This window comes from Gadus morhua, chromosome 15, assembly GCF_902167405.1.
Source record: "Gadus morhua chromosome 15, gadMor3.0, whole genome shotgun sequence".
Lineage (NCBI taxonomy): Eukaryota > Metazoa > Chordata > Actinopteri > Gadiformes > Gadidae > Gadus > Gadus morhua.
Genome location: NC_044062.1, coordinates 2,430,561 through 2,502,649, shown reverse-complemented (window position 1 = coordinate 2,502,649; position 72,089 = coordinate 2,430,561). Strand labels below are relative to the sequence as shown.

At 45.4% G+C, this 72,089-nt stretch overlaps 2 protein-coding genes across 4 annotated transcripts; one reads left to right on the top strand and one right to left on the bottom strand.

Moving 5' to 3' along the window:
- Positions 1-20,772: 20,772 nt before the first annotated feature.
- Positions 20,773-42,529, top strand: rmdn2 (regulator of microtubule dynamics 2). 2 transcript variants are annotated; one of them, XR_003979685.1, is made up of 11 exons: positions 20,773-20,850; positions 21,968-22,445; positions 29,955-30,156; positions 30,548-30,650; positions 31,957-32,017; positions 38,115-38,190; positions 38,780-38,857; positions 39,838-39,936; positions 40,149-40,202; positions 40,548-40,647; positions 40,803-40,870. XR_003979685.1 is itself a non-coding variant. In XM_030379459.1 (11 exons), exons 1-11 carry the CDS (start codon positions 20,781-20,783, stop codon positions 40,854-40,856), a joined length of 1,356 nt encoding a protein of 451 aa, XP_030235319.1. In that variant the 5' UTR covers positions 20,773-20,780; the 3' UTR covers positions 40,857-42,529. The 2 variants fall into 2 exon arrangements, 1 of the variants encoding a protein (XP_030235319.1); XM_030379459.1 differs by having other exon boundaries at positions 40,567-40,647; positions 40,803-42,529.
- A 1,314-nt stretch (positions 42,530-43,843) lies between these two features.
- Positions 43,844-50,924, bottom strand: cyp1b1 (cytochrome P450, family 1, subfamily B, polypeptide 1). Of its 2 annotated transcripts, XM_030379455.1 has the most exons (4): positions 50,545-50,915; positions 48,037-48,120; positions 46,799-47,834; positions 43,844-46,361 (listed from the first exon to the last, which is right to left on the bottom strand). In XM_030379455.1, the coding sequence occupies exons 3-4, from the start codon at positions 47,824-47,826 to the stop codon at positions 45,797-45,799; spliced, it is 1,593 nt and encodes a 530-aa protein (XP_030235315.1). In that variant the 5' UTR covers positions 47,827-47,834; positions 48,037-48,120; positions 50,545-50,915; the 3' UTR covers positions 43,844-45,796. The 2 variants fall into 2 exon arrangements, with proteins under 2 accessions (XP_030235315.1, XP_030235316.1); XM_030379456.1 differs by lacking the exon at positions 48,037-48,120 and having other exon boundaries at positions 50,545-50,924.
- Between the last annotated feature and the right edge of the window lie 21,165 nt (positions 50,925-72,089).

Sequence of the window (72,089 nt, the reverse complement as noted above, 5' to 3'; positions counted from 1 at the left end):
TAACTTTTTTGTAGCTGTTGACCCTAATGCTGAGATTTATATTCCAGGCTCAGACAGTAAACATTTCACAATGTCTCCACCCCAACACACAGTACAGACTAACTAAGAGAGGTCAGTGTAATGGGAAGAATGGACAGAGGAGTCTTGTTCTGTGTAGTAGCTGCAACGTGACCAGCAGGGCATTGTGGGTAGTCGCTGTGTAGGCCTGTTCTGGCCTTTCTTGCACATTCTCACACATTCTTCAGCAAAAAAAGAGACACACTATAATGTTAGGCTGCACCCTGGAAAAGCCAGAATCAGTGATATTGTTGTTTTACAATACTTTTTGTCGAAATATGTCGTATGTATTGTCTTATTTATAGTTTCAGAGTGCTGTGTGAGAACAGGATTCGGTCCCCACCTCTCCTGACTCTACGCACTGATCACAAGGAACTGGCATCCATCAGGTCAATCCTCCAGGGCGAGTGTACACTGTACGCACTCTGTGTGCACTTCCACCAACAACACCCAAACTAGTACTCTAGTTTCTAGTTTCTACTGCTATCCTCCATCGCCCACCTCCACCAGCCCTACCCACCCCACCACCACGTCTAACCCCACCACCACCACCCACTCACCACCACCCACTCACCACCGCTCCCCCCACAAGAAGCCGTGAGGACATTGTGAGGAATTTACTGTAACAGAATCCATCGACAATTCCCACCGTCATACACACATCCAAGATGCGGTTTTCTCTGTTACACAACTGCCAAATGCATGGTGGGTTGGGGGGGGGGGGGGGGATCTAGGCAAAGTCATGTGCGGGTCGGTAATAAAGCAGGAGTATGCTTTTGGATCGGAGGGGAAAGCTTGTGGTCGGGGGTCTGGTTCTGTAAAAGCTGTGGATCATCATCCATGATCCACCACCACCACAGAGAGAGAGAGAGAGAGAGAGAGAGAGAGAGAGAGAGAGAGAGAGAGAGAGAGAGAGAGAGAGAGAGAGAGAGAGAGAGAGAGAGAGAGAGAGAGAGAGAGAGAGAGAGAGAGAGAGAGAGAGAGAGGGAGAGAGAGAGAGAGAGAGAGAGAGAGAGAGAGAGAGAGGGAGAGAGGGAGAGAGAGAGAGAGAGAGAGAGAGAGGGAGAGAGAGAGAGAGAGAGAGAGAGAGAGAGAGAGAGGGAGAGAGGGAGAGAGAGAGAGTGAGAGAGAGAGAGGGGGGGAGAGAGAGAGAGAGAGGGAGAGAGGGAGAGAGGGAGAGAGAGAGAGAGAGAGACCCTGGACGAGCGGTGCTAGAGTTGAGCATGGCCATGACTAAATGGATGGTTGAGGTTAGCAGGAGCCGGGCCGGGGGCCTCTGACACCTGGTGGGAAGGCAGAGAATAGGATGTTCTCTGAGACTGATAAATGTCTCACCTTGGAAACACCTCTGGATGTTTCCGGGAGTGTTTCTACAGGGGCCCAACGTGTGGGCTCAGAACTCAAGATGGGCCCCCCCCCGTCATGGTCTGGTCCTCGTTAGAAAGGCGTTAAGGGCTCCAGGAAAATGTTCCAGAAACAAGTGTAGGAATTTGTAAAATGTACAGTGAGGCGGCTGCATGAGGGCATGTTATGTGTCACGCTAATGTGAGTGAAGTTGATGTCCTTAGCACACTCAAAAGTGATACTAAAGTATGACTGGGAAGAGCCAGACTAAACATATTGCGTTCCAGATTTGAAGATGTCGAGATTTACTGGAAATAATTGTTTGGTTGCATTTCTATGCCATTGTTGATCACACGGTCATCGCATGACGGGGGAGGAGGAAAAGGTCCCTTGTGATAGCCATCGCCAACGTTGTCTCTGATCGAATCGGATCCGATGATGACTTCCTGTTTTCCTCCCGCAGTGTCTCCTGGGAGCTCACGTGTGTGACTGTGTGTTTATGGCAGCCCTATCTCTGCCCTCACCAAATAACATTCCAACAATCAAGGAGGGATCGGAAATGCCATGAGAAAGGCGGTTTCTTCTGCGTTTTTTGTAACATGTTTTTGTTTTTTTCCTTGTAGCCGCGCAGAGAACCAGAGAAGAATATTCAGGCTGTATTGTCCTGTTCAGAGCATCTATTGTGGCTTCAATTAGAGTGATTGGGTGATGAATGATTGAATGTTCTTGGGCGCTTTGCATTGTTCGAATCACCCTGTTTTGGCTAGCGGGAATTAGATAGAAGCAACCGTGGTTTTACTATTATGGGATGGAAAAATACCTCCAACTATCTGGAGATATTCTCTTCAGTGGCTTTTGACCGCCAAACTCATGAACTGAGTTCATGGTGTTCATACTTATCACAGAAGTCACTGGAGTTGTATTTTTTGAAACAGAAAACCCATTTTAAATGGTGTTCCAGTTACTGATTTATTGTTGTGACATTTGTAAGACATTTATACCATAGCATCGCATTACTGTGCAGAGCGCAGATGCCTTGGGGAGTTTTATAGAGCGCATGTTCCAGAACAGCATCTGCTGCAGTCTTTAAACAACGCGGTTTTAATTATGGAAGTTATTTTTTCTACTTGTGTTTAACATATTCGGGGGCAGGATAGTGGCTGTGGTATTTGACTCCCAGACAAAAAGAGATTAGGTTAAATCCCCGACGTCTGCAGTCTACCTGCCCAACCCCATCCGGATTGGTCATCGATATAATCTAATCTAGAATGAAATGCTAGAAATAACTTTGGACAGAAGCTAAATTACCAAACAGTTATACATATATGTGATCTGCAGTACAAAACATTATATTTATATCAGAATAATAGCACACATCTCTGTTGTTGGCTTGCCCTCTCCCTGGGAAATAAATAACGTTCTAATCATACGTCCTAGCTCCCAATATATGGCTTACCTTATACGCTAGAAAAATAAATAAAGTAAAAAGAATAGCTTTATACACAATAATGGAAACGTACTGAAGGTCTCGGGAAAACCCACATCGATGTCCTTAATCTCAAACTGAACATAAATCCAGGTTATCTAACCACGAAACGAGGGTTTGATTGATGACACAACACAACACCCTTCATGAAGAACGGATCCATTGAGCAGCCGAACGGTGTGGCCTGCTCCTCAGACTGAAACACGAGACCGGGGCCCGGCGCGTTGTGGCTACCGGTCCTAACGTGTTATGAGAAAGGAGGAGGAGTGAGCGACACCCGGGACCCGGGACCTCAGACACTGCGCTCCACTCACTATATGGACTCCGACCTTTGACCTCCACCCCCTCTTGCATTCCTCTCAGCCTCCGCTGCTTCTGCTTACCGGCCTCCTACCTCCCGACCTGGTATAATAAGACACGGATCGCTCACGAAATATAGAACCACGTTTCTCTCTCTCTCTGAATTCCTACTACCTCTACATAGATATGAGTTCATTAGCGAGATGGAGCGGAATGGGGGGGGGGGGGGGGGGGGGGGGCTATATTAGGAGCCTGTTGCTCAGGAGGCCGAGTGTGCGGTACGCTAAGCTAAAGCAGGTCGCCGCGCTGCTGAGGGCTAGGCCCATGCCAGGGATACCTTCAGCATTTATTCAGAGCCACTGAGCGTGTGCAGGAGATCTGAAGGTGTGTGTGTGGGGGGGGGGGGGGGGGGCAGTAAGATGTCAGCAAAGCATCCAATAGGCAAAAGCAAAGGACGGTGGATAGTTAGGACGGGCGACGGGCATTGACACAACACACGCGCCACCAGACTATGGAACGAAAGCCTTTGCGACTGCATGACATGACAAATGAGTTCTTTCAAATATCGGTCTGATCCATCCCAGATTCATCCTTTTGACCCGCTTGTGACCCTTAGGTGCCGATGGAGGGACTGTAACCCCACAGGTTCTAGTGCTTCGCTTCATGACCAGCCGCTGTGTCACCCTGTCCAGAATAAGGAACTATCTGTATGTAGAAACGCATTGTCTCACCATAGTGTACGGTGAGTGACCTCCCTACACGGGGTGTAGCCTGGTTTCAAACGAGCAGACTTTACCCACCTACACACAGACACACATACATGTACACACACACGAGCGCCTATACACACACACACACACACACTCACTCACTCACTCACTCACTCACTCACACACACACACACACACACACACACACACACACACACACACACACACACACATATTCTCTCTCTCTCTCTCTCTCTCTCTCTCTCTCTCTCTCTCTCTCTCTCTCTCTCTCTCTCTCTCTCTCTCTCTCTCTCTCTCTCTCTCTCTCACTCACTCACTCACTCACTCACTCACTCACTCACTCACTCACTCACTCACTCACTCACTCACTCACTCACTCACTCACTCACTCACTCACACACACACACACACACACACACACACACACACACACACACACAAACACACAGGATACCTCAGAGATCAAACAGTTGATCTCCAGCTTCTCTCTGGCGGTTTGCATTTGACATGGGGTGGGGGGGTGGGGTGATAGGTGGAGCCCCCGCCCTGTCCCCTCCACCCGGTTCCTAGACAAGTAAATCATCCTCCATCTGGGACGACTTAGACCCCCCCCACCCCCCCCCCCCCCCCCCGCCCAACCTGAATACGGTGGCTGGATGGCTGTCAGTGAGAGAGAGAGAGAGAGAGAGAGAGAGAGAGAGAGAGAGAGAGAGAGAGAGAGAGAGACAGAGGGAGAAGGAGAGAGAGAGAGAGAGAGAGAGAGAGAGAGAGAGAGAGAGAGAGAGGGAGAAGGAGAGAGAGAGAGAGACAGAGAGAGAGAGAGAGAGACTGCAGTGTGGAGGCATTGAAGGATGTGATGCACAGCTGAGGAAGTAGATAATTTGAGAGGAATCCAGTGTGGTTGGTATTTGTGTGTGTGTGTGCGTGCGTGTGCGTGTGCCTGTTTGCTCGTGCAAGCGTCTTTATGTATTCATGTAACATGTGATGGCAGAGTGAGTGTGTGAGAGAGTGTGTTTGTAATATTGTACAACGTGAAACAGAAGCATACCCCCACATCAGACTGCGCCGCGTTGGCCTGCGTCATGTTCCCGTGTGCCAGGAATGTATCGGCAGACATGTCGACACGCAGACATCACCCCGGTGAGGATTTACACCATACAACGTTAAAAAACAGGAGCCCTTGTTTAAACACACCTCAGTACATCTGTGTACATCACACAACTAGACAGTTGTGTGATGGACAGAGAGAGAGAGATTCGTCTTGACTTTGCGAGTTTACTATGCAACATGTTTCGTCTCAGATTGAAACAAAGGTTTATTTCCTGGTTGAAGATTTTCATATTGATGATTTTAATCATCTGCATTTCTTTTAAGTTCAATTAACAGTTATGCAGGTAGGTCTTGGGGCTCTTTTGAGACTTAAGTCATCCTTCATGACAGATACATTTGTTCACCAAGTGTCAGTACGTCACAAAGTCTACATGGCTACATATACTTGTCACTCAGTACACAGATACTGAGTACAAGTTCTGTTTGCTGTTTCTTGCAGGTCATGAATTTGGTGAGGAGTGTAGCTGGCTGGCTGCGGACGAGGAAGGCAATATATATAAATATAACCATCAATAGAGAATTGATATTTTTTGTTTTTATCTATAGCTGTGTGAAAAAGTCTAATGTCTAATATGAGAATGCATATCTTTTCAGGTGTGTAATTCATGTCTTAGACTTTGTCTCGCAGCTACAGATGAAAAACATTCAATTCTCTATTTATGGTTTCACAATGACTGAGTCACAGTTGAAACAAATGAGTTTCAGCTCTAATGCTGCTACTGTCTGTAATATGTTTCTATTTAGATTATTTGTCAGGATATTTTGTTATTATTGTCCGAGTCTGGTTTTAACTAATGCTGGGCTTACACCAAAAGATTTTCACCTTCACAGACTAAAAACTGCAAGAGAGAATATAGCGTTGGATCAAGTGTGATATTTAACAAGGGTTTTGTAGATATGTAGATATGGGGGTTTGAGATGCAGCGACCACCGGATGTCTGTTAACTTCCTGTTCAGGTTTCATACCTTTCTTGTCAGCAGCACAAGAGACACAAACTTGAAAAACAAAAACAAAAAAAAGCAACAACTGCTATTTGCAGTGCTGTTATTCGGATGTATGTACTTGATTAAATTGTTTTAATAAAGTACAGGGTTCATCCCGTTCGTCTCGTCCCACCCCTAGTGCTGATAATGTAGTGGGCTGGTCTGGACAGAAAATGCCAGGGCTGAATTTTTGTCCCAGTCCACCCCTGGATACAGTATGTGCTTCCATTACACGGCCAAGACTTAACACCTTCCGTTTCTAGGAGTCGTTGTCAGACCGATGCCGAAACATAAGGAAATGTTTTGCATTTCTTGGAGATGATCTCTGCTTAGCCTAGAGGTAGTTAAACATTCATTAGTCATGGCATTCGATTTAACGAGCTGCACATAATTGAGTCATCAGCACTGCAGAGATGATGCCCGTGGAATGTCTCGAATGCTAAACTGACGTCCCAGTAGGCCGTTCAACCCATTTACACAGCGATGATCTGCATCTCATGTCCAGGGAATGTAATTGACCAATCACCCCCAATGGACACAATTAGTTTGTTTCACTTTGCAGATGTATGAAAGCATCTTCACACATGGCTAAAAGTCTAAAGGAAAATATTAAAAGTGAGGTTAATGCTCCTGCTGTTAACACAGACCTAAGCCAAGCAGCCGAGAATAGGTGGGCCCAGAAAAATATAAAGGTCCCTTAAGTATCATTGTGTTCCTGCACTAGAAACATTGAGCATGGGAAAGTTTGGTTAATAATGTTAATGTTCATGATAAAAAGGTGAGTTGCAGAGGTTTTCCATTTTCATTTGTTCATTTCCTCTGTTAAACCTCTCACCAGCTTGTCTAGGGGTGTGTGGGCATGTGGGTTCATCTGGGTGTGGGGGTGAAGGACGGAGTGGAAGAGAGACACTGACCTGGAAAGAGAGACACTGACCTGGAAAGAGAGACGCTGACCTGGAAAGAGAGACACTGACCTGGAAAGAGAGACGCTGACCTGGAAAGAGAGACACTGACCTGGAAAGAGAGCTAAAAAAGAGAGATGGTGTGAGAGAGAGAGAGAGAGAGAGAGAGAGAGAGAGAGAGAGAGAGAGAGAGAGAGAGAGAGAGAGAGAGAGAGAGAGAGAGAGGGGGGGGGGGGGGGGGGTGGGGAGAGAGAGGAGGAAGACAGAGGAAGAGAGAGAGAGAGAGAGAGAGAGAGAGAGAGAGAGAGAGAGAGAGAGAGAGAGAGAGAGGGGGGGGTGGGGAGAGAGAGGAGGAAGACAGAGGAAGAGAGAGAGAGAGAGAGAGAGAGAGAGAGAGAGAGAGCGAGAGAGAGGGGAGAGAGAGAGAGAGAGAGAGAGAGAGAGAGGGGAGAGAGAGAGCAAAGTGTAAGACAGAGGGAAAGGGAGTGAGGGAGAGAGAGAAGTGTTACGTATTTTAGGAACACAAGCTGTATTTCCCTCACTTAACCAATAGGGGGTAGGACCAAATATATAAGCCGTAAATACTACACATAGCCACAAGGGAAAGCAGTACATTACTGAAGGCTGCAATAGATACTTTAGCCACAGAGGGCAGCATCACAGACCAGGCGAGGAAAACCGAGGATTACGTCACACCGGTTCCTCTCCAAGTCTTCCGGTCCTCGCTGAGTCCATAAAGAAGACCACCTGGCCACAAACTTTAGAACTCTCCCGGCAGCGATTACCATACGTGGGTTTGTGGTTAGGATCAGCTAGGAGAACACTCTCGCACGTGCTAAGGCACTCTCCAATCTCTCTTTACTTCAGAGCATCAGTTTACCATACCGAAAATACTTTATACAAATAAAGTCTCGTTAAAGCTATTCCTTTGGATTCGACCCCTCTTTCCAAGAAAAACATTGCAATTTGGTGAAGCCCTGACGTGATTGGAAAGTTCCGGACCGAGACTTGCGACCGCGGGGCCGTCGGGAGCAGTACAAGCTACTTACAGGCGCCACAAGAAAGGTAAACAGAACCTGTTGTCAATGACTAAACTCTGTATAGTTAGATTAGTAACATTAGGTGAATAGCTTGTACTGCCTTCGACTGGTTGCGGGGACGTGTAATCTCGGACTGGTTTAAATTCATACAGCCGGTTAGACGAACGGCCTAGGATACGCTAACAGATTGAAATTGAATAACGAGCTCACGAAGTAAAGGGCTCGGAGTGTGTTTTATATGGGTTTGTAGATAGACTGTATCCAATCCTGATTAGATCTAAATGTTTGTACCAACGTGGGAGACGTATTACCTGTGGTTAAGTGTTATTTATTTGGTGATAAGCTTCGAGTTCAGCCGGGCCACCATAAGGTATATTTATTACCGGCCATAAACTTCCGAACTCTTACGGCGGGGCGAGGAAAGGTCAGGTTTTTAACGTTAATCTAGCTTAGTTGCATATTGAACCGGACGGAGGCTTGGCCGGCGTTAGCCAAGGAGTTCAAATCTAATTGATTCCTCACAGCCCGGTTCATGTAACATCTAATGTGCAATTTTGGTTAGTATAAAACGCAGCCGTAGAGGTAGCACTTACGCAGTACAACCCATCTGCTATCAAGTCCCTCGCTAACCCGCCGTGGGGACAAACTTGCTGGAATCTCATACTTCTTATAGAGATCCAAAACTAGTTTGTTTCTGCAGCATTTTGGATGTACCACGTGGTGTACGATTTAAAGGGACAACGCGTCTTGGAAACGTGCGTTTCCTTTGTTCTTACCTCCACAGTCTTTGTAGTCGGAGCCCTTTTTGAAACAAACGCCATTGCTCAAGAGCAACAGGGGGCCTCGACTTAAGTGTTACATTCTCTCTCTCTCTCTCTCTCTCTCTCTCTCTCTCTCTCTCCAAGCACACACTTATTGAAGACAACAAGTGTCATTTTTGACCTGGGTGTTTTGATAAGGCAATGGTAGCCTGCACAAAGGGACCCCCGGTGTGCTCTGTCTGTCTCTAGAAATATGTTCTCTCTCCATAAAAATATTCCCTTAAAAATCCATCTGTTTCAAATGATAACAATGTTTTGGCAGTTACTTATTCAGCCAATTGTATATAATTGTCACATTTCACTAGTCAATAGCTGGAAGTATTATATTGTATATTTCATTCCAATATTTGAGGTATTCCGCACGCTCATTAAGTGCCCTCATCCTCTACGAATCAATAAATCCATAGCATTAAGTTGAAAACCATCGGTAAAGCAATAGTTTCTGACGCATAATATTTTGGCTATAGTTTTGTAACTAATAGAATTCAACATCTATGGGAGAACAATATTTATGTATACATGTGATAAATCTGTAAATCCACTTTGTTTGTACAGACATATTGCTTTTGGGCAACCAGGAAGGTTGTTCCACAGTTTCAATATGGAATATTGAAAAGTAATTAACGTTGTACAATCTTGTAACTCCCAATTCCTCGCTCTTTCTCTCTGTCTGCCTGCCTGTCTAAAGATAGGCCCTCCCTCACCCCTTAAATTCCTTCCCCATCCTTTAGTCCCTATCTCCAACCCCCCCCCCCTCATAAAGACCCCCCCTCATAAAGACCCCCCCCCCCTTCCCCAGAGAATAGAACGAACCCCCACCCTTCCCACATCACCTCTCTCTATGTCGCTATTTTTAACAACAATGACTTCTATTTGTAGTTCCCCTTATCATCCAAGGATCTCATAGGGCTATCTGTGTACATATAAATTTACACAAAGCGCAGAAACAGAGTGTATTAAGAACACAAATTGCGGTTAAGTGGTAGCCTTATGCTATAAGGTAGCACCGTTTTCAGCCGGACAGATAGAACTCTGAGAAGTTTCTGTAGTCAGCTGATACGCATGTAGTTTGCACCGCAGCCATATTTGTAGTTCTTGGTAGTGAATCCAACCCCCCCAAATCCCCCCCTTCGTAGATCTCCTCGTCTCTTCCTCCCGCCTAAACCCCCTCTCGTGAATTCCCTCCCCACCCTTTTTTCCCTGTCTCCCACCCCCCCCCCCTTCCCCACAGAATAGCTTTGTCTTAAATGCCCCACTGGCGTCGTTTTGAGTACTTGTCGTTAACGATTGTTCATGGTTATGGGTGCGAGGTAAGGTCCTCCACTGTCGGTCTCTGTGAAGATCGAGCCACAAAAGAACATTAACGAGAGTTCCAATCATTATTATCTTTAACTTCTCCCATTCTTCTGAACTTTCCTGAGGCCGGCACGGTCTGTGTTCCTAAGCAATAGCTCCATTGCGGACGGTCAGAGTAAATACCACCTATCTGATGATCCGCTAATAACATCCAAGACTGCATGATTACTTTTATATTCAAGTCTGTTGATATTTTGTTATTAAAAACGATGAATTATTAATCTACGAGTCCCTCCTAACCCTTCACACTCGTAAAAGTCCCCACCACCCCCCCTCCAGGCCCAGTCTAACACCCTGTCCCCTCACTGGCCTTCCATCTCTCTCTCACTCCAACCCCGTCTTTCTCCGCGTCTCCTCCTCCACTGTCTTAATGAACCCCATCCCCACCACCAATCTTCCTCCCTCTAAACCCTCATCATAAAGACCACCCCCCAGCCTCTCCCACGACACATCTCTCTCTCTGTCGCTATTTTTAACAACGATAACTTGTGTACATATAAATGTACACACAGCGCAGAGCCATAGTGTATTGAGAACACAAATTGCGGTTAAGTGGTAGCCTTATGTTATAAGGTACCACAATTTTCAGCCGGACAGATAGAACTCAAAGAAGTTTCTGTAGTCGGCTGATACGTATGTAGTATGCACCGCAGCCATATTTGTAGTTCTTGGTAGTGCCCCTACTCGTTAACACGAGATTATTCCCAATTACATCTCAACATCTCCAAATGTACCACAAAAATATAACTATTATAAGTCCCAACCACCAGACCACCAGCTTTCCAAGTAACCGATCTACTGTTTTCCCCTCATCCAGCTCAAGTATCCCCTTAATTGTCTGCCCCACCAGACGAGACCAAATTTACCTTGCAACAATAGAATCGCACAGCCCTGCAACATAAAGAGGAACACACCTAGGCTGTACCTTCAAACGCTCTCTACCACACACTACCTTATTTAAATTGCTTAAAGGAGGAGACTAAACCCCTTCCTATTGTCAGTTAAATTGAAGTCTTATCTCATTGTTCTTCCACCCCCTTGCCCCCTCCCACCCCTAACACCTGGTAATATGTTGGAACCAGATGTGAATTTGGTATATGTGTTTGTATATTTGAGGGTCTGGGTGCTGAAATACAAGAAGCCAGTCCCTAGTTGATATCGGCAAAGCACGCAAATATTTGTGTAGGTTGTAATCAATGTTTTTTAATTCACCAACATTAATAGGTTAAACGATCTATAAATGTCTTGTATTTGTACTAAATTTGTTTTCTTTTCTCGTCAGGCTTTTGCAACCCGAGCAGTAATGGATGCCCGTCATCCATCATTTTAATAGTTAAACATTACTACAAATATTCTCTTTTCTAATCAGGGAGTGGCAACACAACGATCAGTTGCCCACGATCATCATTTTACTTCTGTGCATAAAATATTTATTCTTTTTTTTTTTTTCTTTAGGAGGTGGCAACACAAGCATTATAGTTGCCAAACACTCATCTTTTTACTTCTCTGCATTGATCTTAATTCTTTCTCTCTCCAGGAAATGGCAGTATAAGAACGAATGCCAAACACGGACAGCAATTATTATTATTATTATTATTTTTTTTTTTTTTCAGGTTGCTGAGCGCTTCTGTCTATTCAACATGCGTTTTGTGTAGCAAGACAGGTAGAGAACCAGTCTGGTTCAAATAGACACGGGGTTCAACTGCTAGAATAATATGTCTAATTAATAACTGGTACACATGGTTTTAAACGGTGCCCAAGGAGGGAGTTAGCTCAACTGCGGTAGACACAATTACAATACGTTTTTTGCGAATATTAAAGGTACATGGGTTAAATTCTACAATAATCAGCTACTACAGACGAATAGACTGAATAACACTGCGTGAGGTGTTCAAGGGTCAACTATTGCTTCCATTGGAGCGATTGCAATAGATATAATAGCATACCACCAATATGCATGCAATATCTTGTATTCAACAATTAGGAATGCCGGATTCCAGAACCGAAAGAAGTCCTACAAAAGGACACCAACCCAGGGGTCTTGCATCAAACCAGATCCCTATACGACAGTTACACGGTGATCTTAAGATAGGAATAATTATCTAAACTCCGCATCATGAACGGTTAGCCTTTAAAGTTGTCCATAGCATGCATACCGCTCGTCCACAGAAGTCCGGGGATTAACCAGGCCTGGGAATTCTTATTAGAAGAGTTTTGGGACAACCTGCCTCATAGGAGAGCAGAAGAGTCCCCCCCAATAGAGGATCCTGAGGACAAGCGGTAGAAATGCATAGTTCAACAAACCTGACGAGGTCCAAAAATGCCAAAATAAGAACGATTAAAATATATATTGCAAACTATAAAAAACGTTACGGTAACAACAGAAGTATGATGCCTAATATTGAAATGCAGATTTTTAATATTAAGATATTTTTTTGCTAATGTTCAAATTTAAGTTTTGTATGTTTGTATTTTCCCATGTGGTCTTGTCACCCTGTTATTCTGCAGGGTCGTTCAAAATCCTTTGAGGTTAGTGGAAATCAGTTCTCACTCTGTTCCTTTGTTGTCCTGTGTTGGTTTGGGCCCGATATCCTTTATCCCCAGAGAAGCGCAGAGAAACGCAAGTGATAAGGAACGGCCAACCCCATATTTATGACATCTTAAGGAATGATGACTTAGATGACCATATGGTTAAAAAAGGCTTTTGGTTTGTTGTGAGGCAGCTGTCCTCAGCAACACTTCTGAATGTGTAAGAACTCCTTGCCACTCAGCAGACCTCTCTGCGGACCCTTTAGAAAATGAAGGGCTCCACAGGAAAAAATCCCATCTGAGGTCTCAAATTGTTGAATAATATGCTTATTTTTAGGTCTGTTGATGCATGTTATGATGCATCTTCGTTCGTGCTTTTCTTACGAATGTGTATATAGAGATAAAATGAAAATAAAAATAAGTAAAATATAGAATGAAAACAAATGGTGGATTCATATACCATGTGTAAATTTCCTCTTGTGTGTGCCAGAGCCACCAAAATAATGGAGGTTACTCGACTGTTACATACACGAGGGGATATTGAAAGCATACCACATATAAAACTAAGATAATTAGAAAATGGTTCATTATAATTAACTTTCAATAACTTTGCTTTATCCAATAACTTCTGAATTTTTATTTTAGGTTCAGGTTTTGTTTTGTTTTAAAATATCACCCTATATTTAATGCCCAGATGTGCATATAGTGTAGGACAATCGGGTAGTATAATAAAGGTAGCTGTTGGAACCAGATACGGTTACAAAGAAGTGATATTGAACATACAAATTTCAACTTTCTAATTTCCCTTTTTTCATCTTTTTAGGTTTATAAGATAGGAAAGGGCTTAGCAATACATCTGCTCGCCAGGGACAACATAGGCTCAATTTAGATTCAGCAGTAGAGGGTTAACCTTTCAAATGCCACTGCTACTGCTGTAACGCTTTGATACAACGTCAGAGTCTCATAGTCTGATATTTATTTTTACTCTGATAAGTTACGGCGCATCTGACTTATGAAACATTTATGGTTTACTGCATTTAACAACAGCGTGGTCTCAAGACGGCTGCATAGACCCACAACTATCGACCTTTGGTTTTGTATGTACTGGTCTTCATATATCTTCATAATGGATTGGTTTAGGTACAGATGATTAAGGAAAGGAACTTCAACTTTATTGCACTACACCGTTGTTAGGATTGGTTAATTCTAATGCGCATGGCTGAAGCAATGCGCAAGGAGGGATGTAGTGTGAATATTAAATCAAGGTTGAAGGTTGAAATCAGCTCAGAATAAGGAATGGGACACTCAAAACAAAAATTTAAAATCCGCACAAGCACTAAATAGATCAATTATAATGCAAACATGTTTGAAACGCATACAATTTTCAGGTCCTATGTTTCCAGAAGCAAGGTGAGTACAGTGTATCACTCTGACACAGCTAACTTTGCACCTAATGCTTACGGTTAGATTCATGCTTACACTTACATTTCTAGGGTCCCATAATGGACTTCCATTAGAACAATTAAAAATAGAATTATAGAAAATGTTTTTGAACAACTAACTGCTGTACTTGAGTTTGTATTTCTACAATAGAAACAAAAGTTCCAGAACCAGATGCAGACACACCCGGAGCCGATAAACTGCCTCCGCCGAGCAAGGAGCAGTCACGCGAGATCAAATAACGGCAGGAGTTGAATTGGTTCTGTTTTGCTTGTCCACCATATAAAAATTATGTATATATATATTGTTTAGATAAATTACATGTATCACAATCAGCAACACTTCGTTCAGTTTAACAGATAAAGTTAAAAGGAATATGTATATATATGGAAATGTTATTGACAGAGCAAGGAGGGATAAATGCGATAGGCACAACGTGTTGTAGGCCAACTTTATCCCCAATAACACAGCTCTGGATGGGTTGCTGGCATAATTACAATCCCTCAGGTTAGAATTGGCAGAGAACTCCGGCATTAATGACCCTTTCACAGGTTGGATGGAGAATATGTTTGGGAGGTGGAAAAGCATGATCCAGTAAGTGCCCGTCGCGGGAATAAATGCAGAGACCGTGTTAATTGTCACCGGCTGCCGTTGTATTCCCTGCGCACGAGGGCTACTGCATCTGCTGATCCCCACAGCAGTGGGCGCTACAGAAGCGCCAAGTGCCATTCAGGCTTACATGGGGATCAGATATGATCCGATGAAAGTGAATGATACATCACCTGAGGGGCCCGACCATATCCAGCTGTAATATGTAGAATAGTCAACACCTATACTATTCTAGTAGAAGCGCCTGTATATAAGATAATCAATATCCCGGATTTACTTGAATAACACATTTCCAACAACCATACCAGGCTGTTTGTTATTGTATAGTGTTGCGAATGCAACCCGTTATTTCTGAATCGCTGCATTGATAATGGTACTGTTGATCTTCCTTGAGACGATTGTTTTACAGGCCACCTGTTGCTGACACGACGACGGAGAACCTGTGGGGAGGCTCCCATAGTGTAGGAGTAACCTCTCTGAGATGAGCCCTTGACAAGGAGGGACGAGTCTTGGGTTCATGAATTACAGACCCGACGGCGACAGAAAAAACAATGACTACAGTAATAACATCGCCCAAAACCACCCACAGGAACCGGCACACCAATACACGAAGATCACCTGAACCCCCCAAATCCATGTTAGCTTATCAATCCTTTTGAAATTTTAAAAATTGTATTATGACCACCAATTTTTACGTTACTTTTGCACCTGTTGAATATTTTATGACCTTGTAGCACATGACCAAAAGTATTACCTCAGGATTTCTATTGATAGTTTTGTTTGTGTGCTGTTTGGCCATGTGATTGTATGATAACAAGATTCATGTTCATTGTTGTATTGTTAAATAATGACCTGTATTTTCAACAAGACCCACAACGTGAATGCCGTCTCTATTATGGGGACGCGTAGTGGTTTTTCCCCTCTCTTCAAGAGGTCTTTCCGCGACGGTTGATGGTGTTGATGATAGATTCTACTTTGACTATGTTTTCGGTGTGGTAAATGGTGTTTATGATCTAAAATATTATTGTATGGTCATCTAAGATGACCAAGGAGGGACTGTTACGTATTTTAGGAACACAAGCTGTATTTCCCTCACTTAACCAATAGGGGGTAGGACCAAATATATAAGCCGTAAATACTACACATAGCCACAAGGGAAAGCAGTACATTACTGAAGGCTGCAATAGATACTTTAGCCACAGAGGGCAGCATCACAGACCAGGCGAGGAAAACCGAGGATTACGTCACACCGGTTCCTCTCCAAGTCTTCCGGTCCTCGCTGAGTCCATAAAGAAGACCACCTGGCCACAAACTTTAGAACTCTCCCGGCAGCGATTACCATACGTGGGTTTGTGGTTAGGATCAGCTAGGAGAACACTCTCGCACGTGCTAAGGCACATCTCCAATCTCTCTTTACTTCAGAGCATCAGTTTACCATACCGAAAATACTTTATACAAATAAAGTCTCGTTAAAGCTATTCCTTTGGATTCGACCCCTCTTTCCAAGAAAAACATTGCAGAAGGGAGGGGGCCAGGAATAGCAGAGGGTGTGTAGGCCGGCTTGTGACCACCGGTATGCGCCGGGAGGCAGCGGTCCGCTGGGCTGGCGTATGGTTATGAGCGCTACACAGAGGACTGTTCAGCAGCCCACATGCAAGACCTCCGGCCTTCCCCACCCATGGCTATTTCTGGAGCCCTCTGTCACTGCGCTGCCTTTCAATCGCAACCACACAAACACAGCAGCAAGCAGGACACAGAAACACACACGCTTCTCACTCAAACCAGGCGGCCATTTTTCTCTCCTTTTTGTGTTGTTTGTGTTGTTGTTTTTTTACGATTTTGTTTTTATGATTTTTTTAATGATGTACTTTGCTCCATTTAGGTTGATTTAAGACCATTGGCTACTGTATCACTGACATATGTTAGACACTGTTGCTTACAGCATCACTCTGCACTGCTCTAGTTTCATGAACTGTTGCAATGTGAGCGATGCTCTGTGTAACTGCTGGGTGTTTGTGGTGGCTGGTTTCAGCAGCCTCACCTGGCCCGCGTCACACTCATTGGACTCTGGGGCCGCGTGAGGCTGCACACCTGTTGTACATTGAGCAAGACCCACAGGTCTGCATAACAGCCTCTCAGGCTGAGGGAAAATAACTCCTGCATCTCTATGTCATCTGAACAGAACACAAGAAGGTTTGAGAACATAAAATCCAACCGTTTGTCACTCCTTCAGCGAGGGCTATTCAATCCTTCCTAACCTTCGTCCAGAGCACATCTGCACCGTTGACATCAGGATGAACTGACCCTAGCCTCCGCCTACAGGTGTCGTAAAGAGCTAAAAGAGGCAGCCTTTAGGCAAACCTCGCGCGTAAATGTCCATCTGGATCGTTCCTGCATTTCCCATCACTAATATGAGGGGGCAAAGGGCATTCCTGGAGCAGCTGGAGCAGCTTTTAAAAGCATCTTAAACTCCCCATCACTGAGCGTGCCAAAAGCAGTGCGCCAAAAGTAGTGTGCTTGGGTCTGGGAGTAAATGTTAGCGAGGGGACGGAATGGAAACTCGAGCGTGTTTTCATAGTATTGGGGCGTTCGATAACTACAGACAGCAGTCGGGCCGATGCGTTAAATTGATGATGGGTTTTTTTCGATGTGGAATGTTGGCTAAATCTTGTGGAGCTGAAACCGCTAAGGTCTCAGTCATGAAATCTGTATACTGATTTCAGAAGGTGTTGTTTAAAACAAACTTGCACAAAGCTTAATTCTGGGGAAGGGTTTCAACCTGACTTTTTCCTAGTTTTTTTTCGTCTTGTGGACACTTTTTAGAACTGGACAGCCAGTGAAAGGAGAAAAAAATATTATTATTAATAATAATAGTAATACCAAACGACCAACCATATTTTGATGTAACTCTACAGCTCGTTATCTCCTGGAAGTAATACATACCAATAGTTAGAACAAATGCAAATGGCCTTGGTCTACCTGTAGATGTCCTTAAGCTAGATGCCTTACAGTACCTGCTCCCTGAAAACTAAATCACAGCAAGTTGCTTTCTGCTGTTATCCAAAGTAACTAAATAGTAAATAGTCATGATTCTTTTTTAATCAAATCCGTCAAGGAGGCTGTACAATTTAAGAAAGTTTAAAATGATTTGTGATATTAGTCGTCTGAACTGAATGCTTATTAAGTATACAGTGTTAATGATAAAGCAGGTGGTTGCGAAAAGAGGGACTTATTGCGAGAAGCTATGTTCAAGATGCATCTCAATACTAAGCGGATCTGGGCTTTATTGGGTTTTGGGAATATTTATTTAAAAAAAAGACAAATTCTGCTTTGAATTAGGTTTTACCTGTACGACATCTATTATTTCATAGATTCCTTTGTTGGGAAACGTAGAGCAGACAAATTATAACATAAGATGCGTGACTCAGGTAAATTACTTCTCATCCATAGACACGCGAAGAGTAATTCAAACAATGTTTTTACAGCCCTGATCAATTTTACACTGTACACTGCACGCTCGTCATTGTTCACGATCCTTCTTACCACATGCCTGTTTTGCCTGGCTTTTATGGATGGATTAAGTTAAACACATATCTTTCGTCAAATTGCAAAAATAAAAATAAAAATTGAAAGGCATCGAATTTTTCACATCTTTTTCGAAGCTTACCTAACAGTCAGCCTAACCAACTAACTCAATGTTCGTTCCGTTGGCGCCCCCTGCTGGACACGTTCAGCCCTCAATTAAACAGAAAAAGATGAGAACGAAAGAAGCCTAGAAAGGAAAAAAATATAGAAAAAAAAGTTAATTCGAATAAAAAGATAGGAAAATGACCATAAATATAGATAGATAAAAAAGAAAGAAATAGACCTCATTCCTAGATGTCGAAACAAAAACAACAACGATATGACTAAATGAATGATGGATATAAATTTGAATAATGTAATACTGTACAGAAGAACACCATAGTTGTTCGTTTTTCTGGAAGTGATCCCTGAATTCAGTGATGAGGCAAGCAGGAAACTATTGATCTTGAGCTACTATTTAATCATGCTTTGGCACTGGGCCCTGAACTTTGAGCGGTCACAGAGAGAAGTAGCCATTTGAAGAGCCAAGCAAGGAAAGGGGAAGGAAAAACAATGGAAAAAACATGGAAAACCAATCAATCAAAAGAAAAAAACTAACTACATCAGGAAAATATTCTTAAATATGTACTACACTGATTAATAACAAACATTTCAAAATAATAAAAAATTGTAAAGATCATGTTATTTAGAATGCATATCAATCATGCTCGGTTTGACGATGATTAATCAACTTTGACAGTTGACAATAGCCTGGTTTGCTTCTAGTTTATATTTTGGAAGACCACTAGACCACCGTTGGAGTCTCCTGGTGAAGTCCTCCCCGGGATGGCGGCAGCGCGGCGCAGTCAGCACGTTGCAGCCACGGAGCAAGTGCAGGCCCATCGGTCGGATTCCCCGAGCCCGTGGCGTGCTGCGGCAGCAGACGGCGGATGGCACACCTTCAGTTGCACAAACCTGTCCGGCGGCCATCTTTACGCTTGGGTGCCTCTTTAAAGTATCTCTAAACATGGCGTGCAACTGAAACACATGTCATTTTATTTGTTTTTGTTCTGCTGTGGTGGGGCCTCCTGATGTTAATGAATTCAGCACCGACAGGCGAACCAGGCCACCGCACTCGCTGCGGCCTGTCAGCCAGAATCTGATAGTAATGCTACGTTACACGCGGCTTTTCTTCTCCGCAGCTTTTCCTGTGAGTGACTCATTGCGGTACACAAAGAAAGCGCCAACCCACAAGGTGGTGATGCGCCCTCTAAACCTGCCTCCCCCATTCCCTCCCCCATTCCCCCACCCTGTCCCTCACCCGCCCGATCCAGGCTGAGGCCTTGGTGATGTGTGGAGGGCTGAGGGTCTGGCGGCAGATTGATGGTAGACCCCCCCCCCCTTATCTTCCTGCCTTGACCCCGGTGGGAGGGAGGCCGTTGCTGGTGGAGTCTTATCAGTCCATCAACGTACCCCTCCATCCCTCCCCCCCTCCCTCCCTCCCTCCCTCCCAGGGCTGATGGCCAAGGCTTTTGCTTTTTCTACGTGCTTCACTGCACATCTGGGCCTTCAGGTGGGCTTTTGTTCCCGGTGCAGGCGGGATGCAGGCTGTGGGCAGGGGGAACAATGTGTTCCACTCTCTGCCAGTTGAGCAGGTAGCAAACTGCACGTAGCGGTCCTGGGTTCACCTCCCTGGGCTGCAGGGAACTCCCTGTAGCCCAGTTGGCTCCATAGCAGATTATTATTTTTTTATTTTTTTTCTTACGTTGTGAAAGCCCTTCAAGGCCGTTAAACACATTAGATCTGCAGAACGGGTTGCATGCTGTAGTTTACTGTGATCACACACGCACACACACATACATATGTGTATATATATATATATATATATATATATATATATATATATATATATATATATATATACATATATATATATACATATATACACACACACACACACACACACACACACACACACACACACACACACACACACACACACACACACACACACACACACACACACACACCAAGTCTCCAATTAGTGCAATCAGCAGATGATACCTTCACATTGAACCCCTTCCATTTGGGACCCTTACTTAAACCCTTACTTAAAAATGATAGTGTTCATTCTTAACGATAAATAATACAGCCAATGAAGTGCAATTTTGTTGTTGTGTTGTGTCACAAAAGGTGATGGCAAACCTCTTCGCCATCAAACTTTTGACCCAAGGCAAGGCATAGAATGTCTGGTACTTCGCTACAATGTAACTTTTATGGAAGTTCTGCATTAACAGAATTCGCTGGATAAATGTGGAAGAAGTTCAATCTAAATCAGATTAAGATTGAAGTTTGATGGCAGACATGTTGAAATCTAGCTGAACGTTGAGCCGTTCAATACAACTCCAATTCGGAAGATAATGTAAGGCAAGACATGATTGACTTTATGCTACTCTGGCCTTGGCCCGAAAACGGAACGTTTCTGCTTGGCCTCTGCTGAACACGGAATGTTTTGTTCGTTACACAGAAAGCTGACGGTCAGGATAAGCCAGTGCCTCCCAGTTTACCTACACCACAGTAAGATATAATACTTAATTTTACTAATGTATCGCATTTAATGTAGCATTTGTATGAAAACGTATTGTAAGGATATCACATTACGTTTCATCTGAACTAATTAACAACGTTTATGAAGCGAATGTGTGTGTTTAGTGGAGACTGTGTCGAAGGTGAATGTCTTCATACAACTTACTGGTTCAGTAGATGACCACGAATGAGTCACTGACAGAGACATACATTCACTGTGTATAAATGTCGTTTTAACGCAGTCATTATACATTATACTATTGTAGTAAAGTAATTTTGATTGTTTGGAATCGGTTGTGTGATTGGTGTTAGGTCACCCGATGGTAAGTGTTATATTCATTACCCTACATAGCTAGCCTAGACCTTCTTGTTATTTTGTTGGTGAATGTTGCATCCATTGTACTCTAAGTTACAATATAGAAAGAGGACAGACCCAAACACACATTATTAATGTATAAGTCTTGTCAGTCATTATGCATGTTCTTTCTACAAGTAATTCAAAAGTGCTACTCACTTCTACAGGACTTGCACATCAGAATGGATCCTGGGATTTTTTGATGCTTTATAGTAAATTGTAGTAATCTAAAATACTGAATCTGAAATATATCGCAACGTAGGCTAATATGTTTTACTTTTTTTATGTCTCATTAGAAGCGTTATGGCAGTTTCAAAAACAATAAGGTCCCTCCACAATGATGCATAATTTCACAATGAATTACAAAACAATGACCCGAACACCATGACTACCAATAACATTTCTATGCTCCTCCAATACTTCCGAAATTGCTTCTCACTGCCATGTGAACTCACGATGTACAAGCCCTATTATCACGCATTGAGTTATATACTACATACTTCTATTCTTCTCGTATGCTACACCCTCTATTACTTAACAATTGAAAGAGTAAAAACTAAACTCAAGGTTTCTTCCTTGCTGATTAAAGGGAGTTTTTTATTGGACTTTATTGGGGGCCTGGGTCAGAGGGGGGGTCATAAATACTGTGATGGGGATTAAGGGCTATACAAATAAAATTAAATTAAAGAGCGCAGCCTTTCAGGCATGACCACTGCAACAACAAGCTGTGTCTCATTGTGGCGCCCCCTGCAGGCAGCATGGCTCACGCTGACAGCAAGCTGATGGTCATCGGGGCTCTGGCCGGGGTGGCGGGCGTCAGCCTGGCCGCCGTCTGGTACCACAGCCTCCGGTCCCGGCGCCGGGACTCCTGGCCCGCCACGTGCCTCGACAGCCCCGGGGGCAGCCAGGCTGGCGGCGGTCTGACGGTGGTGGACGGCGGGGCCGGCGGCGGGCCGGCCTTGGCGGGCCAGGCGGAGGTGCTGGACCGCCTGGAGGCTCTGATACGCTGCGTCTCGGAGCTGAAGGACGAGATGAGGGCCCTGAAGAGCGCCCTGCCCCTGCTGCCCGACCAGGTGAGGGAGGAGATGAAGAACGGCCGGTCGGGGGGCGGCGGCGGCGGCGCGGGGTCTCGCCGGACCACCCCCACCCGCAGGAAGCGCGCCGCCGCGGCCGCCGGGTTGGCCACCAGAAGCGGAGGTCAAAGTTCAGAGGAAGCAGAGAGTGAGGGAGGGTGAGTACCAGCACATAGACACAAGTGGAGTTAGCAACATCCACTAAAGGAATACAGGTACGATCCCCGATGTGTATTATAGTGGTTATGCATATTAGGGGTGTGCACGGGTACACGTGTAACCGGTTAGTAAATCATAACCGTTTAGGAAAAATAAGTAAACGAAAACCGTAAAAAAAATAAAAAAACACTGCGCCATTGTTTCCATGGCAATCGCGACGGTCTATACTTTCAACATTGTTTGCATATTTATAATTCGAAATTCGTCACAGCCTTTATACCACGGATACTCTAGATTATATAGCATAGAACCGCTTTTTCTGATTAGTTTGATGTGGCAGTAAGCTGACAACATGCTAATTAACACCGCAACTGCAAATTAACCGCACAGAGATAACCATGGCAACCGCTCAAACAAATGTTATTTTTTCGATCATTCTGCTCGCGCATCCGTCGTGTTGATAAACAAATAATCCCCCTATGGCCGACTGCGGTTCACTTTAAAAAGAATATATACTTTTTTTCACTAATAAGAAAACGGTTAACCGTGTACACGAAAGAAATAGGGGTTGTGTAACCGTTTACAATTTTTTGTAACCGTTCACACCCCTAATGCATATCAAGGTTCACCTTTGTATGCATAACCACTATAATGCATATCAAAACTTTTCTTCAATCCACTAAAGGAATACGGGTACGATCCCTGATGTACATTATAGTGGTTATGCATATCAAGGTAAACCTTGATATGCATAACCACAGGGATCGTACCCTTATTCCTTTAGTGGATTGCTGCTGCTAACTCTACTTGTGTAGAGTTAGAGTGGCTAAAATAATTTCTTGATTTGTTTCGGATTTAGAATTTGCCCTTGTAAATAATTTATTTTATTTGTTTTAATGCAGCAATGTTTTACGAGTGAATTGTACTCTTGTCATACATGAATGTCAATACGAATATGACTCACTTCTTCAAGACACACACACACACACACACACACACACACACACACACACACACACACACACACACACACACACACACACACACACACACACACACACACACACACACACACTTGCTCCTTGTAACGTGGTGGAACAATCTAGAATATTGCACAACTTGCCTCAATGTTTACGAACAGAAAAGGACCCCACCTAGAGTTAAGGGCGCACTATTATCTTCCTGTCAGAATCAACAGTCACATGCAGGGGGATTCAGACCAAACACAACTTGTGATCTGATCTGTTCTGTTGAAACAGAATAGAGCTGAATAACTTTTCTTCACATCGGCTTTGTATTCTGACAGCTTAAATAAGGTGCACGGAACCCTCTATATAGAAACACATTGGATGAAAATAAAAATACCAGTGTTTTGTGGTTTGGCACTACTGTTTCTCCCCAATTAAAATGATAACAGTAATTCAGCTACTGCCAAAAATTCGAAAGTTATATACAGAATCAATGGAATAGTTCTATTTTAACGCAGCGGGTACAATAACAGCTCAAGGCTTTCAACTAAGAACAGTGTGAGGGCGATATCTAATTAGCTCGACAGCACCCAGGTGTACTTACCTTCCACTAAGGTGAGAAGCTTAGGGCGTCGGTGTCTTGTTGACTGAGGAGCTTCCTTGGACATCCCAACATAAGGATATACCAACGTGATGGACTGATGGCTGGAAATAGTGCCTTAAACCTGAGTGGAGGCCTGTTTTTAGATTAATTAGATGAATATATTATCATGTGACAGTGATATAAATAATTAACAATTATCAAGATATGGTTAGCATTAGAATATGCATCATATTCCACCCGGTGCATGAAACCATTTCCATCATTAAAGGTGGATGCATTAATGGATGTTGATACAAGTGGGGTGAGTTTTATCACAATTATTTCAATGTGTTGGGTCTTAAATTCTACGCACGTAACCAGTTGGTTAAATTGTGGTTAATTGAGATATGTCCTGAAGGCCTTGTGCTTCCTAACCTTTGCAAAACTACTTACTGGGTAAGCAGATGTACTTTAATGTGCTTCCAATGTGCCTCAGGTGTGGGAGAATGGAGGAGAAACATGCCCAGCTCTCTACCTCCATAGACCAGAACATACCTCAATCACAACGAACCTTGGATAAAATGAACAGCAGTTTACCAAGTATCAACACCCACTTGGGAAAGATAGACTAAAGAAAAAACAACAACTAAGGCTATTCTAAAGTTGTTGAGGTTTAATGGAGTTGTATTTTTTTGCTCTGACAAAGTAGAGCAAAGTAGTGGGATCTGAAGTTCTACTGTAACACAGTATTACTGCTGGAACCCAAAGTTCAAAAAAGTAGTTCTCTGTTTTCCCCTGTGCAGGGGTGGAAAGTAGCGAGTTACATTTACTAGCGTTCCTGTAATTAAGTAGTTTTTTTGTGTACTTGTAATTTCTTAAGTGGGTTTTAAAATCTATACTTTTACTTTTACCTTGAGTATGATTTTTATATAATTTTAAATAGTAAACGGCTATTATACGACACCTCCATTCTTGGTGTCGTATAATCTCCGTTCTCCAGGCCGCATGTCGACGTGATCTGCTACTACCAGGCCCGCCTCTCCAATGCATTGATCTAGACTGCTGTTTTTATCTTTAATCTATCATGCATTGTCAGATAAACTGTTGACTCTTGAAAACACCGGGCTCTGCTGCGGCTGCGGCGGATCAGGTCGTTAATCTGACGAGGCCCGGCTGTGCGTCGGCGTGCCGTGACGTTGTGAATGACTCTGGCACAGCTTGTGGCCTTCTGTGAAAACACATCTGTCTCGTCGGTCTCGGGCTACGTGACTACTGTAAGCATGATCGATGCACCTGGGTGTTATGAGGTCATTCATAATCCCCCCCCCCCCCTTTTGTAAACATCAGCCCCCGTCTGTTAGAGGGCTCGATCTCGGCGTGATCCCACGCTCCAGTGGAGGCGGTTGATTGGTTGCCTGACTGCACCCCCTTGAACGATATCTGTAGGTTGTGATCCTTAGAAAGAGATCTTTGAACATACGCACACACAAACACAGACACACCTCTTATAATTAAAGAACTTTACTTCTGCTCTGTTATTTGTCGGGGCACGGCGTAGGGGAATGGTGTAGTCGGTAGAGGAGAACTTCCAGCCCCTGAGGGCATAGCTGGCATCCACCCAGAGAATGAGCTGCCGCCCTTATCCTCACATCCATCTGATGGGCCCTAAGAGCACCATATCCTCTCCCGAAGCCTGTTGGGGGGGCCAAGGTAGTGCCGGGACCCCTGTTGCGCAGTGCATTGGTCCCTCGTTATGCCTTGGCCGAAGTCACTAAGTACACAGAGAGATTAGCCGGGATATCGTTCTCACCTTGCTGCCAACGGAGCTCTGCAAACCAAATAGAAATACGAAACATAAATATTACAAAGTCTGCAGAAGTAAACATGGCTTGGATCAGTGACATTTACACTATTACAAATAATTAAAAGCAAGAACCATCAGTCTATCAATTATCCCTGTGTCAACAATATCAAAGAGTAGCACAATCACAATTGAACCAGAGGCAATTATCAATGTATCGCTATATCGACAATGGAAAAATGCGTTGATGTGTAGCATGTGTATGCATCATGCAAACGAAATGATCAGATTGTTCTTTAGATGTCCGTGATAATTGCAGCCATCACTTAGCAGGACATTGGCTTGTCTGCGGAGCTAGAGATATTCCGACAGTGTGCCTAGTGTTGGCGTACCCAATGATTGGACTCATCTTGCTCCAACACGAGCTTTTGAAATGCCTGCACAGATGCATTTTTTGTTTCTGTATTTGTTGGTAACAAAAAAAGAAGAAGACAATACTAAGAATGAGGACATAATCCTTGCTGCCAGATGGATCGGGACCCTGGAGACCCTCCCCAGCGCTGTGATTGGCTGTCCGTGTGTCCACAGCCCTGTGATTGGCTGTCCGTGTGTCCACAGCCCTGGGATTGGCTCTCCGTCTGCCGTGACAGCTTCCTCACCGTCACGGCCTCTTCTACGTGCGAGGAGGGGCTATCAATCACGCAGCGTGCGTGCCAAGCTGTCAGGAACCTCATTTAAACGTGTCTTGTAGGAACTTGTAATTCCTCAAACAGTTCCCACTGCTGTTTATTCACCTCGCCTCGCCATAGCTCCAGGACATTAGTTGGAGGGGGGGGGGTTGAAGTATTAAAAATAACAATAAAAAAAACAAGACAGGAAAATCCTTGCATTTAGGACATGGATAGTTGATTTAAGCTGAACAGACAGATTCTGTGCGGCCAGGAAGGCATGCCCGATCAACGCACACCTATTGTTTATAAAGAGATACTCGTGATTAATGGTCTGTATTTCAGGGAAAAGCTTATAGCTAACAGAAAGCTAAGTGCTCATCAGCGGGCATGGGTGCATCTGAATGGGATATTTAAACTTGGCTAAAGCACGTAATTGCTTCATTTTAAGCGTGCAATGACGACGTGTAAAAATCGAAAGAGGCTTAGCCTCTGTGGTCGCACGTACGCATCTTTGCACGTAGTTTCGGGGCAGTGGAGCGTTGAAGTTGGGGGTCGAAGGTCCCGCCTAGATCCAGACGAACGTAACCTACTTTTTAAATGAGAACATGGAACACCGAGCTCCCCGTCTGACCTGCCGCCGGCGCCGTGAGAGGGCACCTGCATTGCTCTCCAAGTTGCACAGCAACTTCCGCTTCTTCTTTCATAGTTTCTTTCATACCGTTCTATGGTTTCTATGAAACCGTAGAACAGGTGTTTATGCTGTGCCTCTACCAACCCTCTTAGTTGTGACGTTAATTTCCCTGATTCTTGATTCTTGGCCTTCTGGTGCTTGCTATGCACTTAATAATGTTCCCTACTGCCTATTCAGCCAACGCCGGCCCCGCTGTATCGAGTTCATTGTATCGAGTTCATTGTATCAACCCTCCTGGCAAGTTTCATTACAGGGCAGTAATGTCCCCCTGATACGTGATCCGGTTTGCAACACTGAACCCCTCCCCCTAGTCAATTAGATCAACCCAAAAGTCCCATTTAGTTGAATGACCTGCTTATTCTTTTTATGATGGGCCGCAACAGCAATGTCAACAGCTGTATGTCTTATACCGTTCTTCCTAATCGACCATTCATCAAGTATGGTTCCACAATGCGGTTACGCTTCATCACAAACAGGGGGCGTAGTAAGCACCACTTCATGCACCACCCATACCATGGCAGCGGAACCCAGGGCAACGGGGGGGGGCTGTGTGGGAGAGCTCAGACAAGCACGATTTCTCTCTGGGAGAATTCTGACCCTTGTCTACTATTTGGACGCCTGCAGAGGCGATCTATTCACCCTCCAGTCGGGCCACTGTTGCAGTGCACGTACCCTCTCTCCCCTGGCCCCCAGCGCCACCCAGCAGTGAATAGGCCTGGGGCCGGATGCTCCAAGGCCTTGAGATGTTGAGATGGTAACTCTTCACCATGTTTGTTGTGAGGGCTCTCGCCATGACAACCTCCACGGTTAAGCTCCCTTGAAGGTGTCTCTCCTTTTCCCCCCCCGGACCTTGTTGAATGGCTCTGCTCCATTATAAGGTCACAGAGGGCATTTCAAGAAGTTGATCAGTGCCTTGCATATGTTTAGGTTGCACAAAGAGAATGGACCAAGTAAGCACAAAGGCCAACTTAACCACTGGCCAACTGAATAATTGATTGGATTGGAAGTGGGTCACGTGCTGTTTTTCGTCCTGCTCCGAAATGTACGTAAACAGGTCATGACAAAAGTATAGAAGATGTGCAAAACGTATGGGTTGTTGTGCTATTATGTAATCTATCTGCATAAAGCCTTTACAGCAGCTAAGATGAGCTACCATGTTGGTCATCCTTGGCAAGCAAACACTTTAAAGTATGCTCTCGTCACAATAGATCTGCTCAATACAGTTTACAGATATGTGCAAAATCGGTGTGACTTTATTGTTCTTGGCCTCGAATACCAGCTAAGCTACTTTAGATTGGTCGTGTTATTGTTAGCATTAACATGCCGCCGCTAAGCCTTAATGACACGGCATCATTACTTTGTGGTTTATTTATTGTTAGCATTAACATGCGATAGCTAGGCCTTATTGACCCAATATCATTAGTTTATGGTTTCTTTATTGTTAGCATTAACATGCGATAGCTAGGCCTTATTGACACAACATCATTACCTTAGATCGGTTTCTTTATTGTATGCATTAATGTGCAACAGCTAGCCCTTAATGACACAACAACAGTACTGGATTGATTTATTTTATTATAAGGGTTCCCGATGCAATATCCTTTCAGTTCATGACACATGATGTACTGTTGCACCCTCAGATCCTGCTAAGAGGTCGAGGCCACACATAAAAACATGGGAAGGTTGTCCATCTGCACACGTCGTCGCGAGGCCGCCCCTTGTTGTTGTTCCCGCATGCGTCAAACCCTCGCGGCTGCAATTTCCCCACTTTGTTTTCCTTTTCTCCGGGCTCTCCCGGCCCCTCGGTGGCTAATAGGGCCCCTGCTCTTGTAATAACAGGAGGGCTCAAGGTGTGTCTGGCTGGGCGGAGTCTGGAGGTGGCCTGCGGCGAGGGGCACCTGTTGGGTCCACCGTGCTACTGGGCGGGGCCCACTCTGACACATCCCTCCAGAACCCGTGGCTCTCAGACATAAACATTCCTCCAAACCGCCAATGACGCACGTGCAGCTGCTGCCAACCCCTGATGGAGGCTTCCCATCGTTTCACCTTTCGGTGTCTTTCATTTCACCCCGCCTCGGTCGTAAAGACCCTGTTTTTCCCTTCTCATATACAGCTCGCGAGGCGCTTCTTCTTCTTCTTAAGTGCCGTTGATTAGTCGAAGGAGGGAACCATAAAACACGTGTGGCTGTTGCACGCCGCGTCCCGGCGAGTTCGCGGCGCGTCGGGGAGAAAGGCCTCCAGCCATCGGAACGTCAAGACTTTCCTCTACTGTCGGCGTTTAGAAACAATTAAGTGACCGACTTGTGTAAACAAGGCTGCTGCAGTCTTGCATGTAAACATGCAGTGAGCTGTCAGTGTGTACTATCAGGCCAATGATTGGCCGCGGGGTAATCATAGAAGGGGACTCGTTAAAACTTGATTTTTGATTGCTCCGAGTCATTCCTCACAGAGAGAGGTTCTTTCCAGCCCACAGGTTGAAGAGGGGAATTATGTCTTCTTTACACTCAGTGATTCCAGTGAGGGGAAAAACCTGCCGTGTGTGTGAGTGCGTGTGCGTTTTGAGGGGTGCATGACTGACCTTACTGAAGCCCTCTCTTATGATCCAGAACAGCCACGCCCTGTTTCACTTGCATGGGAGATAGATTGCATATTCATGTTTTTCCTTGGGTCTTTCCAGGGTTGATGTTGAGGAATGTCTTTTAGCTTCGATAAGGACTTTAGGAAATGAACCTGGCTCAACCTGACTGGCTGGTCATCAGTTCCTCATCAAATACGATGGCATTGTGTCCTCCAGGTATATGACGGCGCTGACAGACTCTGACGAAGAGGAACCAAGCCCGGGGTCACCGAGACAGGAGGAGGAGGAGGAAGAGGAGGGCGAGGAGGAGCCTGTTGACCAGCTGGTCGCCCTCCTGGGGCGGGTCGACGCTCTTCACCGAGGGGACAGTTGCGGCAAGAGACAGAGTCTTGATGCACTTCTGGAGAAGAAAGAGGAGGTGTGTTGAGTACGCACACGGTCATGTCTTTGGGCCGTGGTCAAGTTTCTCTCCCTCCCCTCCAAAGTTGCTTTTTCTATCTGTAAAACTTTTAAGAGGCAACTTTTATATTTTTTACCGATTATTTACGAGGTAGAATACAAATTCCTTCCTCCACTTTTGGGGCGCTTCGCGTCATGTCCTCTTCGCCCCCAACGCTCCCGCTCTAATGATTTACCTTCCATGTTCCTCCGCCAAGTTCAGTTTGGAGTGACAACCATTTGGGAGTTGGCGAGAAAAGGACCAATTCGGACCAAACAGCGATAGCCGCAGCAGCAGCAGTGATACGGTTGTGAAAACTAAAGTGATGTACGCATGCACGGTACCTTTTGATCCTTTCCGCTGTCTGCAGTACGGAAACAGCGCATCGCTGCTGTGGCGCCTGGCCCGGGCCTACTGTGACGCCCATGACCTCGCAGACGGCCTGGAGGAGAAGAAGGCCCTGGCACTGAGCGGTAACCAATCACATTCTGTCCTTCGCCTGGAAACGAGGCTGAGGAGACGTTTTGTTTCGCTAATGACCGCATGAGATCTATTCATTATTTGGCCATTTGACTGTAGTTGGTATGTCAATTTCAGTTTTGACGGAGTTTGAATAATTTTACAAAGTAAGAAATATCTTTTTAGTATATTTTATTTGTGGTTTGTGGTACACGTAATGTGATTTGCATACCACCATCTCCGGGTGTATGCTAAGAACGCAGACACATTTTACAGACCTTTTTATCTTACAGATCAGTTGCTGTACACATTTGACAAAACTCTAAACTAAAAGTCAAAACTTAAAGATGTGTATTTATTGATCGGTGTACTCAGATCTGATCATTATTAGTAATGGAGGTGTTGTGTAAGCTAAACCCTGTCAGTGACATGAACACTATGACACGTTGAATGAGATGGAAATTGTGTCATCATTATCCTAAACATTTGTGATCATATTTCGAGCTGAACAGGTTCACTGCAAGGTGCGAGAATGATGACGAATGGAAACAGTCCTTCAAGAAAGAGTCCAGTGTAGATCAAATTAATAAATCTTATTTAGATACATGTTTTCTTCTGACTTGGTTAACAAACAGAGTAAGCAACCATTTAAGCACGACGGAAATGGCCACTGAAACAAAGTAGGTTTCTTACCATAATAATAACATTTAAACTCTAAGAAATGTATGTGGGAACTAAACCGATGCATAAGAAAACATTATTCATTCAGCCAATCTGTACGTAATATTAAAGTTTATTTCTTGAAAGTGGTTCAACTGCCCTGGTAATCTAATTTTAGTGTGTACGTGGAAACATTAGCGTTCCTACCACGCCCCACCCAAATGACTATTTTAGGAATCAACTTGAATTACCTTTCCAAACTCATCCACCCAGGTTGCACCACGTTGTCAGTGGTTGGATTTCATTGAATGATTAGAAGACTCTCGTTCAGACTGGATTGGCCTGTTTCTCTCTCCTCTTGTTAATGGGCCTTTAATAACTACCAAGCAGTCTCTAATGACACGATACTGCTGTCTCAGATACTGCAGGTCAACATTATTTATCAAGGCATGTTTGTGTGTGTGTCTGTGACAGTGTGTGTGTGTGTGTGTGCTCTTAATCCTAAATCACACAATTTCCCGAAGAAAATGAACATGCTTTATTTAGAAAAAAGGAAGCGCCTTGAATGGACCAATCGGTGCCCAGAGAGCTCGGGGTTCCCAGGGATTATGGGCTGTGGTTCATCCAGAGGCGTCTGACTCTCCCCTCTCCCCCCTGTAGGGAAGGAGGCGGGTGCGGAGGCGGTGAGGCTAAACCCTTCATGTGCCGACAGTCATCAGTGGTAGGTCTTTGATATTTTTTTTGTAATTCACTCATTATTGAATACGTTCATTATTCCCCCACACACACACAACCAGTGCAGCCAGTTTATTCAGGTGCAAGTTGAAGCTGTGTCCCGACGCTTCCAGAAAGGCCGCAGGGTCAATACTTGGTTCAATACTTTATTCTTGTGCTCAAGATACCCAGGCTGGGTGTGATTCCTGGCAAGGCGGGGCCCCAACCTGCTGGTCTGCGGGGGGGTCAATTCAATAAACTAAAAGGGAGAGAAAAACGAGGTCACCTGAATGGCTTGTTCCCATACAGTGCGCTGTAGATATCCACGTGCAATAGAGGATGTAGGTTGGGCTAAGCCATCACCCTGGCCTTCTGCAGAGAACAAGCACCCCGCCCCCTCCCACCACCACCATACCCCACCCCCCCCCCCCCCCCCCCCCCCCCCTCACCCATCCTCCCTCACTCTGGGCTTTGTCCCGCTGATACCATCACATCCCCTCCAGTTCCTGGAATGTAAACAGTCTGGACTCACTCCGATAGCCTGATGGTGACACTGGCTGAACACACATCCATTTGACTGATGGCCCACAATCACTGCCCATCAGCATCGGGTTGATACCGCAGCGCTGTGGAGTCTGCGGTGGGTGATGGCTCGCCCGGGTGAGGGAGGAGGTCACCACTCATGCACCTCCCTCCTCGTAACATCGGTCCAGCGTTTGGTGGAAAAATGAGTCCTAATGATAATGTACAATGATATACATATTGTATAACCTTGTTTACATGGTTAGTAATCAATTCCAAAAAGGCATTTGTATAGTAAATGTCCTTGCACCTCGAGAGAGAGAGCTGTCTTCCTCTCTCAAATTGAAAGGTAGTTAGCATACACATTGCTAATGGAGCCACACAGTGGGATACTGAGGCCACGCCAATGTCCTGACTTCTTTATTGTGTCGATTCCTTTAGCTGTCCTGCTCCCCCCCCCCCCCCCCCCCCCCCCCCATACTGTAATGCAAATTAACTTGACCTCTCCCATTTATTTTTAGCTAAGGTTTGGTCATGCACAATACATAACTAACTTAATTCCTTTATTCCTTGATCAAATGATTTTCAATCCTTTTGGAAATAGATGAATTCACCTAGCCTCCAACTCCTTTGAATGTCCTCTTTGGCAGCTCGGTTATTCATGCCAAAATGAACCTCCAACCTCTGCCACTGGTCTGGTGAGCATTATATAAAGACTCGGGCTCTGCCAAAGTCGGAATCATTTGTTATCAGAGCTCTTTAGAAGTGGATTCTTCAACTTCAAAGGACATAAAAAGATGAACTTGCACCAAAAGATGAGGAGGGAGAAGAAGAAGAAAGTCTTCACGTCCTCTGGTTTCATGGTGAAAGAAGGGAGGAAAAATCCCCTTGGCTTTTAATTATTTGTGTCAAGAGGGGCCTGATGGTATGGATCCTGTTTGTATTTGTGCAGGCCTCGACAGCGCATTCCTGGCCTGAAAGAAGCGCTCGTGTTGTGACTTGAAGGCAGCGCGCCGACCCCAGCCTGTGGACACAACACAGCCAATAGAGATTTGTCCTAGATTATAGTTCTCAGATTGGCATTCGGTACTCCTGGAAGGTTTGTCTTTTGAAGCTACATAGGCACCTCGGCCATGAAAGAACTATCACGCTCTCTTATGTTTTTAGGGTTTTCCTTTCAATTGTAAGTGGACTGCATATATACCACGTTTAAAACGGCATGCACGTCTAGCAGACACTTTTAACAAGCAACCTTCACTTTCCTCTACTGCCTGTCTTTTAAACATCGGGGGGCCCCGAAACTTGGGTGTGTGTTTGCAGGTGTGTGCTTGCGACATTTGTATGTGTTTCTTGGTTAATTAATGAATAGAATTATTGTATTTAGAGACACCTAAAAATGTTTTTTTGTTTGCTTAAGCCCCTACTCTCCTTTTGGACCGGCATCAAGGTCCTTTTTAAATAGGTGCCGCTTGTGATTGATGTCATCTTTGAAGAGGTGTGTGCGGCACTTTCTCGTGGAAAACAAGGCGCAGTGCACCTTGTTGTGCCAGCGGGCCCCATTGCGCTACACGGTTCGAGGTAGACGGCGTTATAGCTTGCACACATACCACAGCTGGAGGTCAGGCAACAGAGAAGGCCGTGCTTGTTCAGTTAATTATGACCAATGGTAAAAAAAAAAAAAAAGAGCCAAAGCTTAATCCTATATCCACTAATGGGATTTGTTAGGACATTAAACCAGGCGGAAATGCAGCTTAATTAAAACGGGCATGGCAAAGTAGATAAGGCCCCGTTTCCACCATGGATATGGGGGCCGTGGCGGCGAGCCAAGCAGGGCTCGGAGCCCTTTCTTTCAGCATGAGGTCAGTGTTTACTTGGCCATTCTCACGACATCAGGCGCTGCGGCCCGGCGTTCACAATGCGGCCGAGCTTGTCACAGATTTGGCAGAGGGTGTCGAGCGGCGGTGCCAATTCCTTCTTGATCTGCCACGCAAGGTGCTGGCGAGGGAGGGTCTGCAGCCGACAGGCACTAATAATAGACAATGACCGCAGAGTGAATGAATGACAACCATTCAGCCTGATCAACCTGCCAAGCCTTCTCCCGCTTCTGTCACGGCTGATAAAGTGACGTGCAGAAAAGAGCTGTTTTCTGCTCCTCGGACGGTCCGGGCTCTTCAAGTTCTGTATGTCCAACGGGCATCTCCCCCTTATATGATACCAGCGTGTCCGCCCCACACTGTCCCAGCAGCTTTTCAACCTCCACAAATGACCGATAACACCACGGCACTTGTCATCCCTCTGACTCATTCTCCACTGTATTTAATTCACCAGTTTGTCACTGATATGGGCTGAAACGCAAGAAGGATTTACGTATCTGTCTTTCCATTATTAAATATTAGACGTTGTCATTGTTTGCTATGCCCGTACAAAGCGCCGTTGTGTCCTTTGGACTGTGTCCGACGAATCCTTTTTGTGTAATCTTAGCAGACTTGTGGCCTTGGGAAATGGATTGGATATCTTGTATTCCATTCTTGTTTACATAGAAGGCTGTACCTCATATGAACCTCCCTCTGTGGCTGGAGCACGATGTACTATACACGGTCTGAGGTTACCAAAAACACCGGGGTTTACCAGGGAAGCTTGGGAAGCGGCTGGTGGATTCACTTTTAATACTTAACGCATTCCTTTGTGGCTGTGGTCATCACCGAGGTGACCACAGCACGCCTCGGGCTTTATCGGTCGCAGTGGGAGGCTTTCCCTCCCATTGTGTGACCTCTGACATCCAGCGGACCATAGCGGGAGATGGAGGTATTTAAGATAACATACTGCAGTGGGAACACTCGGCATCCCATCACTCCCTCACCAATCCCAAACTTGACCCGTCCGTGGCTTCCCTGTGTGGGGGGGCGGTGGTCGAGGTCTGGAGCCTCACTGGAAGAACTCTCCTCTCCATGTTGGAGTTTAACGCTGAAATCAATCGTCAGTTCTATCTGCCAAGCAGGATATTATTGTTTTGTTCTTACACATTAACAGTGGGGGGGAATAACCCAGCGCAATTAACGTTCAGTTCTTTCTCTAGACTCTATTCCTGTCAGAATTATTTTGCTTCCTCCGCACCACTTCACCATTTACCCCGCCCCTCTGCTGCAGAAGAAAGTCGTGAGAGATGGGATTTCAACACAAAGAAGAAAGGAAAGGATAAACAACAGTGGGCACGCCCCCGGGGCGGACATGCCTCCTTCCATGTTCATATCTCCTCCCTCACCCCCCTCTCTCCTATCGTTTCCCCCCCCCAAGCACACCTCACCTCTGTTTCTCTATGTCGAAGCAAGGCGTCCTTTTGCAGGATTAGTAACGTGTAAACTTGATCCAAGGAACTCTCAAGAACATGGCCTCGGGCAAGACACCTTATCTCCATCTTAATTTACGGTCTCGTCAGCTCTTTTGCTTACTCCTTGTACTGCCTCTCTTTTTTTTCTTTGCACGGTGCCAAACACTATTCCACCATTATGAGCATTATGAGCTTAGCGAGCCACTAAGCATGTCTCTGTGCACACAGTTTGCCCTGTTTCCCGCTCAACCGATAACGACGAGGAGGGTATTCCTTGGGCTATCCTATGGACGTTGAGGAAACGTCTCTGCAGCTCGGTCCTGTCTGTGGGACGGCTGATCTGGGTTTGAATTATCACTGCCTTCTTAGGTTCTGCTCATGTCTCTCTCCTCCCCCAGTCCCACTTTTGATTGATGGCACCCGGGAGCAGCGCATGATTCAGGATGCAACGATACAGCAAACGGATATTCGATTGGCTGCATGCATATTTGGACACCGCAAGGTTTCCCGCAAGACCTCTTATTTCTCAGCCACCTCGATTCCTCCTTGGGATGGATGGTAGGGGGGTTGGGGGGGGGGGGGTGTGTAGGGAGACACACAGTATCCCTCAGAGTTCAGGCTTGGCCGGTTCAACGCGGCCTCATGCTGCTAAAGCTTCGTGCCCCTGGTGGGCTTTCTGCCCGGCCGTCGGTGAGAGCCGAAGGCGGCCTGGGGAGGCACTCCCGGCCACGGCTTCGAGCGGCTTGTTTTCATTGGAAGTCAGTCGGAACGTCTGCAGACAGATAACATCGGAGCGCCTGTGATGTTGCGGAGCACACCACTCGCCCCGCTCCCATCAGCCGCGCTGAGCCTCCGCCCTGGGGGGGGGCTTGAGAAAACAGCCCGCCCTCTCTCTGGGCTCCGGCGGCGCAGAGCTCGCCTACGTGTTGTTTGCTTGGCGGACTATCAATGGGGTGCCCTCGGTAGCCAGGTGCCTGCCTTGTTGTCTTTCCACTCCACCAGAGTGGCGTGATGTGGAGCGCTGAGCCAGGTACACAGCGCCGGGAAGTGAGTCATACAGCGGTGAGCACCTCCGAGACACGATGGGAACTCTCCCACACACACGAGGCGTATAAATAGAGGTTAGCATGCGTCTGAAGCGTCACAGCCATCTGGGCTCTGGTTGCTGCCTATAAATGGATCAATAGCTTCAGGATTGCACAAAGCGTATCTGATGTTTTAATTAAAGGTGACCTATTATACCACCAGGTGTGAGTGTGTTTAGCCATAACAAGCCGTTTTGGAAATCAGCCTCTTCTGATATCACAAGTGGGTGTGTCCACCTAGATGTATGATGGATAGATGAGCAACGCTTGCTACAGTCCACTGGGTAGGCTGGTAGACTGATCTATCCAGCGCACATCTAGGTGGACATGTCCACTTGTGATGTCAGAAGAGGCAGATTTTCAAAACGGCTTGTAACGGCTAATCACACTCACACCTGGTGGTATAATCTGTCACCTTTAAGCTATATATGGTCCTACATTTGTTTGAAGGCCTTCTTTGCGTGCGAGGGCTGGCTCTCACCAGTCTAGGTGGATAAAGAGGTCTCGTGGTGAGATCACGGTTCATCCTCCTTTCTGTTCTTCCGAAACCCTCCAGTACCTCAACTGGGCTCATGGATCCCCACACCACAGCCAACAACCCCCCCCCCCCCCCGCCCACCTCGAACGTCTCCCCTCATTAATGAGGAACTCCAGAAAGTGTGTGAGAGAAGAGGGCAGCCGAGGGGAGCAGAGATGAAGCAGCTTATCGCCCCAAAGAGAGCTTAACGAGGAGCCGGTCGTAGGGCGGCTGCCCGGCGCTGGATGCCAGCAGTGACCCAGAGCAGAGGTGGTGTGGAGGGAAGGTGCAGCCGGAGCCCGGTCCACCAGGAATACAACCCATCGGATCAGATTAAAGGATCTCGGGGGGGCTTTCATAACCGCATACCAAAACACATCGGTGCCGCCCCTCTGCGATCCTTTTTATTTTTAGTTTTTGCTACTTCTTGGAAATAGTTTTATGTCAGATTTTTGGCCCACAAACGTTGTCCTGTTGGTGCTGGTTGGGCTTGTATTGCCATAAGGGAAGAGGGGGTTTTCAGAACCAGTGAATATCGACTGCTGGTTGCATTGAGAAATGAACATGGTTATATCTTAATGTTATCCAATTTGACTAAACTCCGCAACAGTGTTTGACCATTTAAATTGAACGTGTTGTCGTCTCTCCACAGGTACGCCATCATGTGTGGTTTAATGGCTGAATACGACACGGTGCAGAACAAGATCAAGAACGGCTTCATCTTCAAGGTATGTGGAGACTCCATGAAGGCCTCTGCCGGCGCCCTCTCTGTCTCCACGGTTTATATACACCGGGGGCAACATGTTAGAGGGACATGACACAGATAAGCCGTATTTTGACTGATATACTGTAATATACAGGGGGGGTTATTGTACGTGGTAATTGTACCCACCGTGCACCCATACCGTCGTGTTGAGTTGCCCCCCCCCCCCCCCCCCGGGGGATTATGTCATTTCTGCAGATGTGCATGGCTTCCCTGCAGCCAGGTTGGTTGCATAAGGCAGAGCATGGGAACGACTGTGCATAGCATTCATCGTGTGGTCAACCGCTTCCCTTAGAAACAGTGTACAGCCCCCACAGGCGTAGACAGCTGCCATCTCTCTATCAGAGGTAGGGGGGGGGGCGGTTCTATCGCATGCGTACGTGTGTGTTGATGGAACATGCGTGTGTTTTTTGCCTAGCAGAGCAGATCAGGGCAGAGAAGATGACGGAATTGCAAATGCTACAGTGTCATGAATCACCAGTAAAATCCTTCCCGTCTGTTATGCTTCTGTGTGTGTCTCTCTCTGTCTCTCCGTCTCTCTCTCTCTCTCTCAGGACCATCTGGATAAAGCCATTGAACTGAAGCCAGAAGATCCCATGTCCTACTACCTATTGGGTCGCTGGTGCTATGCTGTACGCCAACAGACACTCGCTCACTCACTCACTCACTCACTCACTCACTCACTCACTCACTCACTCACTCACTCACTCACTCGCTCACTCACTCACCCGCTCACCCGCTCACCCGTGACATCCCTCCCCCTCTAGGGGGGGTGTTGCGGGGGCCAGTGTTTGCGCGCCTCCACCCCGCGGTTTCCCCTCACTCGTCCCCTCCTCTTGTTTGACTTGGCGGCTCTCTGCGCCAAAGCTCCAGCTCTGCTGGAGGCTCACAGCAGCCATTGTTAGCATGAGAAAGGTTATTATACCCGAGAGGTATTTATATCCCCGCGCTCCACGGCAACGGTAGCGGTTGAAGCTGCAGACAAAGTTATGATTGTTTACAGGAACGGTCGTATGGCAGAGCCAACGCGCCGGGCGGACATTGCGCACACCTCGTATCATCACTCCATGCTGGGCTTCAGTTGCACTCATTCACCGGGGACCATGGAAGAATGCATGTTTTATGTAGATATTTATAGATGATTCAGATAGATACATTTGAACTATCCAAAGTGTGGAATATACGGGTGGAATATGAGTCCTAAGACCCAAAAGAGATAAACAAAACGATTTAAAGTCCAGCCTTTCCGTTAAGGTAGGTGGGAATCAATTGAAATGATGTGCAGTCAGTCATGGAAAACCAGGGACGGTCAAATGGGGGAAAAAAGCACTCTTCAGGAATCGAAAGGTTTTGTAGAATTACTACCAAAGAAATGTAATGGTTTTGAATGTAACCCAACTGCGTCTGCCTTTGATATGACTTCTGGCTGCTCCACCAATTACTTTTCAAAAGGCACACAGAGGCTATAGATAACTAAAGGCCCAAGAAATAGAGAAAACATTACCCACATTGAAAAATAAATAGAAATTGATTAACCTAACCGGGAACTCTTTCCTCTTTGTTGCTGCTTTGTGTTGGTGCCGATGCTGTCCCATGCCTCTGCTGGCTGAAGGTGGCTCAGCTATCGTGGATCGAGAGGAAGGTGGCCACCACGCTGTTCGGTGAACCCCCCAGTGCCACGGTCCAAGACGCCCTGAAGAACTTCCTCAAGGTAGGGACGGACATCCGAGGGAAACCAATCGCTTTGGCTATTTGGCCGAAAATAGCGATTTGACCCACAAACATCCCATTGAACCAAGGGTTTGTTTGGTTTCAACGTGAGGTTGTAGATCTGTGTGAGTGAAAAAGACAAAGACAAGGACAACGTTGAGTGAAACTTTATCATTTATAAAAAAAATAGCCCTTTTTCCCCCTAATTCCCAGGTTGAGGATATCTCTCCTGGATACTCCAAACAGAACTACGTGTTCTTAGCCAAGGTAAGTCATCGTCACCTTCAGGTCATACGCATAACACGCATCTACATCAAAGTCCCTTATCCAGACCACTCACCCACTCACTTATCTCCCTCCTATGATGGGGGCTGACCCAAGTTAGACCATTGGGAGCCCTTTACCCCACCCAATCCTCAAAGGAGTCAGCCCCAACAGGGATGTGAGTTTGGCCCAGACCACAACCCCTGAGAGCACTGGTACCCGCTCACGACACCCTTGACTGATTGACATCAGTAAATGGCCAATGTCAAACAGAAAGAGTCACGCAGAGGTGAAACCATGGGATGGGGGGGGTGGGGGAGTATCCTACCTTATCTCTCTGATGAACAGTGCCATCTGGGGTCAACAGTGTTTTAAGGACCTGGGCCAGAAGAGCCAGGCCAGGAGGATGTGTGAGGCCGCCTGCTCCATGGACACCGTCTCTAAAGAGGTACGGTTCCCCCTGCGCCCCATGGACGTCCACCTCTTATTGCACTACACGATGATGTGAATCGATACAGATACCCGATCGAATGCAAGCAACATGGAGAAATATAATGTCGATTATAAGGTATATGTCTCTGAAAGTAGGTTGTTTCTGTTCAGGATGAGGATGCGGCGAAGGAGCTCACTGTGCTGTGCCCGATGCTTGGTGTTTGACGAGGCTAACCCCCCTCCATCACCTAAGAGCTGACACCCGGATCCCTCCAGCACTCCCACTGACTCCCCGCACCACCAGGCGCTACAGGTGCTTGGGGGGGGGGGGGGGGGCATCAGAAGCACACCATCACTGGGATTCACTCTGTGAGTGAGGCGGGTTGGTCCATTTTAATGAGCGAGCGTTGGGGGATACCGATGTTTCATGCTTTGGTTCTTTGTTACGGGTAAAAAAAAAAAAGACTACCCCGAACATATACCCGTCCATGTCCCCTGAAGTCACTATCGAGAAAATACTCTCACAAATGTGTCACTAGTGACTAAGTGCGTTTCATGCAATTGTACAGAACACAGATTTTATATTGTCCCCATGAAGGGGGCAGAAAAATGATCCAAAAATAAGAAGAAAATGATGCATGCAAGTCTAACTCAGTCCCTTTAGAGCGTATCTCCCCATGCCCACTTATCTTCACTACGGTTTAGTGGATACCAAAACTGACTGACTGACTGAAGGACTGCCCTGACGAGGCGTGGTAACCCCCAACCCCTGGTGGTGTTTCTGTCGGTGTGCCTGGGGTACGTCTGCTGCAGCGCGGCCCGGAGACGACAACAAAGCCTTCCATTCAGCCGCCAGGGCAGCCATGCAGTTAACTCTACTGCTGCAGGGTGGGACAGCCCCCCCACAGCCCCCCACTAGAACCAGGAGGACCGGCCACTCACGGGAGGGGAATGGTACACGCCAGTGATAATCAAATTATCCCACTGACTTTGATCCTCACTGAAACACTAATTGGGCCTTGTAGTTCCACTCTCCGTACACCGCGTGGTGTCAGAGACGTCTGTGTTGTCTTTTCCATGCTGGCCAAAGGCCCCGGCTGAAGTTCATCTCCTTTGATCAAAACACTGCAATCCGTGTTGTGGATTAAGAAACAGGTTGCGTTTGTCCTATGTCTGTCCTACAAAACATAACTTAATCAATCTGCAATTGCTTTAATGTTTTTGAAGTAATTAACCCTATATTTCCATTAGGCGACTCTGCCAGGAAGGATGTTGTCATATCTTTTTCATAGTAAGATATGAAGCATGGAATGTTTTCAAAATATAGCCATGGAAGTTGAAGTACATGTGCTCGAGTGAAATGGACTTCAACTTTCTATCCAGTCATTTTTGTTTGAAGGAAAAGCATTTAACTCAGTGGTCATGGATGGCACAGAAAAGCACATAGCACATTGGACCGAATTTAATTGTTGTTAATTTATTTGTTTTACCACCCAGTCAATTACTTCAAATTTTGATGAAAGCATTCCGATTATCTTTTCTTTTAAGTGACATGCATACAAATATAAAAATGGTTTTAAGGCAGAAAATATTTAAAGTGTTTATATGGGGTGTGTTTCACGGGAGGAAAGGATTTAAAATAATATATAAAGAGGTATATTCATGGTTTTAACTTCAGGAAATTAAAATAATGAAAAAGGGACTGATTAAATGGGAAACCTGTATGTATTGTACATGTTTAATGTGTTAATTATATTTGTATCCCAAAGGAAACTATTTGCTACTTGAGACCAATGTTGTAAATGATACAATACATGGAGATTATTCTGGAATCAATGCACCATATAATATATAAATCTGCAAGGATGGTATATAATAAAATTATTGCAATCAGCAAACTATTTTGTTATTTTTCTTTGATTATTAGAAAAGGTGTGTTTGAGTGATGTCTGACAGGGTGAGCAATCTCTAAATTCATAACACCTACTAACACCTACCCAATGCACGGGTCCGTCGCACATTTAAAATAAAAGAAACCTACAGAATAGATTGGTCATAATTTGGTCACAGCTTTCAAGGTAGACTTCAGGAGCCGTCTCGGGCAGGGCCACGGCCCGGGTGTCGCGGCGCCCGTCCCGGCCTGCTGGGCGGGGGGCGTGCCCGCGGGTGCTCAGAAGCAGCTGGCCGTGACGGGAGAGACGGGTCTGTCTCCCAACCAGATGGCTGTCTGGTGACGGCTCTTATCTTTCATTCACCTGCACTTCAACGGCATATGGTCTCAAGATGAAACCCATAAAAAGGTTTAAAAACCACCTCTCCTTCTTCAGACCTCTCATGTTAAGCACCACTTCTTCTGCCGCTCGTACGGTATACGGCATCAAAAGACTTCTATGCATGTATACATTTCCCTGGGTAGCTTGTGTTGAGTATAGACAACCGAATGCTTGGGTGAATTCGGTGTAATGGTTGCTACCCTCAGAGGCCTGTAATCCAAGAAGAGTAACCAGGCGATAAGGTCACGCAATAAGGCCTCCCCCCTTACTTATGGAGAAGGAGAACTCATTCTACGAAAGAGCGATAGTATAGCTTCCTAGTATAGCTTCCTAGCTGTCAGTTTCCTTACACTGCTGTGGTCCTGTCCTTTAACCATTTCGTTTTTTTTTATTCGTCCGCAACACCAAATGCCATGCAATACAATGCCAAAATTAGAAACCTTCCTCATTGCTAGACGTCCGTTGTATGTGTTTTCATATACTATGCACAGAACAAACAAGTACACCATCCACCAGAGTGGCAGTTGATAACGCACCGTTTAAGATCTACATCTGTCGGGTTGTCACCCACCGTGAGGTTGGCTGCCTATCTGAGCTCTGCGCGAGTCGGAACAGGATGTTCTGGGAGAGCGAGACAACGGAGCGCACGGGGGGGCCAAGGAGGGGGGGGGGGGGTTGGAGTCCCTCCTGAACACTTTCCTTTTGCTCCCCACCTGACCTGGCACGACTCTCGGAATAGACCACGCATCAGCTCCAACGCCACGGTCCACATGACGTGAAGCCCGGGCTGTGCCGCACGTAAAGCATCAATTGAGGCTTTGATTTTTTTCGTTTAGGCTGAAATACAGGCCGTGCTACTCGTGTCACGCCGCCGGTCGACAGGGTTGTGACAAAAAAACACAGATATTGCCTTTGATCCAATGACACCGATGGAATACATATTGTTAAAATGTCCTTTTATTGAGTGGAACTGCGCAATATCACAGCAAACAACTTCCTGTCTTAGTAGAACGGGATACATGCGTATAAACCAGGGATATACGGTGTGGTAAAACTGCTTGGATATACATTTTTGAGAAATTGCCGAGATCTACAGTAAAGTTGAACTGCAGTGTTATAAAGTATAGTTAAATTATAGTTAACAGTTATATACAATATAGTTTAACTGCAGTAATATGCATGATAGTTAAACTGCAGTAGGCCTAATATGCAGCATATCTCAAGATATAAAGAGGACGGTATCGACTAGAAATTCAATAAAAAGTAATAATGCATGTTTAAAACATCAAATATATAATTTATGTTGCTACGTAATCATCTCTGATCTTTTGACATCTTAAGTCATCAAACAAGTGTTTTTATTATCATTTCGAAAAGGATTATACAATAAACTGTTCAACAGTTGTATATCTTTGACACAGAAATAGAAACCGTTTAAATGCCCAAGTTAGACGTACATCTTCCCTTGAACTGTATCAGTGGAAAATAATTGCTGTCGTACTTCAGTACTCAGAGTATACATACAAGTATTTAGATTAGAACTGTAATAAATTGTGTAAAATGTGGAGGAAGAGAACCGATCAACACGGACACTGCTCAAGATGAAGAACCGTGGCAAGCGTTTTACCATCTGAATGTTATTTTACTGCTTAAGGTCCAATCTTGTTTTCTTTATAAATACTTGAACTCTCTACTCTAACTACTCTAACTACTAAATACTACTCTAACTCTAGCCCAACAACGGAATCAGTCGGACCACATCCGTCTGATCCCAGGTCTGAGTTCAACATTCGCTGGGCCAACAGACAGACTGTCACAGACACGTCGTCATGGTCGTGTGTGTGGTGGTAATGGTATATGTAGGCCTACTATCTTTGTGTGTGGGTTTGTCTGTTGGAAGCAATCAGATTATGCAATTTGTACATACAACTTGTGTTTTCAGATCTTTGAGATGACTTATTTTCAGAAAGAGGAAATATCATTGGTTAATGAATGGATATGCTTTTGCCCCAAAGAGTTTTGTTTACTGGCACGTTTATGAAGTAAAAGTCCTTTCATTATTGCGCTTATGAACAGTGGAACATGAGCAAAGCTATCACGGGTAACAGTTACAGTAATAATAATACCTACATGACTAAATAACACTGATCTAACATAGATCTAATATTTATATTTTCATAGTGCTTTATACTGTTTACAAACCAAAGCAACATTCAACAAAAGAAAATAATATTCAGTGTTCATAGTTAATAGCCTTTTCAATCCAAATCAGTGAGCTCTTAATCAACATTCATAAGGCCTTGTTCCTGAGAAACTTTGCACTGTTTATGTGAGATATATAGATGCCGTATCTTGTACATTTTTTTTCATGTATTGTAGAAGCTCATTGGTTGTGTACAGTCTCCCACACACCACGACCCATAATCACCAGCCATAACCTTTGTCATATAACATGATTCAATATGACAGGTCCTCTACGATCTTGTGATTTCAAGGCATCTTGCAGGCTTAAGGTCTTCCATCTGTACTGAATGTTCAAAACATATTCTCTCTCTCAGCGATCATTTTCGTTTTTCGCTCCCATTGAACACAGAACAGAACTAAACAGCCTGTCGGGTAGCCTATCTATTGTTGCCAATGAGATATAATATACAGGCTATAGTAGGATACGCTATGTCAAGCGTCAAGGACACAACATGTGCCCAGGGTGAAAAACTGCCTGAGTTTATAAATATATTTGATCCAAACCGAAGGCTCAGCAACAGCTCTCGCTCTGTGGGTCGTCCTCTCCACCTCTCAGCCAATCACCAACCCAACTCCTCGCTCGGGGTTCAGTGTTTCTCCGTGTCCTTCGGAACGGGGCGTGGCCCGGGCTCCGCCGAGCCTCGCCGCTCAGGGGCGGCAGAACTCGTCCAGCAGGCTCATGTCGTCCCTGAGCTCCACCTCGATGGAGAAGGGCAGCGGCTTCAGGGTCAGCCCGTAGCTGTAGTCCATCTGGGGGGGGTGGGCAGGGTCGGAGCGGAGGTGGCACTGGTGGGCCAGCAGCGCGGTGAAGAGGAACAGCTGCATCTTGGACAGGTCCTCTCCGATGCAGCGCCGCTTCCCCAGGGAGAAGATCATCACGTTGGACACCAGGTCCTTGTTCAGGGACCCGTCCGGGCGCAGGAAGCGCGTCGGTTGGAAGGCGCCCGGCTCGGACCAGACTTCCGGGTCGTGGTTTATGGACCACTGGTTGATGAACACCACCCGGTCCTTGGGCACGGAGTAGCCCATGATGACGGTGTCCGCCGTGGTGCTGTGCGGGATGGTCAGAGGCACGAAGCTGGTGTAGCGCATGACCTCGTAGACGAAGGCCATGACGTAGGACAGCCGGGGCTGGTCCTCGATGGAGGGCAGGGACTCGCGGTCCACCACCTTGTCCACCTCCTCCTGGAGACACCGCTGCATCTCCGGAAACCTGCTCCACGACACAGAATCACTGTTATATATAGAGTCTAATAATTATAGTTATCTTTATTATGTGTACATTTAATGTGCCAATGAAGGGTTCGGGTTAAGTTAACCCTTAAGTTATTTTAAGTTAAATATGTGTACAAATTAATTCGTTGTTAAACACAATTGGTCTATGTCCAACCTAATAGAAAATATATAATATTTCATTGTATATTGACAATAAAGAGCAATACATTTGAACATGTTTGTCCAAGTATAGCTCTAACAATATATCATCAGGTGATGCGTTTACAGTCCACGGCACGCAACGTTGTTAACCAGAGGATTACACGGAGATGGGAAATTACGATTGATTATAGCCAGTTTATGACTGGACCCGGCTTAACGACTATTATATAGGCTACTAATTAAACTGCAAAGTCTTATGAGCAAATATCTAACCTCACGAGAATTAAAATAATCCACGAAAGCGCAGTGGAGAGGGTGTCCTGGCTGGCTCCGAACACGTCCGCCACAGTGGGCGGCACGTGGTCCTGTTGGACCGAGACCCCCTTGGTGGGGTCTCTGATGTGGTCCATCGCCACAATAAGTGCGTCCGTCATGTCTCTGATGGTGCTCGACTCGATCGTTTTCCTGTGTTCGGTGACCTTTTTGCCGATAAATATGTTGAACTCATAGTTGAGGGTCTTGAAGTCCTCAAATAATGACTTGATGGGGTTGGGGAAGTACTGCAGCCAGGGCATCACGTCCACCATGCTCCCGGCGCCCACCGTCTTGGTGAACTGGTCGTTGCGCCCAACCACCTGCTGGAACTCCGCGTCGTCGTACGAGTAGCGCTTCCCGAAGCACACGGCGCTCATGATGTTGGCCGTGGACACCACCAGGTACACCATGGGCTGGAAGTAGCGCTCCTCTCGCGTTTTGTCCAGAAACAGTCGCAGAAGTTCCTTCACCTCGCAGACGATGTGGTTTTGGAACGCGTGCTTGGTGTGCAAGTTCCCTGTGGACACCGACCTGACGGTGGCGTGTGCCACTTTGCGCTTCGATTTCCACAAATCGTTGATCGTGCCGAACGCCAAGCTTTCCCCGTTTGCGATGATCCGGAAAGAAGTGAAGTCCGGTCTCCCTGCAAAATCAGGAGCCTGCTTGACGAGCGCTTGTTTGATGGCGGCGCCGTTGAGCACCAAAACGGTCTGGTTGCCTAATTTGATCTGAAACACGTTTCCGTACTTCTTTGCCATTCGCATGAAATATATGTGAGGCGCGTTCCCCATCTGTGCGGCGTTCCCGATGATGGGCCAAGCGAAAGGTCCGGGCGGCTGCGCGCCGCTCCGTCGACCGGCTCCGCTCTGCAGCAGCGCACCGCTGCGCAGCCAACGCACGGCGTGCAGCGCGCTCAGGAAAGTAACAGCCACGACTAACAGACTCCGTGTCAGCGTGTGGTTCCAATCCAGCATTGCGAAGTCCATTCTCGGTTCTGAAATCATGGCGGAAATACAGAGATTATTATTAGTGGAAGTAATCAATCATACAATAAATGTGCTTTTATTTAAATTTTACACATAAAACAGCCTGTAAAACAGCCTCTGCTATAAACGATGATGAAATTAAGTTATGTTTGCATTTTTTTTAAATAATGAATAGCAATTGGTCACCAGAACATCCCAACAAGTAAATACCTGGATTGCAGTCCTTATCCGATCGCGGTCAATGATCGAAGATCGTTCTCCCCCCCACCATTCTCCTCTCCTCTACATAGTGATCTGAAGACAGTGTGCTCTGTTTACAGCAGTAACTCAGCCGAGAGTTTAACCCATGCTATGAACAAGGAAAAACCTCGAAGCCGCTCGTTTGCTCCAAGCCTGCAAGCTCTGGCATCTCTATCGTTGCTTTGCCCTGTTTGCTTTGGAGGACCACAAACTTGTGTTTAAATACCTTATCCTGCCAACAGCGCAGCATCACGGCTCGTGTGCTGTGTGGTGTGAGAGAGGGTGGGAGTTTGTTTTAGAGAGGGTGTAAACCCATCTGCGCTCCCTCATCCCCCCCCCCTCCCGTCTCTCAGTCTTTCTTTATAGGCCTACTCTTCCTTTCGTCAGTCTGGTTGCTCCTTTTCTCTCTCTCTCTCTCTCTCTCTCTCTCTCTCTCTCTCTCTCTCTCTCTCTCTCTCTCTCTCTCTCTCTCTCTCTCTCTCTCTCTCTCTCTCTCTCTCTCTCTCTCTCTCTCCCTCTGTCTCTCTCTCTCTCTCTCTCTCACTCACTCACTCACTCACTCACTCACTCACTCACTCACTCACTCACTCACTCACTCACTCACTCACTCACTCACTCACTCACTCACTCACTCAGACACACAGACACACTCACGCTCACACAGACACACTCACGCTGTGTGTGTCATTTAATTTTTTGAAATTCATTGCTAGCCATATTTAATATAATCAAACTTGATAGAGCAAATTACAAAAATTGGCAAAATAATAAAAAAAATCCTGAGTTGCTGAATTTCACAATCATGACGTTGAATGGCCTTTACTATAAATTAAAATTAAATTGTATAACCTAAGGCTTGCCGCCTTTCATCTCCTAATTTTTCATTACACCAAGATATCTAGAGGGAGAAATACCAGACGGCTTTTGTTCGAACATCTACATTCCAAAACAAGGCAAAGCATGTTGTTTACGCATGCTGAAAACTTCAACAAATTGCCGCTTAGTGTATTGGACGGTTTATTAATTCATTGTCGTTTTGTGTGTCTGCCAGCAATATTTTGTAGCCTTAAACATTACCATAAAATATACGTTTCAATATAGTGTTACACTTTTAACCCGACTGAGCAGGATTCATTGGTTTATTGATTACATTATTTTTGCCTCCGATTCAAATTTAAACATATAGGCCTATCCCAGATGCACATAGGCCCACATGGCGTATTAAAATAAATAAAGTAGTCCTACCCTATGTGAAGATTTTATTATATTGACCTTTAGGGTTAGTAGTAGGCCTATACTGTGTACTATAACACACAATTAGAGAGCGAGCGTTTCCCCATGTTTAGCGTGGACTGCGCTTTTTAATCACACCACCAGGAGGTGGCGATCCCTAGAATATAGCCCACATAAATTAAGACTAATTTAATAAATGAGCAACTTATCGTTTTATCAGGAGACTTTCACGTTTGTCAACATTCTAAACAGATGTGAGCAATATTCCATAAATCAATACCAAATTGTTTCTTGATGTCAGTGATACGTTTGTTCTTATTTGTCGATTTTAACACTATTTTGAAATAGCCAACCTAATGCGGGACGACTACGTTTATCTTTTGTTTTCCATTTGCAGTGATTCAGAAAAATGTGCAACAATCAGTACAAATCTATTTTAGGTTTTATTTAGTTGTTTTAGAGGCCAAGACCTAGGAATTAGATGTAGGCCTATTTATTAAATACCTGTATCTATTAATAACCGTTCGCTGTTTCAACTAGCCAAGAGGCTAACGTTATAGCTATGATTGCGCTTCTTATCCTCTATGTTGAGGATCCCTGTGTTTGGGCTCCCGGTGGCCAGGTTTCGGGTGTCGTGCTTCAGTACCACGGACAGCGCATGGCAGACACACGCACGCCAATCTTTTGGCCTGTGACCCAACCTAAGGGTTTTCTTATAAGTTTTTTTAATCGTGTAGTGTACATTTGAATATAATTAGTCTTGTATATTTTAATTGTTCGATTGCTAGGCTTGATCGCAATAACAACAACAATAGAAAAACAACAATAACAGTAAAATGTGGCATTATGATAAAACAGTTATAATAATATATTATATTATATTATATAAAAAGCTGGATATTTTAATTTATAAATCTTTTTCTTGGTGTGCTGTATTGGTCCTTGGCCTTTTACCAGTTCTTAAGGCCTTTTAGGCCTTTATCGTTTTCAGTTGTAAACATTGTGTAGGATACTACTCCGCTACTGCTACTAATTTGATCAGGCCTGCACCACAGATTCAGCAGGCCTACAACATACTTTGTAAGCGCCAATTTGAACGCAGTCTGTTATAAGGCTAAAATAACTGCTGATATTAGATTGTAAACCACACAACAACGTATCAAAACTAATTCCCAACTGCCCCACACTAGTCTCACTCAAAGTCCTAAAGTTACTTCTCAGTAACAATGGTAAGTATGAACTTACCTTATGTTGGACTTCTGGGTAAAGCTCCTCCAACTAAGACAGAACGCACTGGTTTAATGCGGGGACATTTGAATATTACAACCCTGTGGTCCAAGAGACGCCCCTGACCCGCTGGACTCTGTTCCCCCACCTCCATTGGCCAATGAGTTTGTGGTTCGCAGCCAGCCATTGGTCCATTGAGCTGCCCGTTCTGCCCCTTTGACTCGTGTTGGCGAATCACAGCTCATCCCGGACTTGTGATTGGCCTGCCCAAACAGCCACATTTCACGTGAGACACTGGAAGTCTGTGTTGTGAGAGGGAGAACTGTGTCTTCATCCCTGCTAGTGGACAGAGCTCCAACCCTATGCCTCTCAGCCCTACTCAGCCTCTTGTTCTCGTCATTCACCCTGTGCCTCTTCTTCTCTCCCTCTCTCTCTCTCACTCCACCTCTCTCTCTCTCTCTCTCTCTCTCTCTCTCTCTCTCTCTCTCTCTCTCTCTCTCTCTCTCTCTCTCTCTCTCTCTCTCTCTCTCTCTCTCTCTCTCTCTCTCACTCCACCTCTCTCTCTCTCTCTCTCTCTCTCTCTCTCTCTCTCTCTCTCTCACTCCATCTCTCTCTCTCTCTCTCTCTCTCTCTCTCTCTCTCTCTCTCTCTCTCTCACTCCACCTCTCTCTCTCACTCCACCTCTCTCTCTCTCTATCTCTCTCTCTCTCTCTCTCTCTCTCTCTCTCTCTCTCTCTCTCTCTCTCTCTCTCTCTCTCTCTCTATCCTTTCTTCTTCTTCTTTATGCATTTTATTTTTGTCACTTGGTGTGTGTGTGTGTGTGCGTGCGCTCATCAGATTATCACACAAAAACATCTAAATAAACACCTGTTTCCTGGTACACCTGTCCCTACCCCCCTTTCACTTTAGGATGCCGCAGGAGACGAGGAATTCACTGATATAACGTTGAACATTTGGGTGCATATCTAGAATGGCTATCTAGAGATAACTAGAATAGAAATCTCAGGCCTATCAGACCAGTTTGAAAACAAGCACTCACACGAGCGCTACCCTGAACCAATAACATTTATATAACATATTTACATATTTATCTATCTTAATTCTTGTAGATTCTCAAGATTTCTTCCTTTGATACTGTAATGGTGAATACGGGCTTTGCAGATACAATTGAATTGAATTGTAGTTATACAATATAAACTATAATATATTATCTTATAATAGTTAACATTTCAAATGTCCAATATTCTGTGATGTAATTATGGAAATCATGAAAAAAGTCAACCAATGTAAGTCTTTGAACAGAAAGATCTAAGCGTGCCTGTTCTCTGGCTTTTCAGTTAATTCCTGGAAGGTCCTCCCCCCTCTTCTTACCCTTACCACACACACACACACACACACACACACACACACACACACACACACACACACACACACACACACACACACACACACACACACCGACACACACACACACACAGACACACCTCTAAAACTACAATAACTTCGCCCCATGAGGGAAGTTTCAACCATCGTTCTCTTCCTCCCCCTTTGTTGTGACTGACAGCTCAATTGCTCATTGCTCATTGCGTGTGAGGAGAGAGAGAGCGAGAGAGAGAGGGAGAGAGGGAGAGAGAAAGAGAAAGAGAGGTGTGTCACGGGTAACAAGAACATATCCGTTGTTCGCCCGACACTCACTTGATTGTGATTTTGCACACCTGTTTACATTGCGTGTGTCACACACAAACACACAGACACACAGACGCACACACACTCATACACTCACGCACACGTACACAAACACATACACAAACAGAGCCAGCATAGTTGAATGCTGGCAGCCTTGTCACGCGGGGAAGTTGCATGTCATTGGTAAACAAGAATAAAAGTCATGACTTTGATTTACGGCTCTGAAATGAGCTTGGAGCGTGCTAAGAGAGGGCTTGGGAGAGGTGTGTGCCTTTGTGTCTTTTGACTGTACTGCACTTAAACAGAGGCTTATCTTACCCCGTTAAACCCTGCACTGTGAACCTGCACAGGGAGGGGGGGCGCCGGCAGGGGCCTGCCCCAGGCTGTCGGCTCGGAAGGCGCACAGTCACGCACATGTGCTTCATCGAGGCGGTGAATCTGAAGGCAGAGCCGCAGATCCCGTCAGCACACTGTTATGCAAGGGAAGGTTCCCTGGGCTCTGGAGGTCTGGGGGGAAGTAGATCCAGAGGTGTGTTGAATATATAAAGCAAATGATATTGGAGTATCCCCTAGATGTGTACATGTATGCCCTTATGGCATGACATTGTGATCACTGTGTGATTTTTTTATTTCATTTTATTTTATTTTATGTATGTATGTGTTGCTGGACACTTTATGCATTTTTATTTTATTTTTGCATCTTTCTATATTCCATGGGCTGCTGTAACAGGTGAATTTCTCATGTATGGGATGAAATAAAGTTTCATCAAATAAAGAATCTATCTATCTATCTATCTATCTATCTATCTATCTATCTATCTATCTATCTATCTATCTATCTATCTATCTATCTATTTGTCTATCTATATAGTACCTCTAATGTGAAAGTCATGAGGTATTGATGTCCTACTTGGATATTATTATCAAGTTATATTTGTATCTGTGAATACATTTTTGAATTCATGTATAGGCTATTTATGTAAGACTGTTCATTGATTTCTTCGACTGCGGTTAAATCGCGATAAATTACATTCATTGTTGGTTCCTGATCTTGAAAATGCAAAGCAGTGAGAACACTGCACTTCACTCGACTGGCAAGATAAACTTGAGTGGTGAGTTGTGCACGAACAGAATCAAGCACGCATGTGTGTGTTCACTCAGAGAAAGACATACACTAACAGACACACACGCACACACACACAAACACACACACTTAGACTCACAAACAAACAAATACATACAAACACACACACACACAAACACACACACACACACACACTCACACACTCACACACACACACACACACACAGTCTAACCAATTGGGAGCCAGCGTTGCATGGCTGCCCGTCACAGTGGATCGTTGGGGTGAAACCCCGTCATTTCTGCTCCAACCGTGGCGCCTCATTACACCCAGCTGACCCCCTGACTTCAAATGTCACAACAGACCCACAAAAACACCCCCACCCACCAAACAGACACACACACACACACACACACACACACACACACACACACACACACACACACACACACACACACACACACACACACACACACACACACACACACACACACCAACCATCCAACCACCACCGGACTTCCACAACCCCCACTTCACAAAAAAAGAATCCCGAGGACCGGTTGTTTTTTTGTGTTTTTGTCCTTCTTTTACCCAAACTGAACAAAACCCCCTCGTTCCGGCCGAGACCAGGGAGCGATGCTAATGAGTGGCTCCACGTATCCTAATGACCTCGCAGGGGGAACCGGCCGCCCGCCACCTTGGGCCCCGCGCTCTCTCTCTCTCTCTCTGCGGCCCCGGGCTCGGGGGCCCCTGTGGGTGCGCAGGGCAGCCGCCCGTGAAGGCGTCTCTCCGTCCCTCTCGCCGTCTCACTAAAAGGGCATTTTCCCCCCTGAATTGAGAATCGGCGCCATTCTTGTTTGAAAAATGCTTATTATCGGAGGACAAGCCTTTGACGGAGGTCCGCCGGGCGCATTTGAACTGCAGGCGGTCGGCGGTACGGCCCTGGGAACCCGGGGGGAGTCCCGCCCGCATGACTGCGCTTCAGAGTCGAACCCACGCCAAGCAGCCCTTTTAAAAACAGGCCCTTCCCTTCCATGGCCGTCCAAACGGTTGGCCGGCGGTCATTGTTGTCGACGGCCCTAATTAAAAGGGCTTGAATGAGACGGGGCGGGCCGCGACGCTGGGAGCGGAGACGCCAGCGCTCTGACGACGGGCGTGAATCACCAACCTCGGGGAGGGTGTATCTGGATGTGTGGCGTGAATGTGAAGGCTGTTCGAAAGTATGACCAGCGGTATGCGACGTCTCTTGCAACAACATGCAACAAGTAGGAAGAACGAGGTCCCTGTGCTCAGCCTATGGGTCCTCACGGGCTTGTGGTGTGCAGCCAACAATAGTATAAAGCCAAAGAAAAAGGGTATAATCACTGCGCACTGGGAAGCTGACTTTTTTATGTAAATGATGCGTTTCGCTGATGCTCCTTCAGGTTCAATCTTCAACTTCACATGACACCGACAGGTGGAATAGATGATTACAGGGACACATGACCTTACCAATTTCTGTAAGATACCACCAAATTGTGTGCGGTGATTTTACACTTTTTTTGGCTTCATAACATTTAACAAGTATTTTGGTAACATTAACTATTTCCCTCAATTATCTTCCGTCTTTTTCTGCGAGTGTTTATGTGAACAGGGTAGCAATGTCCCCCAAACCAAACAATTAGCAAAGAATGGCTAAGCCCCGGATTGTGCTTGTGTTGCTAATGAAGGGGTTGTTTCCTGGAGGAAATCGTGGCCTGGATGTGGCCCCCCAAGCCCTGACGTCATCTGACGCTAATCCTTCCTGTTTTTCAAACAGAAGTCAGACATCTCTGTGGGTTTGTGTTTGTGCACAGGCTGCTCTACTTGTGACCCGTCGGAAAGAAGTGTTTTCCTCCGCCGCTGAACCGATGTCGACCTACATGTGACGGGTAAAACCGAACCCGAGGACTTCTCCCAGCCCCGTGTGTGTGTGTGTGTGTGTGTGTGTGTGTGTGTGTGTGTGTGTGTGTGTGTGTGTGTGTGTGTGTGTGTGTGTGTGTGTGTGTGTGTGTGTGTGTGTGTGTGTGCGCGTAAGGACACTTGCAGTTAGAAGTCACTGGAGCCGAACCTGCGCCCCACCCCCGCCCGGCCTCCCCCCTTGTGTTTATCTGTCCCCTCCTGTGAGAGGTCAAAGGTGAGACGTCTCCCAGAGGGGAAGCTTACTCTCTGGTGCGCGCGTCCCTCCCTCCCGAAGCGCCTGTGTCTGGCGTGTTCCTAAGCAGGTGGCGATGACAGACGGTCCCGGGCGACGACGCTCCCGACGGTCCCGCCGCCGCCGCCGCCGCCGCCGCCGCCGCCGCCGCCGCCGCCGCCGCCGCCGCCGCCGCGCTCCGTGGCGATCGGAGTCACGCGAGGCGCGGCATTCCATGCCGCTCGTCTCCAGCGCTCCTGACAGAACGGCATTCCAGGAAGTGCCAAGAGGAGCCGGCAGTGATCCGCAGCCGTGATGAGTTGTAATGAGTCCAAGGTGAACCCCCCCGCCGCCCCCCCCCCGCCCCCCCGCCCTATCTGGCTGAGTGTAAACCTGTCTGTCTCCACCCTCACTTTCGCACACTCACATTCCGATCACGAAGGGACATGGTATCCTGGAAAGGAATCATGAACAGAACCCAACACAGTCTTGGTAAACCTATAAACCATACCAGAGCAGAGCTGTCATTTCTTTCCGTCTTTTTTTTTACACATTTTCTCATATTTAATTAAATGTCTTCTATCGTCCGGCAAAAGATCATTCCGACCGAGCAGCGGTCCTGTGAAGCAATCGACTTATTCTGCGAGTCATGTGAAAAAAAAGGGTGCCAAAGGCAACATCCACCACCATGGACATTGGCCAACCAAAGAGACCATATTTAAATATTTGATCCCTCTATGTTCTTTATGACACAATATTGTCACACCAGAAGGACTCATTTGGACACAAGTTTGCATTTTCTTTGGTCCTTGTTTCTATTTAACAACTGTTTAACCGGTCCATTATTACAATGCAGGAAACCATTCAAACGAAAGGGTTTCAAACGGCAACCTACGTTCAAGCTTGATTGCAAATAACTTTTTTCCTTGTTCCATTACATCCTTTCTATTTTTGGATGACCTTTCTGACTACGTTCTGTCAGGAATGCAGAAGTTGTGGTTGAGGACGGTCAACATCATGCAGCAAGGAGATTACGATAGAATGGATTTGCATGAAACTGGATTCAGTATTTGGTTACAGGATAATGTCTTGAAGGCAAGACATATCTGTGCTTGCAATAATTGATTCACATTAATTTTTGTTTAATGTTTCTCTCGAACACCGACTAGAGACTAGGGAGCCTATTCTAGCTGTGCAATTAAAAAATTATAAATTTGAAAAAATATTTGTCAACAATTTGATGCTAGGGAAGTAAAGAAATAAGAAAGCGAAAAAATACAGCTGGAGGTTATAAGAACCAATAAAAACTATGAAATGTTACTGTTACAATTTCTTCGGGCTGGTCCCTTTTTGAGTTAGATTGCCTGGACTATGGGGGGAAGCGGTCAACACATATCTCCCTTTAGTCATGCTCAGGAGCTGCAGGAGGAAGACATCATTGGCCTGCATGGCTCCCCCCTGACCGGCATTTCATTCTAAAGTATAGAAATGGCCTTGGCAGTAGAGTAGAGAAAAACCTTAGACGCAAAACTGAATGTGAAAGTAAAAGATCTGCGTTGAATGAATTTATTTATAAATTAATAATGTTAATAAAGAAATTAGGAATTTATGATGATAACATTCATGAAAAGGTTCACGCATATCCCTAACCTGAATAAATAAGTAGGATTTCCTGCAGATTTTCTCAGGTTTGATTACTTCTGAAGACTAAGTCTCCAAGTTCATTGAGAAACACCACAAGGCATCACAATCCACTTTATTCTGTATGCGTTTTGTTACATATGACCTTTATCCCTCAGGCTTGTACATTTAGCAGAAAATTCCTAGAAAACCTGCCATTAGTACCTGGCAAGTGTTAAGCTCTAAATTATATAGACGGATAGTCTCACGGAAAACATTTTGATGTGTGTGTCTGCATACAAACACACACATCCTCCACATACAAGCACACACACACACACACACACACACACACACACACACACACACACACACACACACACACACACACACACACACACACACACACACACAAAGCCCTTAACGGAGCTCAAGACCTTGGAGACAGATCTTTGAAGCGTGACACATTCTCATGGTGTTGCCACAACATGAGCACAATGTCACAAGATGAGTTCAACCTAAGGCAGCAACTGGGGGGGGACTGATGAACCTCTTGCTACTAATATAAAATAAAGAGCAAATAAATCTCTGTTCTAAAATATATTATAGGGAAATGAATAATAGGATAACTTCCCAGAATTGATGTTTAATAGCTGTGCCCAGCGTTGTGCCTGCAGTTGTTTTGGGCTTTTCTGTCTAATTGAGGTCATCCCGGCTACTGTTTCGTTGGGTCAACAGATGACGGCACAAAGACAAGGATGCTCGACTAACCCTAGTATCTTTACTCCAATTAGACTTGTGTTTCCTCTAATCTCCCTACCCGCACAACACACACAAACACACACACACACGCGCACACACACACACACACGCGCACACGCACACACACACACACACACACACACACACACACACACACACACACACACATACACACACACACACTCCCCACCAACCCACATACACACACATACAACTCGTCTCCCAGTAGATGGGTTCAGTTCCCTCCAAAAGACGTGACCGAGACATAAGACCTTGTAAGCTTTTCTGAACAGCCCTCCTGAGCTATCAGACCGTGGTCAAAGCACAGCCAGCCACCCATGTGTGACGACCCGCTGTTAATGAGACCGATGGAGAGAACACAAAACACTCTGCAATTACCCCCTTCCCTGCCGCGGGCTAAAACTAGAAGGACACCTTGAGGGAATTCAGACATTGTGTTCTAGGGTTACAGCTTGTTGCATCACAGGTTCAACTAAAGTTGTGTTCTTAGAGGTAGACATGCGAAAACCCTCCCAGGGTAGTATTCTTATGTTTCTCTGACTTGACAAACGAAAGAAAATGAGGAGAAGAAGAAGAAGAAAACGAAGAAGAATAAAAGGAGGGCGTCTGTTGTTGTGGTTCTCGGTGCTTTGTGCAGGAGGGGAGAGGTGTGACGAGGCCGACCCGTCGGACCGGATTACTGGTGTCTCAGCGCCGCTTTGATGTGCTCTGACAGCTCGGGAAACATTTAGCAGCCAGAGGAACACACGCTTCCTCTCCCTGTTTAGATTGGCTCTCATAGACAGGACCAAGATACACCTCCAAACGCAAAGGCACCGGTTTTCTGTGTGTGTGTGTGTGTGTGTGTGTGTGTGTGTGTGTGTGTGTGTGTGTGTGTGTGTGTGTGTGTGTGTGTGTGTGTGTGTGTGTGTGTGTGTGTGTGTGTGTGTGTGCAGTGGTGTAGTCTACGTGATACGCAGGTATACGCCGTATACCCACTAGGAACGCACCAGGATTTGCGTATACCCACTTAAAAATATGCACGGATACGTATCAATCGTCTTGTGACAGATCTTTCACTTCTGTGTTTATTTTTCGCAAATATCGGTTGGGTATAACTGCAATAAAATACTCTAAGCAGGGGAAGTTATCTCCTACATTCACACATTCATAAAATTCCCCCTGCGCGCTCGCGCTCTGCCCTTTCTCTGTTACGAAGCGCGAAGCTGCCCCTGCATCTCTGCACGTTAGTTGGCGGGCCGAGCCCCTCCTCCTCGCGTGTGTGTGTGTGTGTGTGTGTGTGTGTGTGTGTGTGTGTGTGTGTGTGTGTGTGTGTGTGTGTGTGTGTGTGTGTGTGTGTGTGTGTGTGTCTGTGTGTGTGTGTGTGTGTGTGTGTGTGTGTCCAGTCCTCACATATTAATGTGTAAACCACATAATAAGTAGTCAACAGAAGACAATGTTTTAATCCCACTTTATATCTCCTTGTTACTTTTAGATGAGAACCCCCTGGTCAGCCTTTCAGACTGGGTGTCAAGCTAGGGAATTTAAAAACAGGCATCCTTGGTTAGAGTGGAGGGAAAACAAGTTAGGTAAATGTCAGCCAACATACAGTTGGTATACACAATTGAAATTCATAATGTTAATCACTATGCAAATGAGAGTATAGCTAATTCATGATCATTTTTAAGGTGCAGTAATTTCACACTTTTACACAATTCAATTACTGTATGGTATGTTAGATAACAACAGTAAGAGCTCAAATTAGAGCAATTGAAAAAGTGAAACATTAGTCTCCTGTCATCTCCTTCTCATAGCCATGGTTGTAAACAGTTCATTAAATTATTTTGAGTAGATTTTGTCCTTGTTTAGCATGTGCTATTGCTACTATAGATATACAAAGCACAACTTGTCATTTTTGTCTTCTATTTGTTCATACTGTTATTAAAACTGATAAACCTACTCAGCATTACATGATTGTTGATAATCGTTAAAGGTCAGCGGGTTGTAGACCCCTGCGTTGGTGAGTGTGGTGCGACATCCCATAAGTGCCACACACGTACACGTACCGGTGGGACGGGTTTGTACGAGGCTGGGAGGGAATCATCACAGTATACCCACTACAATAAAATAGACTACACCACTGTGTGTGTGCATGTGCGTGTGTGCGTGTGTGCGTGTGTGTGTGTGTGTGTGTGTGTGTGTGTGTGAGTGCAGCCGTGCAGGTGTGTCAGTCTTCGCAGGTTTCTGTGTGTGTATGTGGCTGGGTGGAACCGTGTGTTTGCACGCAACCATGTGTGTGTGTGTGTGTGTGTATGTGTGTGTGTATGCAGATGTGTGTGTATGCAGGTGTGTGTGTGTGTGTGTGTGTGTGCAGGTGTATGTGTGTGTGTTTTTATGCAGGTTTGTGTGTGCAAGTGGGTTTTTGGAGTGTCAATTTAAATGTGTGAGTGGGGGCATGCATGTTGTATGTCAGCATTGTATGACCCTGGAATGAAAAAGGAAAAAATGATATTACTGTGTGATGATAGCTATAATGTATTTTAGCATCTGCAAGTTTCTTCTTCATAAAAAGTCGCACATAGGATTTTCTTTTTGCAATACATCTAGGAAAACATGTTTTACCTGGTGGATTTATGAATGGTATAGAAGGCCATTCATAAAAGTGTATGCACTGCTTGTTTGTTTCTGGGTGTCTCTCTCTCTCTCTCTCTCTCTCTCTCTCTCTCTCTCTCTCTCTCTCTCTGTCTCTCTGTCTCTCTGTCTCTCTCTCTCTCTCTCTCTCTCTCTCTCTCTCTCTCTCTCTCTCTCTCTCTCTCTCTCTCTCTCTCTCTCTCTCTCTCTCTCTTACATTCCTAGTAGTTTACATTCCTCTTATGTAACCAGGTAGTGGAGGATGTATCACGCTAAACCCAGAACACACCAAACGGGACTGTCCGGATCAGAGATGGGGTGACACGCAACGGAACTATCATCTCCCTGCTCCGCACGCACCTGGCCCATGCACGTACACCTGGCCCATGCACGTACACCTGGCCCATGCACGCACACCTGGCCCATGCACGCACACCTGGCCAATGCACGCACACATGCACTGAGGAAAGCACACATGCAGAGGAACACATCTTGATAAAACCAAGAATGTGATGTAGAAGTCCCCTGTTCTGCAATGTCTTTTTATTCCTTGAATATTCCTTTCTTTCTCTCTTCTTCTGTCCAATGACTTCGGACCATTAGTGAATGGGTTCAATCAAAACCATTTTTATCCTGAAAAATAATTGGAGTATAAATCAGTAACCCTAACAGTGTATGTTGCCAAATATATTATCAAATTGAGATGATCATCCACCAGTGTAACTACTTATTATTTAAATGATGCACACTAAGACGATTTCCAATTCAATGATGCGCCCATAAATACTTTAAATAAATGCAAAACAATTTTAAATATTTTGTTTGATTGACATACGAGGTTGTCTAGTATTTAATTGAGGCAGGCCTTACCCTAAAAGGCTTCAACGCTCAATTGTACTAAAGAACGATTTTGCAAGTATATGCTTCCACCATCGATGAACATGTAGTGCCTTCTGAGCTCTCTAGTGACATCGTATAGGGATCGGACGTCACCTCTTTGCCAATATTTTAATTTTTCCGCTGACTGTGGGCCTGTGAAGCCCTTTCAGACTGAAATTGTGATAAGGGACTATAAATCTTAACCCCACCTGATCTCCGTTCAAGCGAGTCAAGAAGTTGGCCTTTGAAAAATTATTTGTAAAAGTGTTCCCCGTCTGTCCTCCTACGGCGAACCATTGGCAGACCCTCAGTAGTGGAGAGGATTGTGTGTGTGTGTGTGTGTGTGTGTGTGGGTGTGCATGTGCCTGCAGATGTGAGTGTGCGGGCGCGTGCGTGCGTGTTTCTGTGGGTGTGCTTGTCTGCGTGCATGTGTGCGTACGTGTGTGTGTGTGTGTGTGTGTGTGTGTGTGTGTGTGTGTGTGTGTGCGTTTGGTAAAAGGAGCTGCTAGGGAGGTTATTGTCACAGCCTTAGTATCGCGTGCGCTGGCCCTGCCCAGACAACCCTGCCCTTCTCACGAACAGCTTGCACAACGGAGGGGAGGACTGGCTCAAGAGGGGAAGTATCTCATGGAGAATCTGTCTCACAGCAGGTCGCACACAGACACTGATGAATGTCCTACTTGGATCTGTTACACACCATTGATATGTCATGCCATCTCTCGGCCATCAAGATTCGGGGGGGGGGGGGGAAATATCTTGTGAAAGCTCTCCTTCTGTGGGAGCTGGCACAGAGTGTAGGGATACTGCCATGTGTTGTGAGTGTTATGTTTGTCCCCTGAATACATTTGTCCTTCCATAAACCTGTGTGCCACTGTCTGAGTACCTCAGCACCTGCCCCAGTTTGTCTTAATGCAGACAGCAGAGATTGTGCCATTGTTACAGCCATTTCGCTTCTTTTTACTTTTAGCAGAATTTATATTCTTGTTTTGAAGTATGAAAAGTGTTGATGTTGAAATGATTTTGTATTATTATCGTATTTGTATTTTGTATAATATTTCGTGTTTGTAGACGTCATGGCTGACGTCACAGGCAAAGGTTATAAAGTAAAGGGGTCAGCCAAATGTTTGGGTTGGCCGATGGATGAGGGTAGCGTGGTTAATCACTCTGTTTTGACCACTACTGTCGATATAATTGATTGTTTGATACGCTTTTCGTCAAGATTATATTGTCTACCTAATTTACAAATGCATCGGATTCGTTTTTTGTTACTGGAAAAGATCGAATAAATCATTTTTTATCAAGATATCGAGAGTGTGCATGTACAATCAGGGGCGGACTTGGACAAAAAATCGGCCCGGGCATTTTGAACCAGACCGGCCCACTAAATTCGATAACACACCTTTTCAGCCTTTTTGGTCTCTCGAATGTCTACACCAACCAAGCTTTTAGCTAGCAGGGCGTCTGCCCTATAGTCTACTAAAAAATAAGAAGAAATGGGACGCCCTACTTTTAGGCAGGACGGCCTAAAGACGCCCTATTTTTCTCCCGTTTTACCTGTTAACTTCGCTGAATGTGATCAAAATTCACCGTTTCAGTCGCTTCAGTGCTTAGCGAAGTCTAGAATCATACATATGCCCTGCCAATTAGAAAATAGCATTGCTGTATTCCCGCTACAACAACGTTACATCATGATTCCAAAGAAACATTGATTCACGGGCTCGCAGAAGCTACAGAAGACAGCTGTCTCACCGCACGTCACTGAACCTACTACTTTATGAGTTCAACAAGAGTTTGTGTGTTAAGGTGGTGGTCTTAATTAATCTAAATTCAATACAATACAACATACATCATGCACTTTAAAGTTGTGTAGAAAGTTGTTTCTTTTTGTTAAAGTTTGAATTTTGTACCTTGTTACTAGTTTCAGTTACACTCACTGTTATTATGCATTAAATTACTAAACATATAAATAAATCAGTGTAATTGCAATATTACCTAAAAACAATGAAGTGCTGTACAAAAAATCCTAGCTAAAAGCCTGACTCCAACTGTGCAACTATTTTCCACATACCTTAAGCCATGCAATGAGTTAAAAGCAATCAGTGAGAGTGGACGCATTATACACTTCCAAAAGGTGTTATTTATTAACAAAAAAAGTATACTCCACGTCCATCACAGTAATGGGTAGAGTTCATCCGACTGGGTGTGTACCTGCGTTTAATAGAAGAGAAAGACAAAAAATAGAAGACAAAGACAAAGAATAGAGAAGAGAATAAATGATGGATCAGATGTTACTCTACTGTATCAAGAGTAGTACCCACTAAATTGTGAACTGAATTCATTTTTTGTGGTGGAGGTGGTGTGGTTCCCGCCGCATCTTGCAGCACTTCGCACGCCAGTGCTACCACTGTTTTCACGTCTTCATAAATGAACATCATAACATCATCATACAGTACACCATGGCACATAAATGACACCACCCTATCCATGTGTTTTCCCTGCTCGCAACTTTTTCTCAGACAACTTGTTGCTTTACCTCTGTGCTTCTCAACATCAGCATATATTTACTATGGAAACACCATAACTTCACCACAGTAGCCTAGCATTTTCATTTGATGTAGCCTACCAGTGGACTGCTATGTTCACAATTTCAGAACAATAGGCTGTCGGACTAATGACTTTCTTGTTGTCGGAGTATAGGGCTATCATAATTCGGTATCTGGACCGCGCACCAATAGGCTAACGGGCTAGCCCACCACTCAAACACACAACATTAGAGTGTAGGCTAACGGCTGGCTGTTTCAGAGTAGAGTAGGCTGAGGGCTAGCAACAGCTACAGACTTGTCTTGTATTTACAATGCAAACGAACTTGGCCATAGAACATAGGTCCTAAGTCAAACATATTTTAGAGACGTTTTAATTCATGATCAGTAAGCTTACCGTAGGTCGTTGTATCGTATCGCCACCAGCATCACTGGGCCTCATGGGTTGAGCGCATGCGTAGAACTGGGTGCCGCGTTGCGTGCGTGTATGCAAATCCAAATTCTCTACCTCAATCCGCACAGCTGAGAACACTTCGGCTGTGTAAGAACCAATTTAGAGGTGTTTATTAATAAGGTGGAGATCTTTTCTTACTTTGGACTTCCGAAGTCTGTAAAACACATATTAGAAGACACTTAAAAAAAAATCGAAAAATAGTCACCATGAGTGTGAAGACCAATGGCGAGTAGCAGTATAAAATCAGTCAGTGCGATTACATTGTTATAGCTCTTGGAGAAAATTACGCTTGTGCCGCTGTGATAACCATTGTAGGGCTGATGCGATGGTGGGCGTGGGCCGGTACATAAAAGTGATGGGCCGGTGGGTTTATATTTTCGACCATCGGCCCACCGGGGATGTCCCCGGTATTCCCGATGGCCAGTCCGCCCCTGTGTACAATCCATCCACGCTTCACGTTATTCATCGCCCGCAAGAACCTAGGCTCGAAATGGACAACACAGCCATTATCAAGGTACCTTAGGGCGTCAGGACCTCCTCATTGAGCGTGTCATGGAGAGGATTTCAGAACCTGCTCCCTAGCTTCCTGGTAGCTATATTCTTTGCCGCCCTAGCTCTGTTCCTGTTCCAGACCTGCTTATTCCCGTTCCTGACCTGCCGAGTCTTGATCCCAGTTCAGACATTCCCAGCCCTGTTCCTTATCTTCTTAGCCCTGTTCCCGTTTAGTAGCTTCCTAAACCTTTTCCCGTTCCTGAACTGCCAAGCCCTGTTCCTGTTCCTGACCTTCCTGTTCCTGTTCCTGACCTTCCTTGCCCTGTTCCTGTTCCTGTTCATGACCTTCCTTGCCCTGTTCCTGTTACTGTTCCTGACCTTCCTAGCCCTGTTCCTGTTCCTGTTCCTGACCTTCCTGTTCCTGTTCCTGTTCCTGTTCCTGTTCCTGACCTTCCTAGCCCTGTTCCTGTTCCTGACCTTCCTTGCCCTGTTCCTGTTCCTGACCTTCCTGTTCCTGTTCCTGTTCCTGACCTTCCTAGCCCTGTTCCTGTTCCTGACCTTCCTTGCCCTGTTCCTGTTCCTGTTCCTGACCTTCCTGTTCCTGTTCCTGTTCCTGACCTTCCTAGCCCTGTTCCTGTTCCTGACCTTCCATGCCCTGTTCCTGTTCCTGTTCCTGTTCCTGACCTTCCTAGCCCTGTTCCTGTTCCTGACCTTCCTTGCCCTGTTCCTGTTCCTGTTCCTGTTCCTGTTCCTGACCTTCCTAGCCCTGTCTCGTGACATAGAGATTCTGCTGAAGTAAAACAAATTTTCACGAGTGGCTGAAGCAGTCAAAGGGGGATATTTAAGGTGTGTTTCTACAGTGGCCAGTCGACATGGAGTTGAGTTGATACCTTTACGGACAAATCTTTACCGTTTACTTCTGCGTGACAAGTTTGTTAGGCGCTTACAGATCCCCGCCTCCAGCAATGATTGGTCAAAAACAAATATGAAGGGAATCAAAGTGAAGCGGCCTGTTATGTGCTCGTCTGCCTTCAGACTTTAGATATTAATCTAAGATTCCTCAGACCAGCCTCAGGCTAATCTCGGTGTCTATTGACTCAAACTCTCACGATAGCTGCAGGAGAATGATATGAATGAAAAGTAAGCGTGCAACACTGTTGAAGGACTTCAGACAGTTCCCACAGCCCCGAGATGGGGCCAAAAGTCCCAGGACGGGCCCCTATCGCGCCTGAAGTTCCACGTATCAAGGATCCCGAAAAAGGTTTTCTTTAAAGTGTGTATGGCATGTTTCATTATCATTATTATTACTATTTTTTCTCTGAATGTGTTTAGGCCTAGATAAATGTAAATACCTGAGAACCCCTGATTTTAAATATTATTTACATACCTTATTCTCGAAGCCTCTTTTTTTTAAGAACGTCTTCTATTGTTTAAAGCTCATGCTTGAGAAACAATTATCGTTTGACTGTTTTGAACTGCTGGGGAATAGTACTCCCTAATCATGACATTAGGAAAGACAACCGTTTATAAATATTGAGTCATTATTTCTATAAACAGTAAGACTACTAAGGGCAGAGTGTGAGAGTACGCGCCCACGGACAGACTGGACGGAGGGAACGAGACAAGGAGAACATCAGATGGGGCTGTTGATGGGCTCCTGCTGATCATATAGAGGGTGCTTACCCGTCAGTTCCAGTCCCACCCGTCAGTCCCACCCTTCCTCCCCTCTCCAGTAAACAGTGGCCTGCAACTGTTCCTTCAGGACCCAGAGTGTGTTTAGACTAGTCCAGTCCACTCCAGACACACAAGTGTTTGGTATGAGTCCCGCTTCACTCCTGATCCCAGCTGGTGGTGTCACCAAACAAACGGACCAGGACACATTCAGGGGCCAGACACTGGGAGCCCTGTTTCGTACAGACTTCACAATGCAGGGCCCTTTAATCCGTATTTAAACCAACGAGAATAGAGGATCGTTTTGGTTGCTGAAATTGTTTTTCTCCTTTCTTTTCTGAATTAAGTATGGTAGAATCCTGTTTAGAGTTTTTCTCAGACGCTTTGGTACATTTCTCAGATCAGAATTGAATTTCTCAAAACTACCTGTTCAATCTTCACATCATTGTGTCACTGCTGCACATCTAAAAAAGGCTCAAAGGTGCATCTCCTGAACCATGAACTGGCAAGTATATATATAGGTGGAGCACAGCACAATGTTACATTGTCTGACAATGGAAGGACAAGGAATTGGACAGGGTCAACAGCCAGAGAGAAGAAGAAGAGGAAGAGGAGTGAGGCTGCGTGATAATTTGTGGCCCAACAGACAGGAACGTCAGGAGCTGTAGGAAGACTGCACTGTAATTCCTACAGCAATGCATGTACAGTTTACCCTCAGGAGATTGTACTATGTTCGCATTTCTAGTAATGACATGTTCTGTCAACAAATTAAAGTACAAACAGTCAAAGTGTAAATGTGAATCTTGTCCAGACTCTTGCAATCAATCTCCCACATACACTAAGGTGTAACTTCCAATTTACAATAATTGTCTTCAATTCTTTAGCCATAGTTTACATCAGAACATCGCTCCAGAATACACTGTTATATTGACAAAATGACTAAGCAATTTGACTGTCTTAACCGTACGCAATGACACACAGACTTGTCATTGTGATGGCACCGACATGTTCATTGACACAGATATTTACTTTTGAGAAACGAACTAAGGATTTTGAGCAAGAGCCTGGCTTTTGCATGAAATCCATGGTGTTTTGCTATTTTTTACGAATTGTTTTGAGAAACGACTGTTTTGCAAATTTCAATTCTGATCTGAGAAATGTACCAAAGCGACTGAGAAAAACTGTAAGTTAACGTCTTGGTTTTGAGTTGAGGACTATAACTCGGGGCACAGTACAGGTTCTGCTCTTGCGAATCTATATGGTTCATGGTTTAAACGAAGGAGCGACAGATAGGGGAGGGTTGGTGGGGGAGAGGGGGTGACTTCAACAGGAGTGACTGTAATACCTCCCCAGAACATGTATATTTGATTTGTTAATTTACGGTTCACCATGGCCTTGCCCATTATCATCTCCAAATACCCCTGGATTTGCAAAACCTGGCCCTGAGAGCTATACTGTTGCTGTTAATTCCCCCCTTCAAATAAATCACATTACTGTCTGCCACTCAGCGAGACCTCCTGTTCCCCTCTCTCAAAGGACCTGAATACCTCTTAATATAGGCGTTCCATAATTGCCCAAGTGGCGTTATCGGCGCTGACAGCGTCCCATTGTGTGGCCCTAAGCCCTGCCTGTCCTACCTGGCAGTGAGAGGGCCGTGTGGAATCTAACACTCCACGCAGAGCCTAGTGACAGCACCTTTGTTTTCGTGTGTACGTTCGTTGATAATTGATGTCAACGTGGGGGCTGTGCTGACCGTCCCCCACCAGGTATTTATAACACTTCTTCTTCTGGGGGAATATCAGGATGGCAGCCACTCCTGCTGGTGGGGGGCTTTCCCCACAGCAGTGTGTTAAAACGGAGAAAGACCTTGCAATGTGACTGTGTTATAAGGTGAGGGTCGTGACGTGCAAGTGTTTCAAAGCAATGTCGTCTTTATGGAAAAATGGATGATGTCATCTTAGGATCATTTTGCTCTCCTTTTGTATGCACATATTTCCCAACTTTATATTTATCTAATTTATTTAAGACATTTACAGTGATTGCTTCGATTGGTTGTTGTTTCATAATCCGTCTTAATCCAATGCTGAATTTATAAAGCTGGCATTGTGTTTGCTTTGGAATGTAATGTCATGATAATATTGACTTTATTAAATATAGCAGTAGCCTACGTGATTGCACCTTCAAAACCAAGATGCCATCAATTCTATTTTTAATTGTTGTCGTTGTTCTGAAGTTTCTGCAGGGATGGGAACGGGGCGGTTAAACAATAAGGTGGTGCCATTTGTCTGTTCCTTTCAGCCATTAACAGTTTCCTGGTTTTGGGTTTAGTTAGTAGTTCAGAAAAAAAGAAAAAAATTGCTGCCAAATGCAAAGAAGTAAGAAGGTAATTTATCTTGGGGAAAACATGCAAAAAAACAATAACAATGCAACTTCCTTCAACGTATAATGTTGCTTTGACACGCAGATTTTCTGTTGTCAACATACAGTGTGTTTCTGTATGTGTGAGAGATTGTATGAGTATGTGTGCATGGTAGATGAGTTGAAACAATCTCCAGTGGTATAATAAATTCAATGTATTGCCACAATCTGTCTATCTAAAATTGGATATATAATTATCAATTCAACTGATGAAAGCGTTCTTCTTCTGATGGCCTGCTGATCTTAGCATCCTATCTGTTAACAGCACCGCTGGTTTCAATTGTTCCGGGCATTGTCAAAGCCTTCCTATACGGAGGTCCTATGTCAACGTGGCCGGTTGCACGTACACAAACATTTCCCCGCGTGAGAGCAGTGTGGACTCATGCATGTCATGCGAACGATAATCCCGCGGCTGGATTAGCCAATGAGACCTGGCAATTATCTGCTTTCCAAACATGCGCCTCTTCTCCCTGTAAAAGCTCACCTTGAGTCACCGCATCACCCTCACCTCCGTTCCAGGAATCTCTTTGCATGGATACCTACGCAATCGTGAGCTCATGCAACCTTTTTTATTAGTGGTTGACTTCGCAATCCCAACGCATCATTAAACGCTTGCTCACAGAAAACTTCACCCTGACTCATTGGAAAACATTCTTCCACCGATAAAGCATTTAGAGATGTGTTCATATGCTTTTATGTGCCTTCAGGGCATGGGACTCATTGTTCACATTCAGGATGGTTCAAATGTGTATTTGTGGGTTCACCGACCTACTATAGACTTGTGGATGATAATTAAAGGTATATAATATATATATATATATATATATATATATATATAAGTAAAAGAATAATAATTAAAACAAATATATATATATATATATATATATATATATATATATAGAAGTATCACATGAAGCAACTTCCTCTCTATGAAATCATGTCTGGGTTCTAGGATGTTGTTGCTTGTTGTTAGGGTGGACTAATAGTCTTTTGATCTCCTCTTGAGACATTAAGCTCTTACACCGAACACACACACGCACACATGCACGGACTCACACATGCGCGCACACACACACACACACACACACACACACACACACACACACACACACACACACACACACACAGACACACACACAGTTAGCTCAAACGGGCCCAGGTTATCCTGGAGGTAGAGGTTGCAGACAGAAGGTGGAGGTTGCGGTGGCAGCCATGACTCTGCCATGTGATTGACTCCTGGTTCGATGGGGGTCAAAGGTCGCCATGCTAATGGCCATACAACGATTAAAGTAGGGTACCTCTCATGTGCTGTGTGTGTGTTTTTGTGTGTCTGTGTGTGAGTTTCTGTGTGTGCGTGTGTGTGTGTTTGTGTGTGTGTGCGTGTGTGTGTGTGTGTCTGGACCCCAGTCTGGCATCTAGCCACCCTAAAAGGTCCCCAGCTCCTAAAGGGTTCTATGGGATGTATTATCTACCAAGCAACTGTGTTTCATTTCAGTTTTCTTTGCTAATTGCGTTTCAAATCCACTGCAGCCCGCTGGGGCTAAAGCATCATTGTGTCGGCAGAGTCGTAATGACACCAGGAAGACTAGCTGCCGCCTCGGCATCAGCTAATGGGGATCCATTCAATAAACAACAATAAACAACACCTTATCTTACCTTTAGAATGTGCACAACAATAGCTTCAATGTTGGATGTTGCATGATAAAGTTAAGAATTTGAAAACAACAAATATCATAGCAGACAATCAAGATCACACACGTACACACACACACACACACACACACACACGCACGCACGCACGCACGCACGCACGCACGCACGCACGCGCACACACACACACACACACACACAGGAGTGATGTCTACCTGAACTCCAGGAGATCCATCTGAACAGTTATCTTTGGGCATGTCTGTCCACACTTATGAAGGGGGGGTGAACCTCGATAAAAAGTCTGCACTGTGCGTGATCAGGACCAACCACCTGTTTTTCTCCACACCAAAGGTTCTGCTGCCGACAATGATGTACTCATGGAGGAAGCAAAATGGAAATAAAACATTTAATACCCGTGTATAGATATTTGGGGGGTGAGGGGGGATCCGATAGAGCCTTCATGAAGGGGGGATATTGTAGTTTCAATTTGAAATGTCATGAAGGTTGCTTATCAAAACTGTTGATACGACTGACCATCATAACGCAATCTGTGCAAGGTTTTGGCTGCTCCCATTCAACTCTGTACATTTCACCCTGGTGACTCATCCCGAATGTATCTGCGTGCCTTGGATTCTCATTTTTTGTGAGTTATTCTCGTACCCGTGTACCGAGGAGGCTCACATCAAATACACCCGACTTCAAAGCATCCGACACCTCGTCCGTCCTTCTCCCTGTCTCAGCGTGTCCTCTCCCGCCGTCCACCGGTCCAGTCACCCTGCAGACTGAACCGTTGGCATGCGTGTAGTGGTACAGAATGTCTGCTACTCCAGGTAGATCATACTGCTCTCGTGAGTCAGCCTGAAGTGAAAGGCAAACTCATAACTAATTCCTCGTTCAGGGTAAAAACTACTCATTTGACACATTAATCAATTTCGTAATGCTATAAAAGATGTGCAGATGTGTCACAGAACTTTAGGCTGCATTAATGTTAAAGTTTTTAAAAAAGGAAAGAGGTGAAAAGGAACATATTTCGATTTCCTTTTCGAACAACAAGATGAGGGTTCTTTTTTACCACTTATCACCCAAACATCACCACTCAGCATTCTGCTTTCTAACAGCAAATATGAAGAAGCAAGATGAACGCCGAAACGTAGAGGCTTCTCTGTCTTTGTTCATCAGGAGGGGTCACCTATCGTCCAGGGGGGGCCAGGCTCCCAGCGCTGCACTCCGGTGACCGTAGTGGGTGGTGAAGAAGGGGGGGGGCAAGGGTTGAGGGGAAGGACAAGCCTCCTCCTCCTCCTATCTCTCCCTCCCTCCTTCCCTCTCTCTCTCTCACCCTCCCCCCTCTCCCTCTCTCTCTCTCCCTCCCCCCCTCTCTCTCCCTCCCTCCCTCTCCCCCCTCTCTCCCTCTCCCTCCCTCTCCCTCTCTTCCTCTCCCTCCCCCCTCCCTCTCCCTCCCTCTCCCTCTCTTCCTCTCCTTCCCCCCTCCCTCTCCCTCCCTCTCCCTCCCTCCCTCCCTCCCTCTC

What these genes read in the sequence shown, in the direction of transcription:
- cyp1b1 (XM_030379456.1), bottom strand. Translation starts at nt 47,826, where the DNA reads ATGGACTTCGCAATGCTGGATTGGAACCACACGCTGACACGGAGTCTG. An exon ending in ATTATTTTAATTCTCGTGAG is followed by an intron (nt 46,362 to 46,798) that starts GTTAGATATTTG and finishes GTCGTGGAGCAG; the next exon opens with GTTTCCGGAGATGCAGCGGT.
- rmdn2 (XM_030379459.1), top strand. Translation starts at nt 20,781, where the DNA reads ATGTTTTGTTCGTTACACAGAAAGCTGACGGTCAGGATAAGCCAGTGC. An exon ending in GAAGCAGAGAGTGAGGGAGG is followed by an intron (nt 22,446 to 29,954) that starts GTGAGTACCAGC and finishes TGTGTCCTCCAG; the next exon opens with GTATATGACGGCGCTGACAG. An exon ending in CCCTGAAGAACTTCCTCAAG is followed by an intron (nt 39,937 to 40,148) that starts GTAGGGACGGAC and finishes CCTAATTCCCAG; the next exon opens with GTTGAGGATATCTCTCCTGG.